The 61652-nt window shown below is 57.4% G+C and overlaps 2 long non-coding RNA genes across 7 annotated transcripts; both read right to left on the bottom strand.

Annotated features, from left to right (window-relative positions):
• Positions 1 to 41478: 41478 nt before the first annotated feature.
• On the bottom strand, positions 41479 to 45182 carry LOC138064517 (uncharacterized). 2 transcript variants are annotated; one of them, XR_011137784.1, is made up of 3 exons: positions 44709 to 45118; positions 44176 to 44259; positions 41479 to 42566 (listed from the first exon to the last, which is right to left on the bottom strand). It is a non-coding gene; the product is annotated as an uncharacterized lncRNA (long non-coding RNA). The 2 variants fall into 2 exon arrangements; XR_011137783.1 differs by having other exon boundaries at positions 41479 to 44259; positions 44709 to 45182.
• Positions 45183 to 46322: 1140 nt separating this feature from the next.
• LOC138064614 (uncharacterized) lies at positions 46323 to 53817 on the bottom strand. 5 transcript variants are annotated; one of them, XR_011137850.1, is made up of 3 exons: positions 53646 to 53788; positions 53312 to 53450; positions 46323 to 49873 (listed from the first exon to the last, which is right to left on the bottom strand). It is a non-coding gene; the product is annotated as an uncharacterized lncRNA (long non-coding RNA). The 5 variants fall into 5 exon arrangements; XR_011137851.1 differs by lacking the exon at positions 53312 to 53450 and having other exon boundaries at positions 53646 to 53817; XR_011137848.1 differs by lacking the exons at positions 53312 to 53450; positions 53646 to 53788 and adding an exon at positions 51312 to 53305.
• Between the last annotated feature and the right edge of the window lie 7835 nt (positions 53818 to 61652).

Raw genomic sequence — 61652 nt, 5'->3', positions numbered from 1 at the left:
GGAAAGAGTAAAGAGAGGGAAAGAGTAAAGAGAGGGAAAGAGTAAAGAGAGGGAAAGAGTAAAGAGAGGGAAAGAGTAAAGAGAGGGAAAGAGTAAAGAGAGGGAAAGAGTAAAGAGAGGGAAAGAGTAAAGAGAGGGAAAGAGTAAAGAGAGGGAAAGAGTAAAGAGAGGGAAAGAGTAAAGAGAGGGAAAGAGTAAAGAGAGGGAAAGAGTAAAGAGAGGGAAAGAGTAAAGAGAGGGAAAGAGTAAAGAGAGGGAAAGAGTAAAGAGAGGGAAAGAGTAAAGAGAGGGAAAGAGTAAAGAGAGGGAAAGAGTAAAGAGAGGGAAAGAGTAAAGAGAGGGAAAGAGTAAAGAGAGGGAAAGAGTAAAGAGAGGGAAAGAGTAAAGAGAGGGAAAGAGTAAAGAGAGGGAAAGAGTAAAGAGAGGGAAAGAGTAAAGAGAGGGAAAGAGTAAAGAGAGGGAAAGAGTAAAGAGAGGGAAAGAGTAAAGAGAGGGAAAGAGTAAAGAGAGGGAAAGAGTAAAGAGAGGGAAAGAGTAAAGAGAGGGAAAGAGTAAAGAGAGGGAAAGAGTAAAGAGAGGGAAAGAGTAAAGAGAGGGAAAGAGTAAAGAGAGGGAAAGAGTAAAGAGAGGGAAAGAGTAAAGAGAGGGAAAGAGTAAAGAGAGGGAAAGAGTAAAGAGAGGGAAAGAGTAAAGAGAGGGAAAGAGGAGATAGACAAAATTAAAGTGGACAAAAATCATAAAATAAAAACAGAGCCCAGAGGGGGGAATCTAACCACAGAGGAAAAGGAAAAAAAAAAGGGGGAATATACTGAAATAAGGAGAAATAGAATAATCAACATAAGGCTAACATTATCACAGTAGAGATAAAATAGAAAAACTACAGGAAAGAACACAGAGGGAGAAAGCAAAAGTAAGCACAAAGCAAGAGGGGGAAAGCAAAGGAAGACAGCAAGGCAGGAGGGAGAAAGAAACAAAGAAGGTCAATGAGAGACAAAATAAGAGAAAAAATTTGTCCCGCTCTTTCTTTCTTTTTTAGGAGGCCATAGAAAGACCACCATACAAATAAGAACCAGGATAAATTTTCTCTCCTATTTTGACTTGAAAGGAGAAGATGAACAAGAGCAAAGGACTTCCATGCAACATGTACTGGAAATAACACAACAGAAACAATCAACAACATTCTCTTTATTTGAAAGGAGACACAAACACAGCCACCTCTATCATCTTTATTGCTCCAAAAAGAAAAAAAAACACAACAATCTCCTTATTCCAACAGCATCAGAAACACCTCCAGCTTCATTCATCACTACATAAGCATGCTCATCTCCACACTACATGACAGCTGCTTCTGCACCTGCAAAAAAAAAAAAAGGGAGGGGGGAAAGACATGTCAGTTACAAAACACTAAACAAAACCACCCCGACAACATAACATACCAGCCCACCATCCACAGCAGCTGCACACACTCGTCACCAACCTTCTCTACAATCAGACCAATGCTACACCCATCCAGCAGCATACACTCTGCCTCCCTGCACTTACAAGGAAACACCTGCACTTTTTTGGGACAGCTCTCGGTAACAACATTACCGAGCGCTTCCAAATACCACCCTGCCTACAAAACCCCGGCCCCGAGCCACAGCTCCGCACCAACATTGGCGATGATCATCGCCTCGCAGAGTGACCGGGACCGGGGAAAAAAAAAAACCCAGCCAGGGGAAGCAAAAAAAAAATCCCCCAGCTGGGTTTTTTTTTTTTAAAAATAAAAATGGAAAAAATTTTACTTGCTAACTACAGCCTGTAAGAACAAAAGGTGCATACAAGGTTAGACACATTCCATACCAAAAACCACCCAACATCCACACAACTGCCCACTCAGTCCCACCACAGGCACTCTGCCTCCCTGCACTTACAAGGAAACACCTGCACTTTTTTGGGACAGCTCTCGGTAACAACATTACCGAGCGCTTCCAAATACCACCCTGCCTACAAAACCCCGGCCCCGAGCCACAGCTCCGCACCAACATTGGCGATGATCATCGCCTCGCAGAGTGACCGGGACCGGGGAAAAAAAAAACCCAGCCAGGGGAAGCAAAAAAAAAACCCCCCGGCTGGGGTTTTTTTTTTAAAAATAAAAATGGAAAAAATTTTACTTGCTAACTACAGCCTGTAAGAACAAAAGGTGCATACAAGGTTAGACACATTCCATACCAAAAACCACCCAACATCCACACAACTGCCCACTCAGTCCCACCACAGGCACTCTGCCTCCCTGCACTACATGGCAAACAGCACCAGTTTTTAGGACCGCTCACAGAAACAGCATTACCAAGCGTTTCCACATACCACCCTGCCTAAAAAAAAAACCCAGCCCAACCTGCACAGCAACATTGGCAATGATCAAATCACCTCAGGCAGTGAACAACACCACAGGAAAAAAAGTCAGGGGGGAAAAAAAAAAATTTCAACCACCTGGGGGTTTCCATTAAAACAAAACCTCTAAATGCTAAGTACAATCAGAAAACAAACCAAACACATGCATACAGACTTGGATACACTCAATACCAAACCCAAACAACAACCACACAATTACCCACGCCCTCCCACCGCAGCCCTTCCTCACCTCTACTAACACAGCCAATTTCCACCCATTTAAAAGGGAACGCTGCACTGCCGTGAACAGGCTCCCAACAAAAACACCATTCCTATCCATCAATAAATAAATATACAAAAAATAAAACTACGCTTTGCCTTACAGTTTCACTCTCACAGAAACCCTAACAAGGTCCCATGGATACAGTACTTAGCACAGCCCACACCCTCAACTACACCCACAGGCAAGGCAGCTCCAGCTCCACCCACAAAGACACAAACACACAGACACAACAAAAATCACAGCACAAACACTCTCAGCCAGAAAGCCCTACAACAACACATCCCTGCAGCTCACAGGCACGGGAGAAGCCCATAATGGCAAGCAGCTGGCAAAGCCAGGACCATCAATGCACAACAGGCTGGCCAGAAAGACCCAAGACCACGACCACACAGGGAAGACCACCCTGAAAGGATACCACAAAGGCAAGGAAGAGCAGCCATGGAAGGCAAGGAAGACCATCGCCACAAAGATGAACGGCCACGGAATGCAAGGAAGAACGGCCACGGAAGGCAAGGAAGAGCATCACCACAAAGATGAATGGCTGCAGAACGCAAGGAAGAGCAGCCATGGAAGACAAGGAAGACCATCGCCACAAAGATGAATGGCTGCAGAAGGCAAGGAAGAGCAGCCATGGAAGGCAAGGAAGAGCATCGCCACAAAGATGAACGGCCACGGAATGCAAGGAAGAGCGACCGCGGAAGGCGAGGAAGAGCATCGCGGAAGATGAACAGCCACAGAAGGCAAGGAAGAGCATCGCCACAAAGATGAACGGCCGCGGAAGGCAAGGAAGAACGGCCGCGGAAGGCAAGGAGCATCGCCACAAAGATGAACAGCCGCGGAAGGCGAGCACTATCGCCACAGAGATGAGCAGCCACAGACAGCTACAATGCAAATTCAGCGCAACACACCGACCCTTTTGGTGGGAGGCACACAAGGAGACACCATCCCTCGACGCAACGCTGACCGCTCGGGCCACTCAATAGCCTGCGGATGCCTAACACCCTAGCCCTGCAAAGTTTACACCGTGCTCCACCATCACACAGGACAACAGCAACATCAAGACCTCTGCAAAACACAGGACACCTACAACACACACAGAACACAGCACACAACAACACAGACACAGGCTGGAGCTGCCCGGACTACCACACCCACCTCTCCCTCTACCTCACACACAGCACCCACCCTCACGAGGCCTCCACACGACACTGATTGGCAGCACACACACACACACACACCCACCCACACACCCACACACACACACTGCCCAAGACACACCAACACCCTTGGCCCCCTCCACTTAGCTTGGGCACTGCCGTGCGTCACCGTCCATCCTCAAGAGCCAGCCTCGATGCCAGGCACCTCCTCTCTGACCTTCCTTCGCCCTCACCACCTGCCAAAACAGAACACAAGCCATCACCTGCATGCCATACAGCTCCAGCCTCTTCCCCAAAAAACACCCTCCTCCAAAACAACACGGTCCCTCGGCTCACCTGAAACACGTCCCTTCCAAACTCAGACATCCTGCCCAGCACTAGGACACCCACAGCACCTGGGAAAAACAACACAAAGTCACTCTTCTGCCAGGCAGCACCCAACAGCCCTACTACAAAGGGCACACCGTGCCACTCACCTCAAATCCTCAGCCATCTGGGAAGACACCCCCCACAGCACCTGACAAAAAGCACAACAAAAGACATTACTGAGAGGCAGCCCGACACCACCCAACCACAGAATAAAGCTCTCAACGACAAGCTGCCCCCTCTTACCTGCTCAGCCTCCGCCTCAGCGCTCAGCTTCTCCACACCACAACTGCATCCTGCACCTGCAAAGTCAGAGACAATACCACAGCTTGAGGGGATGCCCACAAAACCGCAGCCCGTCCACACCCACCCCTTGCTCCCACACCTTTACCTGTGCCACTCACCCTTCCCCACTGCCATGCTACAGGAGGCCACACCAAGCTCTGCCACGCACCTGCAAAACCAGAACAGCACCGGGCAACAGGCACAGCACCAACAACACAACAGCCCCGCTCCACACTCTGCTCCATCTCTCACACCAACACTCACCTGGCCAGCCTCCTCCGAGGCACAAGCAACCCACTTGCCTCATGGCTTCCCACCTACAAACACAAAACAAAAAGCATTCAGCAAACCGCCACCCAGAACACTCTCTTGCCAACAACACTCACAATCTCACCTCCTTAGTGCACATCTCGGTCTTCCTCCGTCTCCCTCAGGCACCCACAACACTGCTCTGCATCTGCAAAAGCAACACAAACTGCAGCACCCAAAGGCAGACCTATCCCCATTCCACTCCCCATCACCACTCCATGCTGCACACTGCCATTGGTAAAACCCACAGGCAACGCACCTCCAGCCCCAAACAAACAGGCACACTCACACACAGCACACACAAACACAGAACAAAGCCCTAGGCAGAAAGAACAGTTCTCACGCATAGGACCCTGCGGGCCACAAAGCCCTACAATGCCACAACTGTGCGGCTCAGAGGCTCGGGAGAAGCCCAGGAAAGTCAAACGCCACGCTCCGTGACAGAAACCAGCCAGCAAAGCCAGGACCATCAATGCACAAGAGGCTGGCCAGAAAGACCCAAGACCACGACCACACAGGGAAGAAAACCCTGAAAGCATGCCATGAAGGCAAGGAAGAGCAGCCGCAGAAGGCAAGGAAGAGCATCGCCACAAAGATGAATGGCTGCAGAAGGCAAGGAAGAGCAGCCATGGAAGACAAGGAAGACCATCGCCGCAAAGATGAACAGCCATGGAATGCAAGGAAGAGGAGCCGTGGAAGGCAAGGAAGAGCATCGCCACAAAGATGAACGGCCACGGAATACAAGGAAGAGCAGCCGCGGAAGGCGAGGAAGAGCATCGCCACAAAGATGAACGGCCACAGAAGGCAAGGAAGAGCATCGCCACAAAGATGAACGGCCACGGAAGGCAAGGAAGAACGGCCGCGGAAGGCAAGGAGCATCGCCACAAAGATGAACAGCCGCGGAAGGCGAGCACTATCGCCACAGAGATGAGCAGCCACAGACAGCTACAATGCAAATTCAGCGCAACACACCGACCCTTTTGGTGGGCGGCACACAAGGAGACACCATCCCTCGACGCAACGCTGACCGCTCGGGCCACTCAATAGCCTGCGGATGCCTAACACCCTAGCCCTGCAAAGTTTACACCGTGCTCCACCATCACACAGGACAACAGCAACATCAAGACCTCTGCAAAACACAGGACACCTACAACACACACAGAACACAGCACACAACAACACAGACACAGGCTGGAGCTGCCCGGACTACCACACCCACCTCTCCCTCTACCTCACACACAGCACCCACCCTCACGAGGCCTCCACACGACACTGATTGGCAGCACACGCATACACACACACCCCCCCCCACACCGCCCAAGACACACCAACACCCTTGACCCCCTCCACTTAGCTTGGGCACTGCCGTGCATCACCGTCCATCCTCAAGAGCCACCCTCGATGCCAGGCACCTCCTCTCTGACCTTCCTTCACTCACAAACCTTCACCCTCACCACCTGCCAAAACAGAGCACAAACCATCACCTGCATGCCACACAGCTCCAGCCTCTTCCCCAAAAAACACCCCCCTCCAAAACAACATGGTCCCTCCGCTCACCTGAAACACGTCCGTTCCAAACTCAGACATCCTGCCCAGCACTAGGACACCCACAGCACCTGGGAAAAACAACACAAAGTTACTCTTCTGCCAGGCAGCACCCAACAGCCCTACTACAAAAGGCACACCGTGCCACTCACCTCAAATCCTCAGCCATCCGGGAAGAGGCCCCCCACAGCACCTGAAAAAAGCACAACAAAAGACATTACTGAGAGGCAGCCCGACACCACCCAACCAAATGATAAAGCTCTCAACGACAAGCTGCCCCTCTCACCTCCTCTGCCTCCATCTCAGCACTCGGCTCCTCCGTGCCACAACTGCATCCTACACCTGCAGAACCAGAGAAAACACCACAGCTTGAGGGGATGTTTGCAAAACCACACCCCGTCCACACCCACCCCTTGCTCCCACAACTTTACCTGCGCCACTCACCTGTCCCCACTGTCAGGCTACAGGAGGCTACACTGACCTCGGCCACGCACCTGCAAAACCAGAACACCACTGGGCAACAGGCACAGCACCAACAACCCCACACTATGCTCTGCTCCATCTCGCAGACCAACACTCACCTGGCCAGGCTCCTCCTAGGCACAAGCAACCCACTTGCCTCACGGCTTCCCACCTACAAACACAAAACAAACATTGTTCAGGGAACCGCTGCCCAAGACACCCTCCTGCAAACAGCACTCACAAGCTCACCTCCTTAGTGCACGTCTTGGTCTTCCTCCGTCTCCCTTGAGTACCCACAACACTGCTCTGCATCTGCAAAAGCAATACAAACTGCAGCACCCAAAGGCAGACCTATCCCCATTCCACTCCCCATCACCACTCCACTCTGCACGTTGCCATTGCTAAAACCCACAGGCAAGGCACCTCCAGCTCCAAACAAACATGCACACACACAAACAGCACACCCAAACACAGAGAAAAGCCCTAGGCAGAAAGAACGATTCCCATGCATAAGACCCTGCTGGCCACAAAGCCCTACAACAGCACAACCGTGCACCTCACAGCCTCAGGAGAAGCCTAAGAAAGAGTCAAATGCCACAAGCTGTGACAGCAAGGGACCAGCAAAGCCAGGACTACGGAAGCACAAGAGGCTGGCCAAAAGGACCCAAGGCTGCGACCATGCAGGCAAGAAAACCCTGAAAGGATGCCGCAGAAGACGAGCGAAGAGCGGCCGCCGCAGAAGACGAGCGAAGAGCGGCCGCCGCAGAAGACGAGCGAAGAGCGGCCGCCGCAGAAGACGAGCGAAGAGCGGCCGCCGCAGAAGACGAGCGAAGAGCGGCCGACAAGCGCTCAAACATCACCACAAAGATGGCCAGCCACAGACAGCTATGATGCTAATTCAGTGCAACACACCAGCCCTTCTCACAGGCAGCACAGAAGGAGATATGATCCATTGGCACAATGCTGAGCACTCGGGCCACTCAAAAGCCTCCAGATGCCTACCATGCTACCGATGCAACATCTGTGCCATGCTCCATGAGCACAAAGAACAAGAGCAACATCAACACCTGAGCAAAACACAGGACACCTACAACACACACAGAACACAGCACACAACAACACAGACACAGGCTGGAGCTGCCCGGACTACCACACCCACCTCTCCCTCTACCTCACACACAGCACCCACCCTCACGAGGCCTCCACACGACACTGATTGGCAGCACACGCATACACACACACCCCCCCACACACCGCCCAAGACACACCAACACCCTTGACCCCCTCCACTTAGCTTGGGCACTGCCGTGCATCACCGTCCATCCTCAAGAGCCACCCTCGATGCCAGGCACCTCCTCTCTGACCTTCCTTCACTCACAAACCTTCACCCTCACCACCTGCCAAAACAGAGCACAAACCATCACCTGCATGCCACACAGCTCCAGCCTCTTCCCCAAAAAACACCCCCCTCCAAAACAACATGGTCCCTCCGCTCACCTGAAACACGTCCGTTCCAAACTCAGACATCCTGCCCAGCACTAGGACACCCACAGCACCTGGGAAAAACAACACAAAGTTACTCTTCTGCCAGGCAGCACCCAACAGCCCTACTACAAAAGGCACACCGTGCCACTCACCTCAAATCCTCAGCCATCCGGGAAGAGGCCCCCCACAGCACCTGAAAAAAGCACAACAAAAGACATTACTGAGAGGCAGCCCGACACCACCCAACCAAATGATAAAGCTCTCAACGACAAGCTGCCCCTCTCACCTCCTCTGCCTCCATCTCAGCACTCGGCTCCTCCGTGCCACAACTGCATCCTACACCTGCAGAACCAGAGAAAACACCACAGCTTGAGGGGATGTTTGCAAAACCACACCCCGTCCACACCCACCCCTTGCTCCCACAACTTTACCTGCGCCACTCACCTGTCCCCACTGTCAGGCTACAGGAGGCTACACTGACCTCGGCCACGCACCTGCAAAACCAGAACACCACTGGGCAACAGGCACAGCACCAACAACCCCACACTATGCTCTGCTCCATCTCGCAGACCAACACTCACCTGGCCAGGCTCCTCCTAGGCACAAGCAACCCACTTGCCTCACGGCTTCCCACCTACAAACACAAAACAAACATTGTTCAGGGAACCGCTGCCCAAGACACCCTCCTGCAAACAGCACTCACAAGCTCACCTCCTTAGTGCACGTCTCGGTCTTCCTCCGTCTCCCTTGAGTACCCACAACACTGCTCTGCATCTGCAAAAGCAATACAAACTGCAGCACCCAAAGGCAGACCTATCCCCATTCCACTCCCCATCACCACTCCACGCTGCACGCTGCCATCGCTAAAACCCACAGGCAAGGCACCTCCAGCTCCAAACAAACATGCACACACACAAACAGCACACACAAACACAAAGGAAAGCCCTAGGCACAAAAAACAGTTCTCACGCATAAGACCCTGCCAGGCACAAAGCCCTACAACACCACAACCCTGTGCCTTTCAGGCTCAGGAGAAGCCCAGGAAAGACTCAAATGCCATGGCCTGTGACAGAAAGGGGCCGGCAAAGCCAGGACTGTGGATGCACAAGAGGCTGGCCAGAAAAACCCAAGGCCATGATCACACAGGGAAGAAAACCCTGAAAGGGAGCCCCAAAGGCAAAGAAGCGCGGCCGCCGAAGAAGAGGCAAAGAAGCGCGGCCGCCGAAGAAGAGGCGAAGAAGCGCGGCCGCCGAAGAAGAGGCGAAGAAGCGCGGCCGCCGAAGAAGAGGCGAAGAAGCGCGGCCGCCGAAGAAGAGGCGAAGAAGCGCGGCCGCCGAAGAAGAGGCGAAGAAGCGCGGCCGCCGAAGAAGAGGCGAAGAAGCGCGGCCGCCGAAGAAGAGGCGAAGAAGCGCGGCCGCCGAAGAAGAGGCGAAGAAGCGCGGCCGCCGAAGAAGAGGCGAAGAAGCGCGGCCGCCGAAGAAGAGGCGAAGAAGCGCGGCCGCCGAAGAAGAGGCGAAGAAGCGCGGCCGCCGAAGAAGAGGCGAAGAAGCGCGGCCGCCGAAGAAGAGGCGAAGAAGCGCGGCCGCCGAAGAAGAGGCGAAGAAGCGCGGCCGCCGAAGAAGAGGCGAAGAAGCGCGGCCGCCGAAGAAGAGGCGAAGAAGCGCGGCCGCCGAAGAAGAGGCGAAGAAGCGCGGCCGCCGAAGAAGAGGCGAAGAAGCGCGGCCGCCGAAGAAGAGGCGAAGAAGCGCGGCCGCCGAAGAAGAGGCGAAGAAGCGCGGCCGCCGAAGAAGAGGCGAAGAAGCGCGGCCGCCGAAGAAGAGGCGAAGAAGCTATGTTGCAAATCTGCAACGACACAATGCCCCTTTTCACGGGCGGCACAGCAGATACAATCCCTTTGCACAACACTGAGCGCTAAGGCCAGTCCCAAAGCCTACAGATGACTACTGTGCTAGCCCTGCAAAGTCATCCTTTGTGCTCCAGGAACACAAAGGACAAGAGCAACAGCAACACCTAAGCAAAAGACAGGACACCTACAACACACAACACACAGCACACAACAACACAGACACAGGCTGGAGCTGCCCGGCCCCAAGCACAACCCCACGGCCTTGACCTCACCGAAAACAATCATCCTAAAACAATACACTCATGGTCAGCAAACACACACACACACCCCTACCCCCAGGGCAAGCCAACCCTTGACCCCTCCACTTAGCTTGGGCACTGCCATGCGTCACCATCCATCCTCAACAGCCACCTCGATGCCAGGCACCTCCTCTCTGATCTGCCTTCAGTCACAAACCTTCACCCTCATCACCTGCCAAAACAGAGCACAAGCTGTCACCCGCACACCACGCAGCACCAGCCTCTTCCTCCAAAAACACCCTCCTCCCAAACACCACGGTCCCTCCGCTTACCTGTGCCCCGTCCAAACTCCAACATCGTGGCCGGGCGGACACCCGCAGCACCTGGGAAAGGCAACACAACACAGTTACTCTTCCGCCAGGAAACGCCCAATAGCCCTACAACAAAGAACTCACCATTCCACTCACCCCAAATCCTCTGGCAAAAGGCCCCCCCACAGCACCTGAAAAAAAGCACAACAGAAGACATCACCAAGAACCAGCCCAACACCCCCCAGTCACAGAATAAAGCGCTCAATGACAAGCTGCCCCTCACACCTGCTCAGCCTCCGTCTCGGCACTCAGCTTCTCTACGCCACCACTTCACACAATGCCTGCAAAAACACAGAAAACACCACACCTTGAGGGCATGCCCACAAAACCAAAGTCCTTCAGCACCCACCCTTTCCTCCCACACCTTCACCTGTGCCGCTCCACTCTGCACGCTGCCATTGCTAAAAATCCACAGGCAAGGCACCTCCAGCCCCAAACAAACATGCACACACAAACAGCAGACACAAACACAAAGGAAAGCCCTAGGCACAAAGAACAATTCTCACACATAAGACCCTGCCGGGCACAAAGCCCTACAAGACCACAACCGTGCAGCTTCGAGGCTCAGGAAAAGCCCACAAAAGAGTCAAACACCATGGCCTGTGACGGAAAGGGGCCAGCAAAGCCAGGACCATCACTGGACAAGAGGCCAGCCAGAAAGAAGCAAGACCATGATCACACAGGGAAGAAAACCCTGAAAGGGAGCCCGAGGCGAAGAAGCGCGGCCGCCCGAGGCGAAGAAGCGCGGCCGCCCGAGGCGAAGAAGCGCGGCCGCCCGAGGCGAAGAAGCGCGGCCGCCCGAGGCGAAGAAGCGCGGCCGCCCGAGGCGAAGAAGCGCGGCCGCCCGAGGCGAGCCACAGATGCTACAATGCAAATCTGGCACGACACGACACAACGCCCCTTTTCACGGGCGGCACAGGAGGAGATGCAAACTCTTCGCATAACACTGAGTGCTCAGGCCACTCCAAAAACCTGCAGACGCCTACCGTGCTAGCCCTGCAAAGTCTGCATCGTGCTCCATGAGCACAAAGGACAAGAGCAACATCAACACCTCAGCAAAACACAGGACACCTACAACACACACCAAACACAGCACACAACAACACAGATACAGGCTGGAGCTGCCCAGCCTAGCACACCCCCCTCTCCCTCTGCCTCACACACAGCACTCATCCTCAGGAGGACTCTGCACTGTAATGACTTGCAGCACACGCACACACACACACCCCAAGACAAGCCAACACCCTTGGCCCTCCCAACTTAGCTCGGGCACTGCTGCGCCGTCCTCAAGAACCAGCCTCGATGCCAGGCACATCTGTTCTGCTCTTCCTTCAGTCACAAACCTTCACCTTCCCCACCTGCCAAAACACAACACAAGCGGTCACCTGCACGCCAGATGCCTCCAGCCTCTTCACCAAAAACACCCTCCTCCCAAACACCACGGTCCCTCCCCTCACCTGCGGCCTGTCCAAACTCCAACATTGGGGCTGGGCGGACACCTGCGGCACCTAGGAAAGGCAACACAGTTACTATTCTGCCAGGCAACGCCCAACAGCCCTACAACAAAGGACACACCTTTCTACTGCAGCTCACACCCTCAGCCACCCCAGAAAAGGCCCACACAGCACCTGAAAAAGCACAACAAAAGACATCACTGAGAAGCAGCCCAGCACCAGCCCCACAGCACAGTAGAGCCCTGACCCAAACAGCTCCCCCTCTTACCTGCTCAGCCTCTGTCTCAGCGCTTGGCTTCACCACACCACAACTGCACCCAATGCAAAAAAACCTAGGGTACAAAACTAGGAAAAAATGTTTTCCCTGAACCCCTCCTGTCTCTTCTTTTCTGCAGTCCTGCAGAGCAACAAACAATTCCCCAACTCTCATCATCTCAGAAGAGCCCAGTGAAGAAGCTGCATCCCTTCCGCAATAAACTCAAAAACACCACAAAACAACAGTGACCGTCAACAAAAGATACAACAGGATATTCAGAAGCCCTTTTTCAGCCCAAACAACCCACACCGAGATGCTACCCAAGAAAAAACCCTATCTCCTACAAACACTTCCCTCTCATAATCACAGCTCCAGCTCAAGCTGCCTCATTGCTCTTCTATTGTTCAATGGCCTTCGCATCTCCAAGCGTACAAATAGGTCTTCCAGGATAGTTGTACATCCTCAAATGCTGTTATTTGCTAAGCCCATTACAGACTACCACTCCCACAGCAGATCAAAGGCAGAATGAACTCAGGGAAGAGAGACCCCCACTTTATATAACCCTAGGCCCCACCCACTTCCCTACCCAGAAACCCTTTGGAGGGGAGGGGCAAACAAACAGCAACCATAAATACATAGGGCTAGGCAGAAGCAATTCTTCTGCCACTCAGCATCTAGAACAGAGAGGACAGAAGGGATAAAGAGACCTCTTCTATGAAATAGAACATCTGTTTTGTTACTGAGACTTCATATAGTATCTACATTATCAAGAGGTAGGTCATTAAACTCCTTTTTACCTTAACTAGCACAAGCCTTCAAATTAAAAACTACAAATGAGTTCTGGTTATACTTAGGAAAAAAACTACAACATTCCACAGCGCCTACAAAGGGAATGCTATACCATAGTCCTCTAATGGGTTCAGGTCTGCATAGAATACAGCTGCTCTGGCAGGGCAACATTTCCTGAAGGGCAAACCAGGATATCAAAATGAACTCTGGGAACAAGCCCTCTGCTGTAATAGGAACACTTCCTAAGAGGAATGGGTCTTCTATAGTACCTAAAACGATGAGGAAAAAAAGTCAGTGGCTGGAATGACTAGTTGTCCAGGAGAATACTATATCTGTATCACTAACTGGAGAACTGACACAAGGAGATCTCAGGATGGCTCCGGAGGGCACAAGAGGGATACTAAGAGGGCTGAAAGACCAATGCAGCATTCTGGGGCACAACAAAGAATAATCCAGAATAAAATAAAGGGGCTCCTCACAAGTCTGCAGGACCAATGGAAGTCTATGCAACACAACAAAGCTCTACAGAGGACTCCAGATTGGATTACACATTTCCAATGCAGACTAGAGAACAATAAAAAAAAAAAGCCAGTAGAGAATAACTAGAGTTTCCCCAAGGGGTCCAAGGGAAAACAAGGCTGCTAAGACCACTAAATGATGAACAGAGAGCACTGTTCAGAAAAGTTCTGAGGACACTACAACAATCTTAAAGGATTGACAGAGCCAAAAGATGGCTCTGGGAAAAAAGGAAAGCTGAAAGAGAACTCCAGAGTTCACTAGAGGGGTGCTAAAAAGCCTAGACAGCCAACAGAGGTCTGTGGGGGAAAGATAAAAGGCCAAAAAAGTGGGCGGGGGGGGAGGGGAGAAAAATTGAGAGCTGCTGAAAGGGCTGGAGGGCCAACACAGAGCTCCATGTTGCGACAAAAGACTCCAGAAACATTTTGAGGCCATTACAGGGGTCCTAAATCAGTCTAGAGGATCAAGATACAGCTCTGGGAAATGAGGAAAGCCAAAAAGAGACTCCAGAGCACACTACAGGGGTTCTAAGGGGTCTACATGGCCAAAAAGAGAGTCTGAGGTGCAAGGAAGCCCTCAAGAGGAGTTCAGAAGTGACTACATGGCTCAAGAGGGGTCTAGAGGGCCAGAAGACAGCTCTGGGGAACAAAGAAAGACAAAGAGAGGTCCCAAATACAAGAGCAACAAGCACAAAAAACTTCTAGAGCACAATTACAGCCAAAAGAGGGTTCCACAACAGACTGCAGAGCTGCAAAGACAGCTGCAGGGCCAAATGAGGGCTCTATGATCCAACAAAGACCTGCAGAGGGCTTTGGGAGGGACTACATGAGCTGGAAGTCCAAAACAGAGCTCTGTAGCACTAGGAAGGCTGGAAAAGGAGTGCATATCACACTAGAAAGGTACTGAGGGGCCCAAGAAGCCAACATACGTTTGCAGGGAAAGATAAAAGAGGAAAGGCCAGGCAAGAACAGAGGGCTGTCAACAGGGACAGAGAACTAACACATGGCTCTGGGAACCCAAAGGTGTCCAGAGGGCTCCTGATGTGAACACAGGAGTTCTAAGAGCTCTGGGGAGCCCCAAAAGGGAAACCTTCCAGAGTAGTCCGGAGGGAACTAGACGGGTGGGCCTAACCGCAAAAAAGCCTCTGGGGAACACGAGAAACCTGCGGAGGGGTTCTGGAAGACGTAGACAGTGCCAAAGGGGTCTGGAGGACCAGAAGACCGCTCTGAGGTACAAAAACTACAGCAAGACTGATTCAGAAGACACGAGAGGGCTTCTAAGGGCTCTCCATAGCCACAAAGAGACTCTGGGGAAGGAGGAGGAGCTCCGTAGGGATTCTGGGCCACCTAGACAGTTTCAGAGAGCTCAGCACAAGCAAAAGACAGCTCTGGGCAGCAAGGAAGAGCCAAAGAGAGGTGCGGAGTGCTCTACAGTGGTGCCAAGGAGCCTAGGGAGCCAAAATCAAGCTCTTGGGCATAGGGAAACCTGCCAGAGTAGTGCCGAGGGCCCCAGAGGGGGCCCTCAAGGGTTTACATGGCCCAAAACCCCACTCCAGGGAAGGAGGAAGAGCTGAGGAAGCGGTCTGGGCCCCCTAGACAGTGCCTAAGGGGTCCGGAGAGCCAAAAAAAGTGCTGTGGTCTCCCCAGGGGCTCTGAGGTGGATAGAGCACTGCTAAGAGCTGTGGGGGGCCCGAAGACAGCTCTGGGGCACCCCAAAGGTCTCCCCAGGGGCTCTGAGGTGGAGAGAGCAGTGCTAAGAGCTGTGGGGGGCCCGAAGACAGCTCTGGGGCACAGGGAAACCTGGGGAAGGAGGAGGAGCTCAGGAGGGGGTCTGGGCCACCTAGACCGTTCCTGAGGGCTCAGCACGAGCAAGAGCCAGCTCTGGCTAGCAAGGAAGAGCCAAAGAGTGCTGTGGAGTGCTCTAGAGCAGTGCGAAGGGGCCTAGGGAGCCAAGATCCAGCTCTGGGGCACAGGGACACCTGCCAGAGTAGTGCCGAGGGCCCCAGAGGGGGCCCTCAAGGCGTGTGCCTAGCCAAAAGACAAGTCTGGGGAAGGAGGAGGAGCTGAGGACGGCGTCTGGGCCACCTAGACAGTGCCTAAGGGGTCCGGAGAGCCAAAAGACAGCTCTGGGGCACGCCAAAGGTCTCCGCAGGGGCTCTGAGATGGATAGAACACTGCTAAGAGCTGTGGGGGGGCCGAAGACAGCTCTGGGGCACAGGGAAACCTGCCAGAGTAGTGCCGAGGGCACCAGAGGGGGCCCTCAAGGTGTGTGCCTAGCCAAAAGACAAGTCTGGGGAAGGAGGAGGAGCTGAGGAGGGGGTCTGGGCCACCTAGACCTTTCCTGAGGGCTCAGCACGAGCAAGAGCCAGCTCTGGCTAGCAAGGAGGAGCCAAAGAGTGTTGCGGGGTGCTCTAGAGAGTTGCGAAGGGGCCTAGGGAGCCAAGATCCAGCTCTGGGCACAGGGACACCTGCCAGAGTAGTGCCGAGGGCCCCAGAGGGGGCCCTCAAGGCGTGTGCCTAGCCAAAAGACAAGTCTGGGGAAGGAGGAGGAGCTGAGGACGGCGTCTGGGCCACCTAGACAGTGCCTAAGGGGTCCGGAGAGCCAAAAGACTGCTCTGGGGCACCCCAAAGGTCTCCCCAGGGGCTCTGAGGTGGAGAGAGCAGTGCTAAGAGCTGTGGGGGGCCTGAAGACAGCTCTGGGGCACAGGGAAACCTGCCAGAGTAGTCCTGAGGGCAGCAGAGGGGACCCTCAAGGCGTGTGCCAGGCCAAAAGGAGACTCTGGGGGAGAAGGAAGACCTCTGGAGGGGGTCTGGGCCACCTAGACCTTTCCTGAGGGCTCGGCACGAGCAAGGGACAGCTCTGGCTAGCAAGGAAGAGCCAGAGAGTGGTGCGGAGCCCTCTAGAGCGGTGCAAAGGGGCCTAGGGAGCCAAGATCCAGCTCTGGGGCACAGGGAAACCTGCCAGAGTAGTGCCGAGGGCACCAGAGGGGGCCCTCAAGGCATGTGCCTAGCCAAAAGACCACTCTGGGGAAGGAAGAGGAGCTTAGGAGGGGTTCCGGGCCACGTAGACAGTGCCTAAGGGATCTGGGGGGCCAAAAAACAGCTCTGGGGCACAACGAGTACTGCAATTGTAGTTCAGAAGTCACGAGAGGGCTTCTAAGGGCTCTGCATGGCCACAAAGAGACTCTGGGGAAGGAGGAGGAGCTCAGGAGGGGGTCTGGGCCACCTAGACCGTTCCTGAGGGCTCAGCACGAGCAAGAGCCAGCTCTGGCTAGCAAGGAAGAGCCAGAGAGTGGTGCAGAGTGCTCTAGAGCAGTGCGAAGGGGCCTAGGGAGCCAAGATCCAGCTCTGGGCACAGGGACACCTGCCAGAGTAGTGCCGAGGGCACCAGAGGGGGCCCTCAAGGCGTGTGCCTAGCCAAAAGACAAGTCTGGGGAAGGAGGAGGAGCTGAGGACGGCGTCTGGGCCACCTAGACAGTGCCTAAGGGGTCCGGAGAGCCAAAAGACTGCTCTGGGGCACGCCAAAGGTCTCCCCAGGGGCTCTGAGCTGGATAGAGCAGTGCTAAGAGCTGTGGGGGGGCCGAAGACAGCTCTGGGGCACAGGGAAACCTGCCAGAGTAGTCCCGAGGGCACCAGAGGGGGCCCTCAAGGCGTGTGCCTAGCCAAAAAACATCTCTGGGGAAGAAGGAGGACCTTAGGAGGGGGTCTGGGCCACCTAGACAGTGCCTAAGGGGTCTGGAGGGCCAGAGGAGTGCTCTGGGGCACCCCAAAGGTCTCCCCAGGGGCTCTGAGGTGGATAGAGCAGTGCTAAGAGCTCTGGGGGGCACCTACACAGCTCTGGGGCACAGGGAAACCTGCCAGAGTGGTCCCGAGGGCACCAGAGGGGGCCCTCAAGGTTTGTGCCTAACCAAAAGACAAGTCTGGGTTCGGAAGAGGTGCTGAGGAGGGGGTCTGGGCCACCTAGACAGTGCCTAAGGGGTCCGGAGGGCCAAAACAGTACTGCGATCTACCCAGGGGCTCTGAGCTGGATAGATCAGTGCTAAGAGCTGTGGGGGGCACCTACACAGCTCTGAGGCACAGGGAAACCTGCCAGAGTAGTGCCGAGGGCACCAGAGGGGGCCCTCAAGGGTTTACATGACCCAAAACCCCATTCTGGGGAAGGGGGAGGAGCTGAGGAGGGGGTCTGGGCCACCTAGACAGTGCCTAAGGGGTCCGGAGAGCCAAAAGACAGCTCTGGGGCACCCCAAAGGTCTCCCCAGGGGCTCTGAGGTGGAGAGAGCAGTGCTAAGAGCTGTGGGGGGCCTGAAGACAGCTCTGGGGCACAGGGAAACCTGCCAGAGTAGTGCCGAGGGCACCAGAGGGGACCCTCAAGGCGTGTGCCTAGCCAAAAGGAGACTCTGGGGGAGAAGGAAGACCTCTGGAGGGGGTCTGGGCCACCTAGACCTTTCCTGAGGGCTCGGCACGAGCAAGGGACAGCTCTGGCTAGCAAGGAAGAGCCAGAGAGTGGTGCGGAGCCCTCTAGAGCAGTGCAAAGGGGCCTAGGGAGCCAAGATGCAGCTCTGGGGCACAGGGAAACCTGCCAGAGTAGTCCCGAGGGCACCAGAGGGGGCCCTCAAGGCGTGTGCCTAGCTAAAAGACCACTCTGGGGAAGGAGGAGGAGCTCAGGAGGGGATCTGGGCCACCTAGACAGTGCCTAAGGGATCTGGGGGGCCAAAAAACAGCTCTGGGGCACAACGAGTACTGCAATTGTAGTTCAGAAGTCACGAGAGGGCTTCTAAGGGCTCTGCATGGCCACAAAGAGACTCTGGGGAAGGAGGAGGAGCTCAGGAGGGGGTCTGGGCCACCTAGACCGTTCCTGAGGGCTCAGCACGAGCAAGAGCCAGCTCTGGCTAGCAAGGAAGAGCCAGAGTGTGGTGCGGAGTACTCTAGAGCAGTACGAAGGGGCCTAGGGAGCCAAGATCCAGCTCTGGGGCACAGGGAAACCTGCCAGAGTAGTGCCGGGGGCCCCAGAGGGGGCCCTCAAAGGTTTACATGGCCCAAAACCCCACTCTGGGGAAGGAGGAGGAGCTGAGGAGGGGTCTGGGCCACCTAGACAGTGCCTAAGGGGTCTGGAGAGCCAAAAGACTGCTCTGGGGCACCCCAAAGGTCTGCCCAGGGGCTCTGAGGTGGAAAGAGCAGTGCTAAGAGCTGTGGGGGGCCTGAAGACAGCTCTGGGGCACAGGGAAACCTGCCAGAGTAGTGCCGAGGGCACCAGAGGGGACCCTCAAGGCGTGTGCCTAGCCAAAAGGCAACTCTGGGGGAGAAGGAAGACCTCTGGAGGGGGTCTGGGCCACCTAGACCTTTCCTGAGGGCTCGGCACGAGCAAGGGACAGCTCTGGCTAGCAAGGAAGAGCCAGAGAGTGGTGCGGAGCGCTCTAGAGCAGTGCGAAGGGGCCTAGGGAGCCAAGATGCAGCTCTGGGGCACAGGGAAACCTGCCAGAGTAGTCCCGAGGGCACCAGAGGGGGCCCTCAAGGCGTGTGCCTAGCCAAAAGACAACTCTGGGGAAGAAGGAGGACCTCCATGGCGGCCTCTGGGGAACAAGAACAGTCCCAAGGGGTCTGGAGGGCCTAAAGAGGACTCTGGGGCACAGCGTTCGGTTCAAGAGTCGTCCCGAGTATACTAGATGGCTGCTAGGAGGGCCGGAGGGCCACAGCGGGGCTCCAGGACAAACCAAGGTCTCCCCAGGGCTTCTGAAGGGACTAGAGGGGGGCTAAAGGGGCTGGACGTCCAAAAGACACCTCTGGGGCCCAAAGGAGGAGGCAAGAGTAGGCCATAGCACACTGGAGGGGGCCTTCAAGGGGTTTATGGGGGCCAGCAGATGTCTGTGGTGAGAAGAAGGTGGCCTAAAGGGGGCTCCAGAGCAGAAGAGAGGGCTGCTGAGGGGGCTGGAGGGCCAACCCAGGGCTCCAGAGGGCTTGTGAGTTGACTCCAGGGGGCCTAAGGGGTCTCGAGGGCCAACATACAGCCTCGGGGAAGAAGACAGGCCAAAAGAGTAGCCCAGAACACACTAGAGGGATGCTGAGGAGACCCAATGGCCAACAAATTAAAACCTGGGGAACAAGGGTGACCTCAGGAGGGCTTCAGAGGCAACTAGACAGTTCCTAGCCAAAGGAACTATTTGCCAGCGGAGGGCTGGCAGACAGCTCTGGGCAGCAAGGAAGACACAAAGAGTGGTCCAGAGTGCCCTGGAGTGGTGCTAAGGGGCCTGAGGAGCCAAGATAGAGCTTTAGGGCTGACAGAATGTTGAAAGAGTAGGCTAGAGCGCACTAGAGGACCGCTTGGGCCTCCATGTCCCTGAAAAATGACTCTAGGGAACAAGGAAGACCTGAGGAGGGGTTCTGAGCAGATAAACGGGCTCCTGTAGGTGCTGGAGGGCCAGAAGACAGCTCTGGAGCACAACAAGCATCCAAGGACTGGTTCTGAGTAACAAATGCCTCTGGAAGGTTTCTGAAGGGACTAGAGGGCCAACAGAGGTCTGTGGGTCAAAATTCAAGGCCAAAGTGGAGAGTAGGGCAGCCTAGAGGGGTGCTAAGGGCTCCAGAGGGTTAACACAGAACTCTGGGGTACAACGAAATCCTACAGGGCAGTTCCAAGGGGACTACAGGGGTCCTAAGGGGTCCAAAGGGCCTGACTGTTCTGGGGCAGAAAGAAGTTTGGAAGAGTCATTCAGAGTGCACTAGAGGGATTCTCAGGGGTCTAACATTGCCAAAAAAAGACTCAGGGGTCAGGAGGGCCAAAAGACAGCTCTGTGGCATAATAAAGGCCTCTAGAGGGGTTCAGGGGTGACTGGAAAGGTTCTAGTGGGTCTAGAGGGCCAATAGAGCTCTCTGGGGCACAGGAAAGGCCAAAAGATGGGTACCGAGTTCACTAGAAGGGTCATAAGGGGGTTATATGATCAAAGGAAGCCTCTGGGAACAAAGGTCCTAAAGGATCCTGAGGGGGAAAAGAGAGGTCCTAAGGGATCTGGAGGGCTAAAAGAGGGCTCTGGGACACAATTTTGGCCAAAAGAGACACCTAGAGTAGACTAGGGAGGTTGTAAGTGGGCTAGAAAGAAAAAAAAAAAAAAAAAAAAAAAAGCAAGGGGGCACAATGAAGGCAAAAGGAGGGGTTCTGATGGGACTGGAGTGGTCCCCTGAGAGCTAGAAGGCTAACAGAGGGCTCCTGCACAACGCAGGCCAAAAGAGGGGTACTGAAGGAATTAGGTCCTAAGAGAGCTACTGGACCCCAAGAGGGCTCTGGGGCACTACAAAGGCCTCAGGAGGGGTTCTGAGGGTACTAGAGGGCTCCTAAGGACTCTACACACCCAAGAGAGCCTCTGGTGCACAATGGAGGGCTTCTGAGAGGATTGGAGCAGGCCTAGGGGGACTAGACATCAAAGAGAGGCCTCTAGGGCACAGTGAAGGCTTTGGGAGCAGTTTTGAGGTAACTAGATTAGAAAATGGAAGAGTCTTGAGAAGATTAGAGGGCATTCATTGGGTTCTAGGATGGCATGACAGAAGGATGTCTCCAGTTCAAATCAAGGGCTCAGGAAGGGGTTGTTAGGGAGCCCAAGGGCCAAAGGAGGCCTTCTGTGGGGATTAGATGCCGGGGTCCTGAGGGGAAGAGACAGCACACAGTGGGCACTGGGGCACCCCAAAATGGAAAAGGACTGGTTCTGATGGGACTAGGTTGCAAACGGCCCTGGAGCGCGACAGGAGAACACAGGGTTCTGGGGTGCTTTGAAGAACAAACATGGGGGTTCTGAAGGGAGTAGAAGATAATTGAGAAGGCATAAGGCAGGCTGCAAGGAAATGGAGGGCTATAGTATGCACTAAGAGGCAAAGAAGGAGAACAGAAAGGGATCCGAGAGAAACAGAACTCCCAAGGAGGAGCTCAGGTGGGATTTCAGGGCATTTAGGCAATGCTGGAACACAATGAAGGCCAGCAGTTTTGAGGCTACATGCCACATGGATTGATTTTGATCAGACTAGAGAACACAGAGAGCTCTGAGGTAAAAGAAAGGAAGATGGAGGAGTCTTGAGGGGACTGGAAGGAAAGGGGACCTGATGGGATAGAGGGCACACAGAACGGTCATAGGGATAGGGCATAGAGAGGACTCTGTGGTGCAATCAATAGAAAAGGAGGGCTTCAGGGCACACTGAAAGGGTGCCATGAGCGCCCAGGGTTCTGGAGTGCCCTCAAGGCAAACAAAGGTTCCTGAGGGGAGCGTGTGGCAATCAGAGGGCTGCTGATGGGACTAAGAGACAGTGAGGTGGGCCCTAAGGGGCTCAGAAGGCAAACAGGGGCATCCTGAGAGGACTACAGGGAAAAACAAAGGCTCTGGGATGCACTAATGGCAAATGGAGGGGTTTTGAGGGACCCAGAAGAAAGAGAGAGGGGACTTAATAGGACAAAAGAACAAACATAGGAGTCTTGATGCTACCAGAAGACCCACAGACTCTAAATGGCAGAGTAATCATGCAGGAACTAGAAAGCAGCAAAGACTTCTGAGGGGACAGGAGAACAAATGGAGTGTCTTGGAGCACACCTGAAGGCAAATGGATAGGTCCTGAAGGAACTAGGGAGCAAACGGGTGAGTCCTGGGGTGATGAGGCAGAAAACTAAAGGTCCTGGGACATTAACTCACCTGCCATAATCCTTCCACTTGGACCCTGCCTCTTACCTCTGAGAAGCAGGCCTTTGCTTTCATTCCGCAGGCAGCTGTCAGCTGTTGTGTAGTCTTGGCAGACAACTTGAGGATCACTGCCCAGGCAGTCTTGACCTACAACACCATGTGCTCAGAACAGTTCTCAGGAAGTCATGCAGAGTCATAACCTGAAGGGCAAAAAGCAAATCTCTTCAGGACAGTTCTTATTTCATCATAGGAGCATTTTTCCCCCCTCTCTTCTCCGCTGTACTGCCTCTAACAACACATCTTCCTCATCACCCTTTTCCCCTGCTACTTCTACTCCTGTCAGTTGCCCCTGCATCTTAGTCCTCTAAAGCACCTGTTTCTCATCCACATGTACTTTTATCTCCTGTTGCCCATTCCCCCTCCTATTTGTCCTATACCAGGCAGCTGAGACCCCCTGGCCTAGTTCTTAGCCGCACACCCCTTTTGATCTGGCCAACAGCTCTAACAGAGCAGAGGGCAGCACAGAGGGTGGATGCGAACATAGCACACCTAGGCACTGAGCAACACAGAAGCAGCAGCAAGGCATCCAAGAGATCCCATGTTTGTAAAGAAAATATGTAGAGGCAACTGGGGATTCTCTGCAGCTGTGCCCAGGGCTCCTGGAGGCTCTTTCCACCCAGTTAAAGGTAGCTGAACACAGTGACCTTGGGAGGCAGTGACACAGTCCCTGGGGCTGCTGTGGGGTGCCTGCGGCTGCTCCAGGGTCTCTCCGGCTCTTTTAGGGTCCTTGGACAGCAACAGTGCTGGTTGCATTTCCTTGTGCTGCAAAACAGGACAGCTTTGCACCATTCCCTCCCAGCGCCACCACTCCTCCTAGTTGTTGCTGCCTACCTGGCCCCAAGCCTGAACAAAGCTATGACTATCAGGAGCCCCCACCGCCCCTCACACTCTCCCTGCCCTCCCCAGGGACAATAGGGACATCCCCAGGCCCTGGGGAGAACCCTGTCTGGGCACACCAGAGATGGAAAATACTTCCTGCCCTGTACCAGGGAAAGACAGGGAAATTCCACTGCCTCGGTGACCCATGGACACTCTCCTGGGAGCAGCAAATGTCCAGTGAGGAACAGAGACACTGGGCCAATGCTGCAGGGCTGAGAAGGCACAGACACCTGGAACTACAGCTCCTGGTATGCCACAGAACACAACGTGGCCAGCAGGTGGGAAACCCGCTGACAGCTGCACCTCCTGCCACCTCGAGAGACACAAGATGGTCTCCCAAAAGCCCAGCAGGGGAAGGTAACACCTGCCAGCATGCCCTGCAGATTAAAATGGCCGCCGGGAAAGCTACTGCTGGAAGACTACTCCTCCCGGCATGCAGAGCGAAGCAACATGGCCGCCCGGAAGCTCAGTGCCGGAAGTTTACTACTCCCGGCAGGCAGAGCGAAACAACATGGCCTCCCGGAAGTCCCGTGCCGGAAGACTACTGCTCCCGGCAGGCAGAGCGAAACAACATGGCCTCCCGGAAGCCCCGTGCCGGAAGACTACTCCTCCCAGTATGCAGAGCGAAATAACATGGCCGCCCGGAAGCCCCGTGCCAGAAGACTACTGCTCCCGGCATGCACGGCGAAACAACATGGCCGCCCGGAAGCCCCGTGCCGGAAGACTACTCCTCCCGGCATGGCCCGCAAAACAACATGGCCGCCCGGAAGCCCCGTGCCGGAAGACTACTCCTCCCGGCATGGCCCGCAAAACAACATGGCCGCCCGGAAGCCCCGTGCCGGAAGACTACTGCTCCCGGCATGGCCCGCGAAACAACATGGCCGCCCGGAAGCCCCGTGCCGGAAGACTACTGCTCCCGGCATGCCGCGGTCCTCAGCGCTCTGTGAAGCTTGACCCTCGGGCGATTCAGTTCCTTCCCGTCCCAACCACCCTCCCGCCCCCTGACACCCGGACGCCGCCGAGCCCGGAGAGGGGCCCCGCGATCCCCAACCCCGGCCCGAGATTCCCCCGACGCCGCCGGACCGGCCCCGGGTCAGCTCCGACACTGCCCCTGCCCCCACTGCGACTCTCCCAGGCCTTCCTCTGGGATCTCTCCTTCCCCCGCCCCCCCCGACACGGTCCCGGTCTGACCCAGGACCCCCCGCGCCCCTCCCACCGCGCAATAAACCAACCCCGCCAGCCCCGACGCACCCCCGTCCTCCCTCCCCCCGCACCACTGCAGCCCCGACGCCCCTTTTCCTTCCTCCTCCAGCCCCGGTGCAACCCCTTCCTCGCTCCACCCTCGCCCTGGCGCCCCCCTTTTCTCTCCGCTCCTCGCCCCATCACAGCCCTGGCCCCCCTCCTACCTCCCCCCCAGCCCCGGCGCACCCCCTTCCTGACCACTCCCCGTGGCCCCGGTGCTCCGCTCTTCCCCACCGCCCCGGTGCACCGCCATCCCCGGCGCAGTTTCCGCTGGCCCGAGATGCTCCCGTCTGCCGGGACGCGCGCACCCCCCGGCCCCGCTCACCTCCTCCGCGGTGCGGCCGCAGCGCCGGTCCCGGCGGGCGGTGCTCAGAGGCAGCTCCGTTGTCCCAGACCGGCCCCTGCACGAGCTTCCTCCCGACTGCGGCCCCAGCCCCAGCGCATGCCTGCCGTGGCCATCAGCCCCACCTGGGGCTTGTTCCAGCCCCAGGGCCCACAGCTGCAGCCCTCAGGAACCAGGGGAAGGGAATTACCCTCAGCCCCATCAGGGACAGCTGGGGCTGCCAGGGCAGCAGAGGCACCCCAGCACCTGAGAGGTGCTTGCTAGAAGCTAAAGGGAGAGCCCTGGGGGGTACAGAGAGGAAGAGGGAGTATTCAGGGGACAAGAGAACAAATCAAGAGGTCTGGGTGCAACAAAAGTTAAAAAAAAGTTACCAGGTGATGATAGAGAAAACAGAGTGACTCTGGGGGCACCAAAAGGCAAAGGCAGGACCCTGGGGCACACCAAAAAGCACCCAGAAAACTCAGGGACAGGGGAGAAAGATAAACAGAGAACTTTGCGGTGTGCTGCAAAACAAACATCGGGCCCCAGGGCACGCGGAAAAGCACACAGAGGGCTTGCCAGCAACCCAAAATGTGAATTGAGGTGTCCTGAGGACCACCAAAGGGCAAATGCAGGGCTCTTGGGCAAACCAAAATTCAAGTGAAGGGCCTTTGCGCACACTAAAGGGGCCACAAGGCATGTCACAGGGCTCAGTGCAGCTGACGCCAAGGTGCCTGCAGGCTCCCCCTTTCCCCAGGAAAACTGTCTCCCAGCACCAGGGACACAGGCCACCGACACATGAGGGACGTTGCAGAGTGCTGAAAGCAAATCTGAGGGCAGTCTGGGGACTTCACACAGCCCTGAAGGGGCCCTGGCTGCCCCCAGGATAATGGAAATCTCCACCAAGAGCCCCAAGGGTCAAGGCAATGCAAGGGAAGTTACCCAGAGCCCTGTGAACAGCACTGGGGTCCCTGGGAACCGCAGGGACCCCCAAGAACAAAGGATGTGGGGACCAGCTCCCAATCCCAGACACAATGTGTAACCTCCTCCCCTGGGCATCATCTTCAGGCAAAGTGATGGCAGGAACCACAGACACGAGTGCAAAGAGTAAAGCAACTGTTTATTATAGTTTTACTGCACAGAGGCAACACCTGGGAGAGAGTCTGCCATGGAGCTCAGTGCCAGCATGCTTCTCCTTACCCTGTGACACCTGAAGAGTCACCTCCGCACCAGCGTTCGTCGGTCCTTTGGGGAAGGGTCAGCTCCTGCTGCTGCCCTTGACGCGGCAGGCGTCTGAGTAGCTGACAGCCTATCCCCTCTACTTTTTCCTTCAGGGATAGGATTCAGCTCTGACAGGTGAGAAGATCTTTGATCTCTGATCCTGCCTGTCTGCACTACTGCCCTACCCCAGACTAGAGCCCTGCAAGACACTTTCACAGCTCTCACCTCACCTGTCACATCACCACTCTCAGTGCGATGGGCCTGCGCCTTATCAAATCCAGACCTCAGGTCAGTGCGCAAAGCTGAACACTGGGAACAGGGGAAGGTTAGGAACCCCAAAGGAGAGTTTGCAGCCTGCTGCTTAGGCTTCGGGGCTTACAGTTTATTATCTAAGGATTCAGCCCTTGTCATTTATCAGTAAGGCGTAAGCCCTGAACCCTAAGTGACAAACTGCAAATCTTGGAACCCAAGTGGTTGCTTTAAAATTTACGGATGAGGTTGGATTTTAAATCCTGCGCCCTGATCGCTAAGTCAGCAAACTGTAAACCCTGACTGATAAAGACAACCCCACAAAATAAAGTAATAAAGCATAGCCCCTGAGTGACAGACCCTCAACAACAAACTAAACAATAAACCTCAAGTGAAAAACTCCAAACCCTCAGCTTTAAGCAAGAAACACCAAAGTACACATGAGCTTGCAAGTTTTGCCCACAGCTTAAGAAGTTTCCCCTTCATTTAGAAGTACAGCAGAACAGGAAGATATGCATCAGAATCATGTTACAGTTGCTGTTTATAAGCTTGGTCTTAGCCACCATTCAAATGTGAGCACATGCAAGAATCGCTCCACAGGACTGCAGTAAGCTGCACTTCCACTGAACCTACCTGAAACATTGCAAGCGCTTATTCAACTCCATTACAGACAATTAATATTTTTGGTCCCCTCAGCTCCATGGGCAAACATCCACAGCCAGTGACTCCAGCAACCACCTAGGGGACAACCACCTTCCACCTCCCAGCCCTGCACACACACAGTGCAGCCCCAAGACTTAGCTGCGTCCACGCTGCAAGTCAGAGCTCGACCTTCATGGCCAACCACAGATCTCCGCAGAGCTCCCAGCTGTGACACCGCTCCTTCGACTGCCAGACTATGCTTCAGCACCTGCAAAGAAGCCAGAACAGTTACTGAGATGCCAGGCAACTGCGCAGCCCTCCTAGAACTACTCCCTTGTCCAAGGCCCGTAACTGTTCCCACAATTATGACTGACCCTCTACACTGCTCCAGTCACTCTCTCAGGCTCCGTTTTATCGCAAGGATGTCACGGCAGCCCTCACATACAGTCAGGCTCGCTCAGGCACTCGGCCACCTCCAGCCTTCGGTAGATGGTCCTCCTCAGGGAAACTGTGCCGCTGACGGACACTCTCAGAAAGCACTGTCCAGCCAAGGCAGGATAAAAACTAAGGCCTCCAAAAACTCCAAACTCTGGAGACTGAGCTGATGGGAAACTGACTCTGGCCTGGACAATGACAGAAGAAGGATTTTGCTTCACTCGTTCAGGCTGCCTAGCATGTGGCCCAAGTTAGACAGACCGTGCTGGAAATCCCTGTGACGTGACAGCGTGTTGGAAAGCAGAGTTGAAAACAGGCTCCTGGAAGAGGAGCAGAGTAAGGCTGATGTAGGGAAGACAACAGTTTGCATAAAGTCAGAAAACTGGGCTCAATGCCAGCGACACAATCACGACTCCAACTGCACCGCGCAGCAGCCCTGTCTGCGCACAGGCAGACAAGACACAGTAACTGCAGACTGCGCTGACGTGTAAGACGGACAACAGCAGCTCCAGACTGCCCTAGCACACCCTGCCCTACCTGCACCTGTCCTAACACCCGAATACTCAGAGCCTCTGCTAATCTCTACCACATGCTAATGTCTACCACATCCCCCCACAGCATCTTTGGCCCATTAGTGCTCCCCCACTGCACATCCGCAGCCCCATGCCTCTGCACAGAGTCACTGCAGGGGTATCTGACATGACCTGAACCAGGCAGATTGATGGGACCCTCTGGTTGCTACTGATCGTCTCTGCCGAGCACCAATTGCCTCTTGACACCTTCCACACCAGACAAAACACAAAGGAATGATGAACCTTGAGCTGGACAGAGGGACAGGGAGCAGAACAGAAGGAAAGAGGGATAGAGAGCTTGGCTGACAGATGGAAAAAGAAAGAGAAGGATAGAGACCTAGCCCCAGGGTCAGGGCCCTGGACAAAGGAAGAGAAAAAGAGGACAGAGGGCCAGACAGGTGGAGGGCTGAAGAGAGGACCAGGGAGCAGAAGAGAGAAAAAGAGGGATGTAGAAGTGGACAGAAGAATAAAGAGAGGAAAGGAGGGAAGGGGAAGAAGACAGAGGGACGGGAAGCAAAAGAGAAGGGTGGAGAACCAGACAGAGGAACGGGGACTGGAAGAGAGGGAAAGGGAGCCAGTCAGAGCAATGGGAAGAGAGTGAGAAGGACGAAGAGCCAACCAGAAAGGTGGAGAGAAAAAAAAGAGGGAGGGGAAGTCAGACAGAGAGATGAGATAGAACAGGGGAAAAGAGGGATAGGGAGACAAATAGATGGATGGGGAGCTGAACAGAGGGACAGAAATAGAAAGAGAAGGCTGGAGAGGGGGAGAGAAGGCTGGAAAGGTACAAAGAGACAGACAAGAGCAGCAGAGGGATGGGGAGCTGGACAGAGGAACAGCGGGCAGGTAGTGGGACAGAGAGGGGAAAAGGATGATGGAGAGCTGGATAGAGCGATAGGGAGCCAGTCGGAGGGAGGAAGATATTGACAGAGGGATGCAAAGAGTACCAGAGGGATGGGGAACTGGGCAGGGCACTGAGTAGCTAAACAAAGGGACGGGGTATCGGACAGAGCTACGGGGAAAGAAAGAAAAAGATGGAGCGCTGGACAGAGGGACAGCGAATGGAACCAGATGGATCCAGACAGCCCGGAACAGCCCTCAACCCGCTCCAGTTCCACTCACCTGCTGAGCTGCAGAGCTCTCTGTGTACCGCTGGGCCCAAAGTCCACTTGGGCACTGCTGTGCGGAGGACCCGCAGCCACACCGAAAGGCACGTGGAGGCCACTTGTGGGCCTGCTTGCCTGTATCCCTATACCTCCAGAGTGTCTGTGTCTGCAAGAGCGAGGGTACACCCACGGGCCCACTATTCCCCTCTCTCCTTGGCTGGTCCATGAATTGTGGCTTATTACTCACAAGTCCAGTGAGGATGCAGCCAACCTTCCTACAGCCGAAGTTCTTCAGCAGGACCACGCAGAGAATCTTTCCACTGGCATTTGGATTCTCCTGGCCGCTCTTGACACGCTGTAACTTACAAAGGTCTGAGCGCGGTAGCCTGTAGTTCTTCATGGCAGCATGTAGTCGATCCCCGATGTTCTGAATACCTAAGATTAACACAATTTATAAACACAAAAATACTGCCGCTATAGGGTGTACAGTCAAGCTACAATTTCTGCCACCAAAGAAAACCCCTCCGTGTCTGCCAGAATGACCCATATGCATCAGCGCCTATAGCTCAAGGCTAGCAACCCCTCCCAGGTGACGTTCTTCTGGCAGGCTGCGTGTCTGAACTCCTCCGTCTTGCCTAAGAGTCTCCGCTGGGACGTTATAACTTTGTCAGCCAGCGCTTGTTGATGGAGGCACGGTAAAATCCATCATCCTCCGAAAGTATAAAGCAAAGCAAAAAAAAAAAAAATCAGAGCTCTGCAGAAAATCATAAGACAAACCCGTTTATATGCACAAAAGCAGATCTAATATACACACAAGCAAAGCAAACGAGCACAGGCAAGCCACAAATACCGCTTCCCCCAACTCCCCTTTTGGAAGCCATGAAGACACTTGGGTTGCTGTGAAAGGGAAGTTAGACTAAGTAGCTCCTAGAGCTTAATCTTTCAGAAGCCTTCTGTGTCCACATTTTTGGCACAACCGCGCTCTACCCCTCATTCAATTCAGATGCACAGAAGATGATCTGCTTCTTGGTACACTTGCACTGTAACTCCCCCCTTGTTAAGATCAGTGCCCACTGTCCCACTTAGACAGAGGATACTCTGCTGCCTATTTATTTCCCTGACATGAGCTAGTTTAGAGGGAATTGAGCAGATTGGGCTGCATCTGGGCTGATAAAAGGTAAAAGTCTCAAAGACAGTTACAGCCCAGATTGCTTCTAAACAGTCTTTCTCACAGCCAGAGAGTTTCTGTTCGGGCCTCAAAGGGGATGTAAGGATGATGCCACTGGCACCCACTTTCCCTCTACTGCTCTTTTGCAGCAGCGCTGCTCCCACGAAATCAGTAGATGTGGGAATCCTTACTGAAAAAGGCTTGCCTTGTCCTGGGAATTTGAGGGCAGGAGATTTTACAGCCGCTTCTTTCAGTTGAGTGAAAGCAGCATCATGTTCCTTGTTCCAGCTCCATTCCTGACTCCTTTCCCGTAATTCCCACCGTGGTCTGCCGATACCACGCAAGTTATATTAACACTGCCGGAGGAAATTAAATCCTCCTAAAATTGCCCTAAAGTTGGAACTGACAAGAAAGAGTCTTAATTTCATAAGGCTTTAACCTTTTTTCTAGCTACTATATTCCTGTTTCCCCAAATACCATTGCCATATCAGGAACCTGGGGTTGCACCAATTGAGCCTTCCTGAAATTCACCTCTTAATTTTACAATTCAGATACTTCTCTCTCACTCTCACTTCCTCTTCGGGAACTCTGGTCACTTGACTATCATTCCCCTATGATAATAAGTTGCTGTCTTGTAGCTCTTAAAATATGATGCTTCATAGATACATAAAGTCACATGCAAAGAAATATGTATGCAGCATACTTTTTGTAACACGTGCAGACCTTCTGTTATATGTTGGTGATCTGTTATCCTGATCACTATTCCTAGGGATCCTTCCTCAACAGGAGGAATGGGGTTTCCCTTTTGGGGAGATGGAGACAGCAGTTATAACAGCCCTCGGCATCATACGTTACAGGTAAACAGTTTGGTAACAAAACATACAGCAACTAGGGCTAGGTTATTAGACAGGCAGGCACATCACCTAATACACACCTATGCCATCTTCCATGAAACCTTAGTCTGGTTCAGTGTTATTGTACCATTCAATATCCTTTCTCAAACCCTTGTATACACATGCTTAACCAACAATTCTCTCAGTCTTTAACTACATGGAAGAATGACAGCACTTAATTTGCCTGCCTCTGTTTCAAACCTGTTACCTTTTTGATACATCTCCTAGATTATTCCTCCTATACGTGGATGCTTGCCTTAGAGGCAATGACCAAAGGTGAACAACTGGATCACTAGGTCTAGCTGCTTCTCTTCAAAACGTTCTCCTTCAGTGGACTACCCTGCCAAACAAACCCAAAAGACTGATGAGGCCACAAGGGTATAGATTTTTTGCACCACTTCTCCAGGGCTTTCAGGGTGATTGACATAACCCCTGCTCTTCACATTACTCAAAGCTACATTCATCTACTGCCTAGGACTAACCTGTTTCTATTTTAAGAGGGGGTTGTTGTTTGTTTCAACTTTACGTATAGTCCATAATCTGCTATGCATCATCTCTAGCCCCTTCTGCTTTTACAGAACTTTTGGTAATTACAGGTGGTAATTAATAGCACCCATTGTCCCATGGATTGGAGTAACACATCTCTCCTTCTCTGAGGACGTGCCTAAGACCCACACTTTTTTCTACAGTATGGTTGGGGGCTTCCCATAGCCCTTCAGCGTTCCCTTAGGCTTTTCCTGAGCCTTTTATTTGTTTAGGTTATTCCTTAGCCTGCAATTGTATGTTAATGTTCTCCTTAAGCATTGCACAGAGCACAATTATCCTAGACCAGCCGCATTTAGAAAGTCCTCTTGCAGGCACAGAGGGTCCCGAGAGGTGGCTCAGAAAAAGAGAGAGAAAAATCGGTTTGTCATCTGTGCACCCACCTGCCAACATTCTTCACCAAGAAGTGCTGCAAATTCTCTTTTCTCCAAAGCAGGACTGAGTCAAGGGGGACACAGATCACACCCTCTAATTAGGACACCTCGCTGCTGTGGGGACAGGGTCTAGGAGTGGTTTTAGGACTGTATGGGGCTTGGAGGGGGAAAGTCTGGAGTCAGTGACAATGTTGTGGCAGGGTTTGGAGGCATTTTGGGGTCTGTAGGGGTGTTAGGACAGGATCTGTGGGTGGTTTCTTGGCTTTTGGGGGAGCTGGAAGCAGGAAGGGTGGGAATCTGCAGGGCCCTCAACGGCAGGGGTGCCACCCCAGATGCGTACTGAGTGCACAGCAGTGCTGCATGTGGCTGTCAGCTTTGCAGGAGAAGCCACTGGAAGAGGAGGAAGGATCTACGAGCTTGTACAGAATGCCAGAAGAGGCAGCAGGGAACTCACCAAGAGCCCAGAAGAGCTGTGAAGGACCCCACCTTCCAGACAAGAGGCATCAGGCTGCTGTGCCACTGCTGGAGACACCCACACTCCTGTGCAGCATACGCGTGCCTGGGGAGATGTAAGAGGCAACGGAGGACCCATCGACACACACTGGACTGGGGAACCCCACAGCTGTGGGGCAGCTGTGCAGGAGGGCGCGGGGCTCAGCGAGGCTCAGCAGGGGTTACAGTCAGTTGGTACCCGGGTTGGCTGGGGCCCACAGTCTGTGCCTGCGACTGGGGGAGGCCTCAGGGCGCCTGGGCGTATTTTTCCCCTGTCCACCTTCTCGTTTCCCTAGCTACAACTCTCAAGTAAACGTTCTCGGCGCTGCGCTAACTGCACCTGGCTCAAAGTGACCTTAAGTCGGTTTGGTCCGGTAGCTTTAAGCTTCCTTGCGACTTACCAGCACCCTCGGGCAGGCCTGCCGCGACGGGAGCCGTCCGCCCAGCGCCGCTCCGGGGCCCGCCAGCCTCGCCGCTCCTCCCGGCCGCCTCCGCAGGGGCGAGCGCCCGCCCCGGCCGCGCCAGGGAGGAACCGGGGCCCTGAGGGCGACACACGGCAAACGGACGGTCAAACCCGCGCTCCCGGCAGACCCTGGGCCGCGCTGCCGGCGCGGCGCGGCGCCAGGCACGAGCCCCCTCCCCAAATCTCGCCCCGCACCTCCGCCTCCACGCAGCGACGGCCCCCGCGGGCAGAAACCGCCCGACGCCCGCGGCCGCCCGAGGGGACGCGCTCACCTCACCGGGGCCCCCAGATCTCCGACTCCGGGCGGCCTCGGCCCGCACCCGCCGCCGCCCCAGCGAAAACTCCGTCCCCGCGCGCCGCCATGCTGCTGCCCGCCGCCGCGCATGCGCCGCCCTCCGCGCATGCGCCGATCGCGAACGGGGCGCGGGAGCGCGGGGGGCCCGGCTCTCGAGCACCGCGCATGCGCCCCGCTTCGCCTGCAGTACCCACTTTTCGCCAGCCGAGGGCACGAACGAGCGCCGACGAGCAAGTGCACCTGCGCCCCGCTTCGCCACGCCGAAACCACTGCGCCTGCGCCCCGCTTCGCCTGCAGTACCGATTTCTGGCCAGCCGAGGGCACCAACGAGCCACGCCGAAACCACTGCGCCTGCGCCCCGCTTCGCCTGCAGTACCGATTTCTGGCCAGCCGAGGGCACCAACGAGCCACGCCGAAACCACTGCGCCTGCGCCCCGCTTCGCCTGCAGTACCGATTTTTGGCCAGCCGAGGGCACCAACGAGCCACGCCGAAACCACTGCGCATGCGCCCCGCTTCGCCTGCAGTACCGATTTTTCGCCAGCCGAGGGCACCAACGAGCCACGCCGAAACTACTGCGCATGCGCCCCGCTTCGCCTGCAGTACCGATTTTTCGCGCTGCAGTACCGATTTCTGGCCAGCCGAGGGCACCAACGAGCCACGCCGAAACCACTGCGCATGCGCCCCGCTTCGCCTGCAGTACCGATTTCTGGCCAGCCGAGGGCACCAACGAGCCACGCCGAAACCACTGCGCCTGCGCCCCGCTTCGCCTGCAGTACCGATTTCTGGCCAGCCGAGGGCACCAACGAGCCACGCCGAAACCACTGCGCCTGCGCCCCGCTTCGCCTGCAGTACCGATTTCTGGCCAGCCGAGGGCACCAACGAGCCACGCCGAAACCACTGCGCCTGCGCCCCGCTTCGCCTGCAGTACCGATTTTTGGCCAGCCGAGGGCACCAACGAGCCACGCCGAAACCACTGCGCATGCGCCCCGCTTCGCCTGCAGTACCGATTTTTCGCCAGCCGAGGGCACCAACGAGCCACGCCGAAACTACTGCGCATGCGCCCCGCTTCGCCTGCAGTACCGATTTTTCGCGCTGCAGTACCGATTTCTGGCCAGCCGAGGGCACCAACGAGCCACGCCGAAACCACTGCGCATGCGCCCCGCTTCGCCTGCAGTACCGATTTCTGGCCAGCCGAGGGCACCCACGAGCCACGCCGAAACCACTGCGCCTGCGCCCCGCTTCGCCTGCAGTACCGATTTCTGGCCAGCCGAGGGCACCAACGAGCCACGCCGAAACCACTGCGCCTGCGCCCCGCTTCGCCTGCAGTACCGATTTCTCGCCAGCCGAGGGCACCAACGAGCCACGCCGAAACCACTGCGCATGCGCCCCGCTTCGCCTGCAGTACCGATTTCTGGCTAGCCGAGGGCACCAACGAGCCACGCCGAAACCACTGCGCATGCGCCCCGCTTCGCCTGCAGCACCGAATTTTCGGGCTGCAGTACCGATTTCTGGCCAGCCGAGGGCACCAACGAGCCACGCCGAAACCACTGCGCCTGCGCCCCGCTTCGCCTGCAGTACCGATTTTTCGCGCTGCAGTACCGATTTCTGGCCAGCCGAGGGCACCAACGAGCCACGCCGAAACCACTGCGCCTGCGCCCCGCTTCGCCTGCAGTACCGATTTCTGGCCAGCCGAGGGCACCCACGAGCCACGCCGAAACCACTGCGCCTGCGCCCCGCTTCGCCTGCAGTACCGATTTTTCGCGCTGCAGTACCGATTTCTGGCCAGCCGAGGGCACCAACGAGCCACGCCGAAACCCAGTGCGCATGCGCCCCGCTTCGCCTGCAGTACCGATTTCTGGCCAGCCGAGGGCACCAACGAGCCACGCCGAAACCACTGCGCCTGCGCCCCGCTTCGCCTGCAGTACCGATTTCTGGCCAGCCGAGGGCACCAACGAGCCACGCCGAAACCCAGTGCGCATGCGCCCCGCTTCGCCTGCAGGACCGTTTTTTCGGGCTGCAGTACCGATTTCTGGCCAGCCGAGGGCACCCACGAGCCACGCCGAAACCCAGTGCGCATGCGCCCCGCTTCGCCTGCAGTACCGATTTCTGGCCAGCCGAGGGCACCAACGAGCCACGCCGAAACCACTGCGCCTGCGCCCCGCTTCGCCTGCAGTACCGATTTCTGGCCAGCCGAGGGCACCAACGAGCCACGCCGAAACCACTGCGCATGCGCCCCGCTTCGCCTGCAGTACCGATTTTTCGCCAGCCGAGGGCACCAACGAGCCACGCCGAAACCCAGTACGCATGCGCCCCGCTTCGCCTGCAGTACCGATTTCTGGCCAGCCGAGGGCACCAACGAGCCACGCCGAAACCACTGCGCATGCGCCCCCCTTCGCCTGCAGTACCGATTTCTGGCCAGCCGAGGGCACCAACGAGCCACGCCGAAACCACTGCGCATGCGCCCCGCTTCGCCTGCAGTACCAATTTCTGGCCAGCCGAGGGCACCAACGAGCCACGCCGAAACCACTGCGCCTGCGCCCCGCTTCGCCTGCAGGACCGATTTTTCGCGCTGCAGTACCGATTTCTGGCCAGCCGAGGGCACCAACGAGCCACGCCGAAACCACTGCGCCTGCGCCCCGCTTCGCCTGCAGTACCGATTTCTGGCCAGCCGAGGGCACCCACGAGTCACGCCGAAACCACTGCGCATGCGCCCCGCTTCGCCTGCAGTACCGATTTCTGGCCAGCCGAGGGCACCAACGAGCCACGCCGAAACCACTGCGCATGCGCCCCGCTTCGGCTGCAGTACCGATTTTTCGCCAGCCGAGGGCACCAACGAGCCACGCCGAAACCCAGTGCGCATGCGCCCCGCTTCGCCTGCAGTACCGATTTTTCGCCAGCCGAGGGCACCAACGAGCCACGCCGAAACTACTGCGCATGCGCCCCGCTTCGCCTGCAGTACCGATTTTTCGCGCTGCAGTACCGATTTCTGGCCAGCCGAGGGCACCAACGAGCCACGCCGAAACCACTGCGCATGCGCCCCGCTTCGAATGCAGTACCGATTTCTGGCCAGCCGAGGGCACCAACGAGCCACGCCGAAACCACTGCGCCTGCGCCCCGCTTCGCCTGCAGTACCGATTTCTCGCCAGCCGAGGGCACCAACGAGCCACGCCGAAACCACTGCGCATGCGCCCCGCTTCGCCTGCAGTACCGATTTTTCGCCAGCCGAGGGCACCAACGAGCCACGCCGAAACCCAGTGCGCATGCGCCCCGCTTCGCCTGCAGTACCGATTTCTGGCCAGCCGAGGGCACCAACGAGTCACGCCGAAACCACTGCGCATGCGCCCCCCTTCGCCTGCAGTACCGATTTCTGGCCAGCCGAGGGCACCAATGAGCCACGCCGAAACCACTGCGCCTGCGCCCCGCTTCGCCTGCAGTACCGATTTCTGGCCAGCCGAGGGCACCAACGAGCCACGCCGAAACCACTGCGCCTGCGCCCCGCTTCGCCTGCAGGACCGATTTTTCGCGCTGCAGTACCGATTTCTGGCCAGCCGAGGGCACCAACGAGCCACGCCGAAACCACTGCGCATGCGCCCCGCTTCGCCTGCAGGACCGATTTTTCGCCAGCCGAGGGCACCAACGAGCCACGCCGAAACCACTGCGCATGCGCCCCGCTTCGCCTGCAGTACCGATTTCTGGCCAGCCGAGGGCACCAACGAGCCACGCCGAAACCACTGCGCCTGCGCCCCGCTTCGGCTGCAGTACCGATTTTTCGGGCTGCAGTACCGATTTCTGGCCAGCCGAGGGCACCCACGAGCCACGCCGAAACCACTGCGCATGCGCCCCGCTTCGCCTGCAGTACCGATTTCTGGCCAGCCGAGGGCACCAACGACCCACGCCGAAACCACTGCGCATGCGCCCCGCTTCGCCTGCAGTACCGATTTCTGGCCAGCCGAGGGCACCAACGAGCCACGCCGAAACCACTGCGCATGCGCCCCGCTTCGCCTGCAGTACCGATTTTTCGCCAGCCGAGGGCACCAACGAGCCACGCCGAAACCACTGCGCCTGCGCCCCGCTTCGCCTGCAGTACCGAATTTTCGGGCTGCAGTACCGATTTCTGGCCAGCCGAGGGCACCAACGAGCCACGCCGAAACCACTGCGCATGCGCCCCGCTTCGCCTGCAGTACCGATTTCTGGCCAGCCGAGGGCACCAATGAGCCACGCCGAAACCACTGCGCATGCACCCCGCTTCGCCTGCAGTACCGATTTTTCGCCAGCCGAGGGCACCAACGAGCCACGCCGAAACCACTGCGCATGCGCCCCGCTTCGCCTGCAGTACCGATTTCTGGCCAGCCGAGGGCACCAACGAGCCACGCCGAAACCACTGCGCATGCGCCCCGCTTCGCCTGCAGTACCGATTTCTGGCCAGCCGAGGGCACCCACGAGTCACGCCGAAACCACTGCGCATGCGCCTCGCTTCGCCTGCAGTACCGATTTCTGGCCAGCCGAGGGCACCCACGAGCCACGCCGAAACCACTGCGCCTGCGCCCCGCTTCGCCTGCAGTACCGATTTCTGGCCAGCCGAGGGCACCAACGAGCCACGCCGAAACCACTGCGCATGCGCCCCGCTTCGCCTGCAGTACCGATTTCTCGCCAGCCGAGGGCACCAACGAGCCACGCCGAAACCACTGCGCCTGCGCCCCGCTTCGCCTGCAGTACCGATTTCTGGCCAGCCGAGGGCACCAACGAGCCACGCCGAAACCACTGCGCCTGCGCCCCGCTTCGCCTGCAGTACCGATTTCTGGCCAGCCGAGGGCACCAACGAGCCACGCCGAAACCACTGCGCATGCGCCCCGCTTCGCCTGCAGTACTGATTTTTCGGGCTGCAGTACCGATTTCTGGCCAGCCGAGGGCACCAACGAGCCACGCCGAAACCACTGCGCATGCGCCCCGCTTCGCCTGCAGTACCGATATTTCGGGCTGCAGTACCGATTTCTGGCCAGCCGAGGGCACCAACGAGCCACGCCGAAACCACTGCGCATGCGCCCCGCTTCGCCTGCAGTACCGATTTCTGGCCAGCCGAGGGCACCCACGAGCCACGCCGAAACCACTGCGCCTGCGCCCCGCTTCGCCTGCAGTACCGATTTCTGGCCAGCCGAGGGCACCCACGAGCCACGCCGAAACCACTGCGCCTGCGCCCCGCTTCGCCTGCAGTACCGATTTCTGGCCAGCCGAGGGCACCAACGAGCCACGCCGAAACCCAGTGCGCCTGCGCCCCGCTTCGCCTGCAGTACCGATTTCTGGCCAGCCGAGGGCACCCACGAGTCACGCCGAAACCACTGCGCCTGCGCCCCGCTTCGCCTGCAGTACCGATTTCTGGCCAGCCGAGGGCACCAACGAGCCACGCCGAAACCACTGCGCATGCGCCCCGCTTCGCCTGCAGTACCGATTTCTGGCCAGCCGAGGGCACCAACGAGCCACGCCGAAACCACTGCGCATGCGCCCCGCTTCGCCTGCAGTACCGATTTCTGGCCAGCCGAGGGCACCAACGAGCCACGCCGAAACCACTGCGCCTGCGCCCCGCTTCGCCTGCAGTACCGATTTCTGGCCAGCCGAGGGCACCCACGGGTCACGCCGAAACCACTGCGCCTGCGCCCCGCTTCGCCTGCAGTACCGATTTCTGGCCAGCCGAGGGCACCAACGAGCCACGCCGAAACCACTGCGCATGCGCCCCGCTTCGCCTGCAGTACCGATTTCTGGCCAGCCGAGGGCACCAACGAGCCACGCCGAAACCACTGCGCCTGCGCCCCGCTTCGCCTGCAGTACCGATTTCTCGCCAGCCGAGGGCACCAACGAGCCACGCCGAAACCACTGCGCCTGCGCCCCGCTTCGCCTGCAGTACCGATTTCTGGCCAGCCGAGGGCACCAACGAGCCACGCCGAAACCCAGTGCGCCTGCGCCCCGCTTCGCCTGCAGTACCGATTTCTGGCCAGCCGAGGGCACCCACGAGCCACGCCGAAACCCAGTGCGCATGCGCCCCGCTTCGCCTGCAGTACCGATTTCTGGCTAGCCGAGGGCACCAACGAGCCACGCCGAAACCACTGCGCATGCGCCCCGCTTCGCCTGCAGTACCGATTTCTCGCCAGCCGAGGGCACCAACGAGCCACGCCGAAACCACTGCGCCTGCGCCCCGCTTCGCCTGCAGTACCGATTTCTGGCCAGCCGAGGGCACCCACGGGTCACGCCGAAACCACTGCGCATGCGCCCCGCTTCGGCTGCAGTACTGATTTTTCGGGCTGCAGTACCGATTTCTGGCCAGCCGAGGGCACCAGCGAGCCACGCCGAGCAAGTGCGCCTGCGCGCTGCGGCTGCCTGCAGTACTACGCTGTTCGTAGCTGAGGGCCGCAGGGAGCAGTGTCGGGGCGGCGCGCATGCGCGAGGCGGCTGGTTGGCTGGCAGGCTTTCATCGCTCGAGGGGCACCAAGGAACCGATGCGTCCAGGACGCATGCGTTCGTCGGCTGGCTGCACTATTGGGGTGGCATCACCCGAGGGCAGCATGGAGCACATCTGGAGCAGTGCGCATGCGTTAATCCCCTGCCTGCAGTACCGGTTCGTAGTCACTTGAGGGCAGCAGGGAGTAAGCGGGTCGCCCCCCCAATGCGCATGCGCCACTCCGCTTGCCGCAGCCGCGAGCCGGTCTGATCCAGTGCGCATGCGCGACCCCGCTGGCCTAGGCCGGCAGCGGCCGCCGCCGCTCCCCGCACCCTCCGGTCGGGCCGCCCCGACCCTTTCGTACCCTCCCCCCGGGCACCTGTGTCCTGCAGGAGGAGACGGTGGCGGGGACCTCACGAGCACCCCGTGTCTCGGCGGCGGTGCAGCACCGGGGCGCAGCAGCGCCGAGGGGTGGTGGCGGTGGCAGTCGCGCCTGGGGCGAGCAGGCCTCGGGTGGCAGGGCGCGCCGGGTGCCCGCAGTCAGGGCCCAAGGCAAGGGCCCCAGCCGGGCCTCGTCCTCGGCCTCCTCGGTTTCTGGCAAGCGTGCTTACAGCCGTTTTTCCATCCGGACAGGGAAAAGAGCCTCCTGCCAGTTCTGCTCCTGACTCTTCCAGAACCTCCCACTGCGGTGCTCTGCTGCTACCAGAAAAACGACGGATATGCTGCTCTAAGAAACGCGACCCTCTTCCTCAGCACTGATGGGAAGGACCCTTTATTTCACACAGAGCTTTAACCTTTCTTCTTCTGTCAGCGGGCCGTTTCCCCAATTACAGTACCTTTATAATGAGCCTGGCGTTGCGCTGTGTGCTGTGCACCAACCGGCCTTGAATCCTGTCCCTTCCAGTCAGTTTTAAGGCTCAGGCACCTCGCTCTCACACCTCTTCGTCCGTAGCTCTGCCCACCACAGCACTGTCCACGAAAGGTAATGCCTTTCCTACCTCTCTGCAGGCAACCCGTCTAAACCGTCTCTGACAACGACCACGTGTTAGTGCAGGCACACTGTGAAACCCCAACCAGACCTGAGGAAAGGTGTACTGTTTCTCTCTCCATGTGAAAGCCAATCTGTAAATCGATTTTTCTCTAGTGAGGGGAGTGACCAGGAAACAGCCACTTGTTATCTTGTCGCTTACCAACACCCTTGGGTGCACGAGGTACATCACAGCTATCCTCCCCGGGACGCCGCGCAAAAGTCCTTCTCGCGGGACAGCCTGCCTCCCCACACCTCCAGGCCATCTGCATCTACACGAGCGAGGGCACACGTACAAGTCTGCTCTGGGGAGGAACCTCAGCCCTAAAGGCAGGAATTAAAACAAAGACAGGGAGAGGCAAACATGTGTTCAGGGCAGACCCTGCCCTGTGCCCGCACGGAGCAGAGCACTGCCAGGCCCCTGAAAGCCCGCACCCTTTTCTCCCCGCAACGCATGCCTTGAGGTGGGCCGGAGAAATCCAGGCACCCGCAGCCACCCCAGGGACACCCTCGCCTCTCTGGTTCTGCTGAGCCCTCAGCGCAAGGTGGTTCCGGCCCTTACCCGCCACGGGCAATGAGTGCTGCCGCCTACCAGGAGAAACGCATTGCAAGGCAAAGCCTCCGGAATCGTCAGCGGGCGTATGACCGCCCCCTGGGTTTCTTCTCCTCTTCCTCTGCTCTCGAGGGAAGCTCAATAGCTAGTCCGCTTCTTCCTGCCTTTGCATGTCTAGAGCACCGGCTTATCGACTGCTCTCAGCTGCCTCCTGCGACGCGACGTTAGCGCTAGAAGCACATCCACCGTGTTGCTCGGTATTGGCTCAGAAAGGCGTTTGTTTACTAAAGGAAAGGAAAAGGCAAGAGTACTCCTGGGGAGAACACACGTATATGAACGCAAGCACCATATGAGGGAGGTCATATGCAATGGCAACACAATCTCTGCTTTACGCTCAGTTATGACAGTAAGGCAGTAAGCCAAACGAATACTAGTTTCAAACTTTCAAAGCAACGAACTTATAGAAACAACAACAAAAAATCCAAACTGTGATGAGGATTTCCCCAGAGTTAGCCCAGAAATACTACAAACCACAATAACGTATTTGCTTCCCCTCCAAAGGGTTGCAGCTGCATAAAGAGATACCGAGTTTGCCTTTAATCTCTGCTTTATTCAAAAAGGGGAGGGTGCTGACACACAAAGCCAGAAGGAAGGCTTCTCAGGGGAAAAAAAGCCAGAAGCTTGTAAGCGGCACAAAAAAAGCTTTACAAAGGGGGTGGGGGGTGGGGGGTGCAAAAAGCCCAAAAGAGAGAAGAGCTTAACAGAGTGAACTGGTGGTGCAAAATTGCAAAAGGAAGGATCGAGGGGCAGCAAAAAAGAAAAGGAAAAGGAAGGGATGTTGTGGGCTGGGCGAGGGAGAAGAAACAATTCAGGGTTCTGTGGGGACAAGATGGTGAAAGGGAGGACCTCAGGGGCAAAAAGAACCTCAGCGGAGGAACCTACAAGTCACAAAAAGCCAAACTCAGGCATCCGCAGAGCACAAATACTTGACAGGAGGGATCGGGGGAGAATGAAAGGCCAGAAGGTGGGCTCTGGGGTGCACATAATCCAAAGAGAGGTACCTTTCTCAGCACTCATCACGGCAGCACTCCGGCCTCTCCCCGTGCTGAAGATGGGCTGTGCCAGGATTCGCCGTGTCCCCGCGATGCCATCCAGGGCCCATTTACCCACAGCTGGCTCCTTCCCCCCTCTGTCCACACCAAACCCTGACCTGCTTCGGGACAAGAAAGAGCAAAATAAGTGCCAAAACACTGCAAAATGGGTAAATTTGGGGGTAATGGGGAGGGCAGAAGACCATGGGGGACCCTAAGAACCCATCCAGAACGTGTAAGTATTGCTAATAATATTCAAAAGCTGCTTATACTCCTTGTTTTCTTCCCAGGGATTTTTTGCAAGCATATTCTAGATGAGATTTAAAAGGACAAAATTCCATAAAATTTGCAACCCCTAAACAAGCAATGACCTTACTCATTTAGCACTGTCAACCTCCTGCCTTTCTGTTTGTTACGCAAAGTAGATAGTCAAAAGAGAGCTCCGTGACAGTCTGCGCAGTTTTGAAGATTAAACACAAGGGATGTTTGCACAGAGCATCTCTACCACACTAAAGCATGAAAACATCAGCACTCTGATCATCTTTCGAGGTACTGCAGTCAGCAAGCTCAGAAGGCTCGTTCAGTTTCTAAAATATCTGGACTTTTCGAGTAGCGATCGCAGCTTAAAGGCTCTTATTGTCAGAAAAATCTAGTGGCTTGATTACTACAGGTATTATTAGCGGAAGCACACAGCCTTTTAAAAAGGGCAGATACTGTCTTTTACGTTTCCAGTGAATCCTCAGAATTCTCATTGCTTTTCATTAGGAGTCACCTTCAGCCGCAAGAGCGTTAAAAAGACCAAATACTTTGCTGTCAGGTCAGAACTTTCTGCTTCCTGGGGCCTAAAGGGACACGCGATTGTCTGCTAAAACAGGTACTAAACCCCCCAAAAGAGAGAGGGGAAGTCGGACAGAGAGATGGGATGGTACAGGGGAAAAGAGGGATAAGGAGGCGGCAAATAGATGGATGAGGAGCTGAACAGAGGGATGGAAACAGAGAAGACTGGAGAGGTGGATGGAGGGCTGAAGGGGCAAAGAGAGGTACGAAGAGGCAGATAGACAGAGCAGTTGGGGGGGGTGGTGGAGGGATGGGGAGCCAGGCAGAGGGACAGCAGGCAGGTAGTGGGATCGGGAGAGAAAGAGGACGACGAAGAGCTGGACAGAGCGATAGGGAGCCAGTCAGAGGGATGGAGAAGCAGACAGAGGGAAGCAGGTATTGACAGAGGGACGGGAAGAGTACAAGAGGGATGGGGAGCTGGGCAGAGCAACGAGTAGTTAAACAAAGGGATGGGGCACCGGACAGAGCTATGGGGAAAGAAAGAGAAAGATGGAGAGCTGGACAGAGGGACAGGGAGCAGAACCGGATGGACCCAGGCAGCCCGCCCGGGACAGCCCTCGACCCACTCCAGCCCCGCTCACCCGCCGAGCGCTCTGCACACCGTTTTCCCCAAGTCCGCCTGTGGGCCTGCTTGCCCGAATCCCTGCGCCTCCAGAGCGCCTGCGTCCGCGAGAGCGAGGGCGCACGCACGGGCCCACACCGGGGAGGAACCTTGCACTCCGTCACGCCCTTTTACTACTGCTTGTGCATCAGCCCCTTTCAGACCGTCACGTGCGCACGCTTAACCCCCCAAATTCTCTCAGCCCTTAACAACTTCCGTACTCACGGCACCTAGCTTTCCCACGCTCTTCCCCGTCTTGTTTGAAAACCCTCCCAGAGCTCTTCTGTACTTACGTGCTTCCTTAAAACAGCATCACCGAAATCAACAAAACGGGTCGAGCGGCTCCTCCTCAGGTTGCTGGCCCTCGGAACACTATTCTGCAAATGAATCAAACCACCAAGGTCACCGGGAGGTTCCTGTTTTGGAGCTTCCTCTCCCCCCTCCCGCTCCCCCCCCCCCCAAGCTTTCATTACGGTTCCCTAACCTGGGCAAACGCAGGTCCTCCCTTAAGCACTGCAACAGTTTTTATTCTGGGGTCCCAAGTTCCCGTTATTGCTTGCTGCTAGGCAGCAAAGCAAGGCGAGGACAGGTCGGGTCACAGGTAACCCATCTAGCCATCCTAAATTCTCATTTTAGGCCTCGCCGGTTACTCCGGGTAAACAGACCAAAATAAAGCTCCAGACAGGCAGGTGAGGCTTCACACAGACCTCGCGGGCCTGCTAGCGCCAGCGATGCCATAGCGACTGGGCTACCAGGCGCTACTCCCCCCTCTCCTTTGCTGGTCCACGAAGCGTGGCTCACGGGTCACGGTAAGGACGCTGCCAACCTTCCTACGGCCGAAGGCTCCTCTTCGGGACCGGGCAGAGAACCTTTCCGCTGGCATTTGGATTCTCCTGGCCGCTCCTGACACGCGATAACTGACAGAGGTCTGAGGGCAGCAGCCCGTAGTTCTTCACGGCAGCATATAGTCCTTCCCCCATGACATGACAAGTAAGGAACAGACACACTGGCCCACTGCTGCAGTGCTGAGGAGGCACAGGCACCTGGAACGGCAGCTCCTGGCTGCCACAGAGCACGACGTGGCCAGCGGGTGGGAACCCTGTTGACAGCTGCACCTCCTGCCACCTCGACAGGCACAACATGATCTCCCAGAAACCCAGCAAGGGAAGCCAACGCCTCCCGGCATGCCTAACAGATTAAAATGGCCGCCCGGAAGCTCGGTGCTGGGACACTACATCTCCCAGAATGCTCCGCAGATGAAAATGGCCGCCCGGCAGCCCGGCGCCGGAAGACTACTGCTCCCGGCATGCCGCGCCCCCAAAACAACATGGCCGCCCGGAAGCTCGGTACCGGAAGAATACATCTCCCAGAATGCTCTGCAGACTAAAATGGCCGCCCGGAAGCCCGGCGCCGGAAGACTACTGCTCCCGGCATGCCGCGCCCCGCAGACAGCCTGGCCGCCCGGCAGCCCGGTGCCGGAAGACTACTGCTCCCGGCATGCCGCACTCCCAAACCAGCATGGCCGCCCGGCGCCGGAAGACTACATCTCCCAGGATGCCGCGGGCAGCAGCGCTCCGTGAGGTTGGACCCAGCGGCGATCCCGTCCCGTCCCCGGCAGCCGCCGTGGAGCCCGGAGCCCCCCGGCCCCGCGATCCCCGGCACCGCCGCGACCCTCCGCAGGGCTCCCCTGGGACCCCTCCGCCCTCCCGACACCACTCCCAGCCCCGCCGTAAAGGAACAGTGGAAAAAAGGAAGTTACCGGGCGACGACAGCGCAGACGGAGGGACTCTGCGGGGCCCGGAGGCGCCAGAAGGCACCCGGACAGCTCCTGGGCAGGGGAGAAAGCTCAGCAGAGAACTTTGTGGCGTGCTGCAAAACCAGCACTGGGCCCCGGGGCACACAGAGGGCTCGGGGGCACCTCAGAACGTGAACGGAGGGGTCCTGAGGGCGTCGGAGGGCAAACGCAGGGCTGTGGGGCAAAGCAAAGTACGAGTGCAGGGTCTCAGTGCACACCGAAGGGGCAGCAGGACATGTCACAGGGCTCAGCGCGGCTGACGGGACGGTGCCTGCAGGCTCCCCCTGTCCCCAGGGAAAGTGTCTCCCAGCCCCAGGCGCACAGGCCCCCGCCACCGACACATGAGAGACGTTGCAGAGTGCTGAAAGCAAATCTGGGAGCAGTCTGGGGCCCTCACACTGCCCTGCGGAGCCCTGGCTGCCCCCAGGATAATGGGAAACTCCACCAAGAGCCCCAAGGGTCGAGGCAATGCAAGGGAAGTTACCCCGAGCCCTGTGAACAGCACTGGGGTCCCTGGGAACCGCAGGGACCCCCAAGAACAAAGGATGTGGGGACCAGCTCCCAATCCCAGACACAATGTGTAACCTCCTCCCCTGGGCATCATCTTCAGGCAAAGCGACGGCAGGAACCACAGACACGAGTGCAAAGAGTAAAGCAACTGTTTATTGTTTTACTGCGCAGAAGCAACACCTGGGAGGGAGTTTGCCATGGAGCTCAGTGCCAGCATGCTTCCCCTTACCCTGTGACACCTGAAGAGTCATCTCCGCACCAGCGTTCGTCGGTCCTTTGGGGAAGGGTCAGCTCCTGCTGCTGCCCTTGACGCGGCAGGCGTCTGAGTAGCTGACAGCCTATCCCCTCTACTTTTTCCTTCAGGGATAGGATTCAGCTCTGACAGGTGAGAAGATCTTTGATCTCTGATCCTGCCTGTCTGCACTACTGCCCTACCCCAGACTAGAGCCCTGCAAGACACTTTCACAGCTCTCACCTCACCTGTCACATCACCACTCTCAGTGCGATGGGCCTGCGCCTTATCAAATCCAGACCTCAGGTCAGTGCACAAAGCTGAACGCTGGGAACAGGGGAAGGTTAGGAACCCCAGAGAAGGGTTTGCACCCTGCTGCTTAGGCTTCGGGGCTTACAGTTTATTATCTAAGGATTCAGCCCTTGTCATTTATCAGTAAGGCGTAAGCCCTGAACCCTATGTGACAAATTGCAAATCTTGGAACCCAAGTGGTTGCTTTAAAATTTACGGATGAGGTTGGATTTTAAATCCTGCGCCCTGATCGCTAAGTCAGCAAACTGTAAACCCTGACTGATAAAGACAGCCCCACAAAATAAAGTAATAAACCATAGCCCCTGAGTGACAGACCCTCAACAACAAACTAAACAATAAACCTCAAGTGAAAAACTCCAAACCCTCAGCTTTAAGCAAGACACACCAAAGTACACATGAGCTTGCAAGTTTTGCCCACAGCTTAAGAAGTTTCCCCTTCATTTAGAAGTACAGCAGAACAGGAAGATATGCATCAGAATCACGTTACAGTTGCTGTTTATAAGCTTGGTCTTAGCCACCATTCAAATGTGAGCACATGCAAGAATCGCTCCACAGGACTGCAGTAAGCTGCACTTCCACTGAACCTACCTGAAACATTGCAAGCGCTTATTCAACTCCATTACAGACAATTAATATTTTTGGTCCCCTCAGCTCCATGGGCAAACATCCACAGCCAGTGACTCCAGCAACCACCTAGGGGACAACCACCTTCCACCTCCCAGCCCTGCACACACACAGTGCAGCCCCAAGACTTAGCTGCGTCCACGCTGCAAGTCAGAGCTCGACCTTCATGGCCAACCACAGATCTCCGCAGAGCTCCCAGCTGTGACACCGCTCCTTCGACTGCCAGACTATGCTTCAGCACCTGCAAAGAAGCCAGAACAGTTACTGAGAGGCCAGGCAACTGCGCAGCCCTCCTAGAACTACTCCCTTGTCCAAGGCCCGTAACTGTTCCCACAATTATGACTGACCCTCTACACTGCTCCAGTCACTCTCTCAGGCTCCGTTTTATCGCAAGGATGTCACGGCAGCCCTCACATACAGTCAGGCTCGCTCAGGCACTCGGCCACCTCCAGCCTTCGGTAGATGGTCCTCCTCAGGGAAACTGTGCCGCTGACGGACACTCTCAGAAAGCACTGTCCAGCCAAGGCAGGATAAAAACTAAGGCCTCCAAAAACTCCAAACTCTGGAGACTGAGCTGATGGGAAACTGACTCTGGCCTGGACAATGACAGAAGAAGGATTTTGCTTCACTCGTTCAGGCTGCCTAGCATGTGGCCCAAGTTAGACAGACCGTGCTGGAAATCCCTGTGACGTGACAGCGTGTTGGAAAGCAGAGCTGAGCACAGGCTCCTGGAAGAGGAGCAGAGTAAGGCTGATGTAGGGAAGACAACAGTTTGCATAAAGTCAGAAAACAGGGCTCAATGCCAGCGACACAATCACGACTCCAACTGCACCGCGCAGCAGCCCTGTCTGCGCACAGGCAGACAAGACACAGTAACTGCAGACTGCGCTGACGTGTAAGACGGACAACAGCAGCTCCAGACTGCCCTAGCACACCCTGCCCTACCTGCACCTGTCCTAACACCCGAATACTCAGAGCCTCTGCTAATCTCTACCACATGCTAATGTCTACCACATCCCCCCACAGCATCTTTGGCCCATTAGTGCTCCCCCACTGCACATCCGCAGCCCCATGCCTCTGCACAGAGTCACTGCAGGGGTATCTGACATGACCTGAACCAGGCAGATTGATGGGACCCTCTGGTTGCTACTGATCGTCTCTGCCGAGCACCAATTGCCTCTTGACACCTTCCACACCAGACAAAACACAAAGGAATGATGAACCTTCAGCTGGACAGAGGGACAGGGAGCAGAACAGAAGGAAAGAGGGATAGAGAGCTTGGCTGACAGATGGAAAAAGAAAGAGAAGGATAGAGACCTAGCCCCAGGGTCAGGGCCCTGGACAAAGGAAGAGAAAAAGAGGACAGAGGGCCAGACAGGTGGAGGGCTGAAGAGAGGACCAGGGAGCAGAAGAGAGAAAAAGAGGGATGTAGAAGTGGACAGAAGAATAAAGAGAGGAAAGGAGGGAAGGGGAAGCAGACAGAGGGACGGGAAGCAAAAGAGAAGGGTGGAGAACCAGACAGAGGAACGGGGACTGGAAGAGAGGGAAAGGGAGCCAGTCAGAGCAATGGGAAGAGAGTGAGAAGGACGAAGAGCCAACCAGAAAGGTGGAGAGAAAAAAAAGAGGGAGGGGAAGTCAGACAGAGAGATGAGATAGAGCAGGGGAAAAGAGGGATAGGGAGACAAATAGATGGATGGGGAGCTGAACAGAGGGACAGAAATAGAAAGAGAAGGCTGGAGAGGGGGAGAGAAGGCTGGAAAGGTACAAAGAGACAGACAAGAGCAGCAGAGGGATGGGGAGCTGGACAGAGGAACAGCGGGCAGGTAGTGGGACAGAGAGGGGAAAAGGATGATGGAGAGCTGGATAGAGCGATAGGGAGCCAGTCGGAGGGAGGAAGATATTGACAGAGGGATGCAAAGAGTACCAGAGGGATGGGGAACTGGGCAGGGCACTGAGTAGCTAAACAAAGGGACGGGGTATCGGACAGAGCTACGGGGAAAGAAAGAAAAAGATGGAGCGCTGGACAGAGGGACAGCGAATGGAACCAGATGGATCCAGACAGCCCGGAACAGCCCTCAACACGCTCCAGTTCCACTCACCTGCTGAGCTGCAGAGCTCTCTGTGTACCGCTGGGCCCAAAGTCCACTTGGGCACTGCTGTGTGGAGGACCCGCAGCCACACCGAAAGGCACGTGGAGGCCACTTGTGGGCCTGCTTGCCTGTATCCCTATACCTCCAGAGTGTCTGTGTCTGCAAGAGCGAGGGTGCACCCACGGGCCCACTATTCCCCTCTCTCCTTGGCTGGTCCATGAATTGTGGCTTATTACTCACAAGTCCAGTGAGGATGCAGCCAACCTTCCTACAGCCGAAGTTCTTCAGCAGGACCACGCAGAGAATCTTTCCACTGGCATTTGGATTCTCCTGGCCGCTCTTGACACGCTGTAACTTACAAAGGTCTGAGCGCGGTAGCCTGTAGTTCTTCATGGCAGCATGTAGTCGATCCCCGATGTTCTGAATACCTAAGATTAACACAATTTATAAACACAAAAATACTGCCGCTATAGGGTGTACAGTCAAGCTACAATTTCTGCCACCAAAGAAAACCCCTCCGTGTCTGCCAGAATGAGCCATATGCATCAGCGCCTATAGCTCAAGGCTAGCAACCCCTCCCAGGTGACGTTCTTCTGGCAGGCTGCGTGTCTGAACTCCTCCGTCTTGCCTAAGAGTCTCCGCTGGGACGTTATAACTTTGTCAGCCAGCGCTTGTTGATGGAGGCACGGTAAAATCCATCATCCTCCGAAAGTATAAAGCAAAGCAAAAAAAAAAAAAAAATCAGAGCTCTGCAGAAAATCATAAGACAAACCCGTTTATATGCACAAAAGCAGATCTAATATACACACAAGCAAAGCAAACGAGCACAGGCAAGCCACAAATACCGCTTCCCCCAACTCCCCTTTTGGAAGCCATGAAGACACTTGGGTTGCTGTGAAAGGGAAGTTAGACTAAGTAGCTCCTAGAGCTTAATCTTTCAGAAGCCTTCTGTGTCCACATTTTTGGCACAACCACGCTCTACCCCTCATTCAATTCAGATGCACAGAAGATGATCCGCTTCTTGGTACACTTGCACTGTAACTCCCCCCTTGTTAAGATCAGTGCCCACTGTCCCACTTAGACAGAGGATACTCTGCTGCCTATTTATTTCCCTGACATGAGCTAGTTTAGAGGGAATTGAGCAGATTGGGCTGCATCTGGGCTGATAAAAGGTAAAAGTCTCAAAGACAGTTACAGCCCAGATTGCTTCTAAACAGTCTTTCTCACAGCCAGAGAGTTTCTGTTCGGGCCTCAAAGGGGATGTAAGGATGATGCCACTGGCACCCACTTTCCCTCTACTGCTCTTTTGCAGCAGCGCTGCTCCCATGGAATCAGTAGATGTGGGAATCCTTACTGAAAAAGGCTTGCCTTGTCCTGGGAATTTGAGGGCAGGAGATTTTACAGCCGCTTCTTTCAGTTGAGTGAAAGCAGCATCATGTTCCTTGTTCCAGCTCCATTCCTGACTCCTTTCCCGTAATTCCCACCGTGGTCTGCCGATACCACGCAAGTTATATTAACACTGCCGGAGGAAATTAAATCCTCCTAAAATTGCCCTAAAGTTGGAACTGACAAGAAAGAGTCTTAATTTCATAAGGCTTTAACCTTTTTTCTAGCTACTATATTCCTGTTTCCCCAAATACCATTGCCATATCAGGAACCTGGGGTTGCACCAATTGAGCCTTCCTGAAATTCACCTCTTAATTTTACAATTCAGATACTTCTCTCTCACTCTCACTTCCTCTTCGGGAACTCTGGTCACTTGACTATCATTCCCCTATGATAATAAGTTGCTGTCTTGTAGCTCTTAAAATATGATGCTTCATAGATACATAAAGTCACATGCAAAGAAATATGTATGCAGCATACTTTTTGTAACACGTGCAGACCTTCTGTTATATGTTGGTGATCTGTTATCCTGATCACTATTCCTAGGGATCCTTCCTCAACAGGAGGAATGGGGTTTCCCTTTTGGGGAGATGGAGACAGCAGTTATAACAGCACTCGGCATCATACGTTACAGGTAAACAGTTTGGTAACAAAACATACAGCAACTAGGGCTAGGTTATTAGACAGGCAGGCACATCACCTAATACACACCTATGCCATCTTCCATGAAACCTTAGTCTGGTTCAGTGTTATTGTACCATTCAATATCCTTTCTCAAACCCTTGTATACACATGCTTAACCAACAATTCTCTCAGTCTTTAACTACATGGAAGAATGACAGCACTTAATTTGCCTGCCTCTGTTTCAAACCTGTTACCTTTTTGATACATCTCCTAGATTATTCCTCCTATACGTGGATGCTTGCCTTAGAGGCAATGACCAAAGGTGAACAACTGGATCACTAGGTCTAGCTGCTTCTCTTCAAAACGTTCTCCTTCAGTGGACTACCCTGCCAAACAAACCCAAAAGACTGATGAGGCCACAAGGGTATAGATTTTTTGCACCACTTCTCCAGGGCTTTCAGGGTGATTGACATAACCCCTGCTCTTCACATTACTCAAAGCTACATTCATCTACTGCCTAGGACTAACCTGTTTCTATTTTAAGAGGGGGTTGTTGTTTGTTTCAACTTTACGTATAGTCCATAATCTGCTATGCATCATCTCTAGCCCCTTCTGCTTTTACAGAACTTTTGGTAATTACAGGTGGTAATTAATAGCACCCATTGTCCCATGGATTGGAGTAACACATCTCTCCTTCTCTGAGGACGTGCCTAAGACCCACACTTTTTTCTACAGTATGGTTGGGGGCTTCCCATAGCCCTTCAGCGTTCCCTTAGGCTTTTCCTGAGCCTTTTATTTGTTTAGGTTATTCCTTAGCCTGCAATTGTATGTTAATGTTCTCCTTAAGCATTGCACAGAGCACAATTATCCTAGACCAGCCGCATTTAGAAAGTCCTCTTGCAGGCACAGAGGGTCCCGAGAGGTGGCTCAGAAAAAGAGAGAGAAAAATCGGTTTGTCATCTGTGCACCCACCTGCCAACATTCTTCACCAAGAAGTGCTGCAAATTCTCTTTTCTCCAAAGCAGGACTGAGTCAAGGGGGACACAGATCACACCCTCTAATTAGGACACCTCGCTGCTGTGGGGACAGGGTCTAGGAGTGGTTTTAGGACTGTATGGGGCTTGGAGGGGGAAAGTCTGGAGTCAGTGACAATGTTGTGGCAGGGTTTGGAGGCATTTTGGGGTCTGTAGGGGTGTTAGGACAGGATCTGTGGGTGGTTTCTTGGCTTTTGGGGGAGCTGGAAGCAGGAAGGGTGGGAATCTGCAGGGCCCTCAACGGCAGGGGTGCCACCCCAGATGCGTACTGAGTGCACAGCAGTGCTGCATGTGGCTGTCAGCTTTGCAGGAGAAGCCACTGGAAGAGGAGGAAGGATCTACGAGCTTGTACAGAATGCCAGAAGAGGCAGCAGGGAACTCACCAAGAGCCCAGAAGAGCTGTGAAGGACCCCACCTTCCAGACAAGAGGCATCAGGCTGCTGTGCCACTGCTGGAGACACCCACACTCCTGTGCAGCATACGCGTGCCTGGGGAGATGTAAGAGGCAACGGAGGACCCATCGACACACACTGGACTGGGGAACCCCACAGCTGTGGGGCAGCTGTGCAGGAGGGCGCGGGGCTCAGCGAGGCTCAGCAGGGGTTACAGTCAGTTGGTACCCGGGTTGGCTGGGGCCCACAGTCTGTGCCTGCGACTGGGGGAGGCCTCAGGGCGCCTGGGCGTATTTTTCCCCTGTCCACCTTCTCGTTTCCCTAGCTACAACTCTCAAGTAAACGTTCTCGGCGCTGCGCTAACTGCACCTGGCTCAAAGTGACCTTAAGTCGGTTTGGTCCGGTAGCTTTAAGCTTCCTTGCGACTTACCAGCACCCTCGGGCAGGCCTGCCGCGACGGGAGCCGTCCGCCCAGCGCCGCTCCGGGGCCCGCCAGCCTCGCCGCTCCTCCCGGCCGCCTCCGCAGGGGCGAGCGCCCGCCCCGGCCGCGCCAGGGAGGAACCGGGGCCCTGAGGGCGACACACGGCAAACGGACGGTCAAACCCGCGCTCCCGGCAGACCCTGGGCCGCGCTGCCGGCGCGGCGCGGCGCCAGGCACGAGCCCCCTCCCCAAATCTCGCCCCGCACCTCCGCCTCCACGCAGCGACGGCCCCCGCGGGCAGAAACCGCCCGACGCCCGCGGCCGCCCGAGGGGACGCGCTCACCTCACCGGGGCCCCCAGATCTCCGACTCCGGGCGGCCTCGGCCCGCACCCGCCGCCGCCCCAGCGAAAACTCCGTCCCCGCGCGCCGCCATGCTGCTGCCCGCCGCCGCGCATGCGCCGCCCTCCGCGCATGCGCCGATCGCGAACGGGGCGCGGGAGCGCGGGGGGCCCGGCTCTCGAGCACCGCGCATGCGCCCCGCTTCGCCTGCAGTACCCACTTTTCGCCAGCCGAGGGCACGAACGAGCGCCGACGAGCAAGTGCACCTGCGCCCCGCTTCGCCACGCCGAAACCACTGCGCCTGCGCCCCGCTTCGCCTGCAGTACCGATTTCTGGCCAGCCGAGGGCACCAACGAGCCACGCCGAAACCACTGCGCCTGCGCCCCGCTTCGCCTGCAGGACCGATTTCTGGCCAGCCGAGGGCACCAACGAGCCACGCCGAAACCACTGCGCCTGCGCCCCGCTTCGCCTGCAGTACCGATTTTTGGCCAGCCGAGGGCACCAACGAGCCACGCCGAAACCACTGCGCATGCGCCCCGCTTCGCCTGCAGTACCGATTTCTGGCCAGCCGAGGGCCCCCACGAGCCACGCCGAAACCACTGCGCATGCGCCCCGCTTCGCCTGCAGGACCGATTTCTGGCCAGCCGAGGGCACCAACGAGCCACGCCGAAACCACTGCGCCTGCGCCCCGCTTCGCCTGCAGTACCGATTTCTGGCCAGCCGAGGGCACCAACGAGCCACGCCGAAACCACTGCGCCTGCGCCCCGCTTCGCCTGCAGTACCGATTTCTGGCTAGCCGAGGGCACCAACGAGCCACGCCGAAACCACTGCGCATGCGCCCCGCTTCGCCTGCAGTACCGATTTCTGGCCAGCCGAGGGCACCAACGAGCCACGCCGAAACCACTGCGCCTGCGCCCCGCTTCGCCTGCAGTACCGATTTCTGGCCAGCCGAGGGCACCAACGAGCCACGCCGAAACCACTGCGCCTGCGCCCCGCTTCGCCTGCAGGACCGATTTCTGGCCAGCCGAGGGCACCAACGAGCCACGCCGAAACCACTGCGCCTGCGCCCCGCTTCGCCTGCAGTACCGATTTCTGGCCAGCCGAGGGCACCAACGAGCCACGCCGAAACCACTGCGCATGCGCCCCGCTTCGCCTGCAGTACCGATTTCTGGCCAGCCGAGGGCACCAACGAGCCACGCCGAAACCACTGCGCCTGCGCCCCGCTTCGCCTGCAGTACCGATTTCTGGCTAGCCGAGGGCACCAACGAGCCACGCCGAAACCACTGCGCATGCGCCCCGCTTCGCCTGCAGGACCGATTTTTCGCGCTGCAGTACCGATTTCTGGCCAGCCGAGGGCACCAACGAGCCACGCCGAAACCCAGTGCGCCTGCGCCCCGCTTCGCCTGCAGTACCGATTTCTGGCCAGCCGAGGGCACCCACGAGCCACGCCGAAACCACTGCGCATGCGCCCCGCTTCGCCTGCAGTACCGATTTCTGGCCAGCCGAGGGCACCAACGAGCCACGCCGAAACCCAGTGCGCATGCGCCCCGCTTCGCCTGCAGTACCGATTTTTCGCCAGCCGAGGGCACCAACGAGCCACGCCGAAACCACTGCGCCTGCGCCCCGCTTCGCCTGCAGTACCGATTTCTGGCCAGCCGAGGGCACCAACGAGCCACGCCGAAACCACTGCGCCTGCGCCCCGCTTCGCCTGCAGTACCGATTTCTGGCCAGCCGAGGGCACCAACGAGCCACGCCGAAACCACTGCGCCTGCGCCCCGCTTCGCCTGCAGTACCGATTTCTGGCCAGCCGAGGGCACCAACGAGCCACGCCGAAACCACTGCGCCTGCGCCCCGCTTCGCCTGCAGTACCGATTTTTGGCCAGCCGAGGGCACCAACGAGCCACGCCGAAACCACTGCGCATGCGCCCCGCTTCGCCTGCAGTACCGATTTCTGGCCAGCCGAGGGCCCCCACGAGCCACGCCGAAACCACTGCGCATGCGCCCCGCTTCGCCTGCAGGACCGATTTCTGGCCAGCCGAGGGCACCAACGAGCCACGCCGAAACCACTGCGCCTGCGCCCCGCTTCGCCTGCAGTACCGATTTCTGGCCAGCCGAGGGCACCAACGAGCCACGCCGAAACCACTGCGCATGCGCCCCGCTTCGCCTGCAGTACCGATTTCTGGCCAGCCGAGGGCACCAACGAGCCACGCCGAAACCACTGCGCCTGCGCCCCGCTTCGCCTGCAGTACCGATTTCTGGCTAGCCGAGGGCACCAACGAGCCACGCCGAAACCACTGCGCATGCGCCCCGCTTCGCCTGCAGGACCGATTTTTCGCGCTGCAGTACCGATTTCTGGCCAGCCGAGGGCACCAACGAGCCACGCCGAAACCCAGTGCGCCTGCGCCCCGCTTCGCCTGCAGTACCGATTTCTGGCCAGCCGAGGGCACCCACGAGCCACGCCGAAACCACTGCGCATGCGCCCCGCTTCGCCTGCAGTACCGATTTCTGGCCAGCCGAGGGCACCAACGAGCCACGCCGAAACCCAGTGCGCATGCGCCCCGCTTCGCCTGCAGTACCGATTTTTCGCCAGCCGAGGGCACCAACGAGCCACGCCGAAACCACTGCGCCTGCGCCCCGCTTCGCCTGCAGTACCGATTTCTGGCCAGCCGAGGGCACCCACGAGCCACGCCGAAACCACTGCGCCTGCGCCCCGCTTCGCCTGCAGTACCGATTTCTGGCCAGCCGAGGGCACCAACGAGCCACGCCGAAACCACTGCGCCTGCGCCCCGCTTCGCCTGCAGTACCGATTTCTGGCCAGCCGAGGGCACCAACGAGCCACGCCGAAACCACTGCGCATGCGCCCCGCTTCGCCTGCAGTACCGATTTCTGGCCAGCCGAGGGCACCAACGAGCCACGCCGAAACCACTGCGCATGCGCCCCGCTTCGCCTGCAGGACCGATTTCTGGCCAGCCGAGGGCACCAACGAGCCACGCCGAAACCACTGCGCCTGCGCCCCGCTTCGCCTGCAGTACCGATTTCTGGCCAGCCGAGGGCACCAACGAGCCACGCCGAAACCACTGCGCATGCGCCCCGCTTCGCCTGCAGTACCGATTTCTGGCCAGCCGAGGGCACCAACGAGCCACGCCGAAACCACTGCGCCTGCGCCCCGCTTCGCCTGCAGTACCGATTTCTGGCTAGCCGAGGGCACCAACGAGCCACGCCGAAACCACTGCGCATGCGCCCCGCTTCGCCTGCAGGACCGATTTTTCGCGCTGCAGTACCGATTTCTGGCCAGCCGAGGGCACCAACGAGCCACGCCGAAACCACTGCGCCTGCGCCCCGCTTCGCCTGCAGTACCGATTTCTGGCCAGCCGAGGGCACCCACGAGCCACGCCGAAACCACTGCGCATGCGCCCCGCTTCGCCTGCAGTACCGATTTCTGGCCAGCCGAGGGCACCAACGAGCCACGCCGAAACCCAGTGCGCATGCGCCCCGCTTCGCCTGCAGTACCGATTTTTCGCCAGCCGAGGGCACCAACGAGCCACGCCGAAACCACTGCGCCTGCGCCCCGCTTCGCCTGCAGTACCGATTTCTGGCCAGCCGAGGGCACCAACGAGCCACGCCGAAACCACTGCGCCTGCGCCCCGCTTCGCCTGCAGTACCGATTTCTGGCCAGCCGAGGGCACCAACGAGCCACGCCGAAACCACTGCGCCTGCGCCCCGCTTCGCCTGCAGTACCGATTTCTGGCCAGCCGAGGGCACCAACGAGCCACGCCGAAACCACTGCGCCTGCGCCCCGCTTCGCCTGCAGTACCGATTTCTGGCCAGCCGAGGGCACCAACGAGCCACGCCGAAACCACTGCGCCTGCGCCCCGCTTCGCCTGCAGTACCGATTTCTGGCCAGCCGAGGGCACCAACGAGCCACGCCGAAACCACTGCGCCTGCGCCCCGCTTCGCCTGCAGTACCGATTTCTGGCCAGCCGAGGGCACCAACGAGCCACGCCGAAACCACTGCGCATGCGCCCCGCTTCGCCTGCAGGACCGATTTCTGGCCAGCCGAGGGCACCAACGAGCCACGCCGAAACCACTGCGCCTGCGCCCCGCTTCGCCTGCAGTACCGATTTCTGGCCAGCCGAGGGCACCAACGAGCCACGCCGAAACCACTGCGCATGCGCCCCGCTTCGCCTGCAGTACCGATTTCTGGCCAGCCGAGGGCACCAACGAGCCACGCCGAAACCACTGCGCCTGCGCCCCGCTTCGCCTGCAGTACCGATTTCTGGCTAGCCGAGGGCACCCACGAGCCACGCCGAAACCACTGCGCATGCGCCCCGCTTCGCCTGCAGTACCGATTTCTGGCCAGCCGAGGGCACCAACGAGCCACGCCGAAACCACTGCGCCTGCGCCCCGCTTCGCCTGCAGTACCGATTTCTGGCCAGCCGAGGGCACCCACGAGCCACGCCGAAACCACTGCGCATGCGCCCCGCTTCGCCTGCAGTACCGATTTCTGGCCAGCCGAGGGCACCAACGAGCCACGCCGAAACCCAGTGCGCATGCGCCCCGCTTCGCCTGCAGTACCGATTTCTGGCCAGCCGAGGGCACCAACGAGCCACGCCGAAACCACTGCGCCTGCGCCCCGCTTCGCCTGCAGTACCGATTTCTGGCCAGCCGAGGGCACCAACGAGCCACGCCGAAACCACTGCGCATGCACCCCGCTTCGCCTGCAGTACCGATTTTTGGCCAGCCGAGGGCACCAACGAGCCACGCCGAAACCACTGCGCATGCGCCCCGCTTCGCCTGCAGTACTGATTTTTCGCCAGCCTAGGGCACCAACGAGCCACACCGAAACCCAGTGCGCATGCGCCCCGCTTCGCCTGCAGTACGGATTTTTCGCGCTGCAGTACCGATTTCTGGCCAGCCGAGGGCACCAACGAGCCACGCCGAAACCACTGCGCCTGCGCCCCGCTTCGCCTGCAGTACCGATTTTTCGGGCTGTAGTACCGATTTCTGGCCAGCCGAGGGCCCCCACGAGCCACGCCGAAACCCAGTGCGCATGCGCCCCGCTTCGCCTGCAGTACCGATTTTTCGCGCTGCAGTACCGATTTCTGGCCAGCCGAGGGCACCAACGAGCCACGCCGAAACCACTGCGCATGCGCCCCGCTTCGCCTGCAGTACCGATTTCTGGCCAGCCGAGGGCACCCACGAGCCACGCCGAAACCACTGCGCATGCGCCCCGCTTCGCCTGCAGTACCGATTTTTCGCGCTGCAGTACCGATTTCTGGCCAGCCGAGGGCACCAACGAGCCACGCCGAAACCCAGTGCGCATGCGCCCCGCTTCGCCTGCAGTACCGATTTCTGGCCAGCCGAGGGCACCCACGAGCCACGCCGAAACCACTGCGCCTGCGCCCCGCTTCGCCTGCAGTACCGATTTCTGGCCAGCCGAGGGCACCAACGAGCCACGCCGAAACCCAGTGCGCATGCGCCCCGCTTCGCCTGCAGTACCGATTTCTGGCCAGCCGAGGGCACCAACGAGCCACGCCGAAACCCAGTGCGCATGCGCCCCGCTTCGCCTGCAGGACCGTTTTTTCGGGCTGCAGTACCGATTTCTGGCCAGCCGAGGGCACCCACGAGCCACGCCGAAACCCAGTGCGCATGCGCCCCGCTTCGCCTGCAGTACCGATTTCTGGCCAGCCGAGGGCACCAACGAGCCACGCCGAAACCCAGTGCGCCTGCGCCCCGCTTCGCCTGCAGTACCGATTTCTGGCCAGCCGAGGGCACCAACGAGCCACGCCGAAACCACTGCGCCTGCGCCCCGCTTCGCCTGCAGTACCGATTTCTGGCCAGCCGAGGGCACCAACGAGCCACGCCGAAACCACTGCGCATGCGCCCCGCTTCGCCTGCAGTACCGATTTCTGGCCAGCCGAGGGCACCCACGAGCCACGCCGAAACCCAGTGCGCATGCGCCCCGCTTCGCCTGCAGTACCGATTTTTCGGGCTGCAGTACCGATTTCTGGCCAGCCGAGGGCACCAACGAGCCACGCCGAAACCCAGTGCGCATGCGCCCCGCTTCGCCTGCAGTACCGATTTTTCGGGCTGCAGTACCGATTTCTGGCCAGCCGAGGGCACCCACGAGTCACGCCGAAACCCAGTGCGCATGCGCCCCGCTTCGCCTGCAGTACCGATTTCTGGCCAGCCGAGGGCACCAACGAGCCACGCCGAAACCACTGCGCCTGCGCCCCGCTTCGCCTGCAGTACCGATTTCTCGCCAGCCGAGGGCACCAACGAGCCACGCCGAAACCACTGCGCCTGCGCCCCGCTTCGCCTGCAGTACCGATTTCTGGCCAGCCGAGGGCACCAACGAGCCACGCCGAAACCACTGCGCATGCACCCCGCTTCGCCTGCAGTACCGATTTTTGGCCAGCCGAGGGCACCAACGAGCCACGCCGAAACCACTGCGCATGCGCCCCGCTTCGCCTGCAGTACCGATTTCTCGCCAGCCGAGGGCACCAACGAGCCACACCGAAACCCAGTGCGCATGCGCCCCGCTTCGCCTGCAGTACGGATTTTTCGCGCTGCAGGACCGATTTCTGGCCAGCCGAGGGCACCAACGAGCCACGCCGAAACCACTGCGCCTGCGCCCCGCTTCGCCTGCAGTACCGATTTTTCGGGCTGTAGTACCGATTTCTGGCCAGCCGAGGGCACCCACGAGTCACGCCGAAACCCAGTGCGCATGCGCCCCGCTTCGCCTGCAGTACCGATTTTTCGCGCTGCAGGACCGATTTCTGGCCAGCCGAGGGCACCAACGAGCCACGCCGAAACCACTGCGCATGCGCCCCGCTTCGCCTGCAGTACCGATTTCTGGCCAGCCGAGGGCACCCACGAGCCACGCCGAAACCACTGCGCCTGCGCCCCGCTTCGCCTGCAGTACCGATTTTTCGCGCTGCAGTACCGATTTCTGGCCAGCCGAGGGCACCAACGAGCCACGCCGAAACCCAGTGCGCATGCGCCCCGCTTCGCCTGCAGGACCGTTTTTTCGGGCTGCAGTACCGATTTCTGGCCAGCCGAGGGCACCCACGAGCCACGCCGAAACCCAGTGCGCCTGCGCCCCGCTTCGCCTGCAGTACCGATTTCTGGCCAGCCGAGGGCACCAACGAGCCACGCCGAAACCACTGCGCCTGCGCCCCGCTTCGCCTGCAGTACCGATTTCTGGCCAGCCGAGGGCACCAACGAGCCACGCCGAAACCCAGTGCGCCTGCGCCCCGCTTCGCCTGCAGTACCGATTTCTGGCCAGCCGAGGGCACCAACGAGCCACGCCGAAACCACTGCGCCTGCGCCCCGCTTCGCCTGCAGTACCGATTTCTGGCCAGCCGAGGGCACCAACGAGCCACGCCGAAACCCAGTGCGCATGCGCCCCGCTTCGCCTGCAGTACCGATTTTTCGTGCTGCAGTACCGATTTCTGGCCAGCCGAGGGCACCCACGAGCCACGCCGAAACCCAGTGCGCATGCGCCCCGCTTCGCCTGCAGTACCGATTTCTGGCCAGCCGAGGGCACCAACGAGCCACGCCGAAACCCAGTGCGCATGCGCCCCGCTTCGCCTGCAGTACCGATTTCTGGCCAGCCGAGGGCACCAACGAGCCACGCCGAAACCACTGCGCCTGCGCCCCGCTTCGCCTGCAGTACCGATTTCTGGCCAGCCGAGGGCACCAACGAGCCACGCCGAAACCACTGCGCATGCGCCCCGCTTCGCCTGCAGTACCGATTTCTGGCCAGCCGAGGGCACCAACGAGCCACGCCGAAACCCAGTGCGCATGCGCCCCGCTTCGCCTGCAGGACCGTTTTTTCGGGCTGCAGTACCGATTTCTGGCCAGCCGAGGGCACCCACGAGCCACGCCGAAACCCAGTGCGCATGCGCCCCGCTTCGCCTGCAGTACCGATTTCTGGCCAGCCGAGGGCACCAACGAGCCACGCCGAAACCCAGTGCGCCTGCGCCCCGCTTCGCCTGCAGTACCGAT

Source organism: Struthio camelus, chromosome Z, assembly GCF_040807025.1.
Source record: "Struthio camelus isolate bStrCam1 chromosome Z, bStrCam1.hap1, whole genome shotgun sequence".
NCBI classification, from domain to species: Eukaryota; Metazoa; Chordata; class Aves; order Struthioniformes; family Struthionidae; genus Struthio; species Struthio camelus.
Note: the sequence above shows the minus strand (reverse complement) of the source record. Positions and strands in the feature narration are given on the sequence as shown.